Source organism: Muscardinus avellanarius (assembly GCF_963383645.1).
Source record: "Muscardinus avellanarius genome assembly, chromosome: 4".
Lineage (NCBI taxonomy): Eukaryota > Metazoa > Chordata > Mammalia > Rodentia > Gliridae > Muscardinus > Muscardinus avellanarius.
In genome coordinates, this window is record NC_137789.1 from 82,863,130 (window position 1) to 82,935,218 (window position 72,089).

The 72,089-nt window shown below is 43.2% G+C and overlaps 1 protein-coding gene and 1 pseudogene across 2 annotated transcripts; one reads left to right on the top strand and one right to left on the bottom strand.

The window, feature by feature from the left end:
• Positions 1–43,795: 43,795 nt before the first annotated feature.
• LOC308262338 (cyclin-C-like) lies at positions 43,796–44,863 on the top strand (annotated as a pseudogene). Its single transcript has 2 exons — positions 43,796–44,528; positions 44,766–44,863. The product of its transcript is annotated as a cyclin-C-like (transcript).
• Positions 44,864–67,471: 22,608 nt separating this feature from the next.
• Positions 67,472–69,175, bottom strand: SOX17 (SRY-box transcription factor 17; the record flags this gene model as incomplete). The annotated part of the gene is made up of 2 exons (XM_080693755.1): positions 67,472–68,403; positions 68,869–69,175. The coding sequence occupies 2 exons, from the start codon at positions 69,173–69,175 to the stop codon at positions 67,472–67,474; spliced, it is 1,239 nt and encodes a 412-aa protein (XP_080549881.1).
• Between the last annotated feature and the right edge of the window lie 2,914 nt (positions 69,176–72,089).

The following is a 72,089-nucleotide window of genomic DNA, read 5'->3' on the forward strand; positions in this document are numbered from 1 at the left end:
TGGAGCCCGGGCCTGTATGCATGGAGAAACACGTGTCCCCGAGGCCATCGCGGGCAACATCTGGCTGCCTCTCGGAGAATTTTTGTCCCTAAGTGGGGGTTCTCCACTTTAGATTTTTTATTTTAATTTTTTAAAAGTTTGGACTTTGGAACTGGGACCACTGGAAATCACAAACTCCCACAGAGGGCTATATTGCTTTTTTTTTTTTTTTTTCGGGTCTGGGGATGAAACCCAGGGGTATTCTACCTCCAAGGTACACCCCCTGTCCTATTTTTTATTCTTTATTTTGAAACCGGGTCTCATTGAATTGCAGAGGGCCTCACTAAGCATCTGAGGCTGTCTACAAACCGCGATCCTCCGGTCTCAACCTCCCGAGTGCTGGGATTACAAGCGTGTGCCACCACTCCCGGCTTCCATATTGCTTTTGAGAGCTTCTGTCTTAGAGTTTTGCGGGCCTGTGTGAGCTCTCACGTCCTGCCTTTGAGCCTCCCTGCTTCTGTGACTCCGGCCTGCTCAGTGGCCCTGTGAGCAGGTGGGGCCAGGCTTCCAGGGGAGCCCCTTTTGTCCTGCTGCGGACCCTGCTCTGGGTGGTGGGGGGAGGGAAGGTGACCACTGCAGCCAGCAGCTACCCCATGGTCTCCATGTACCTGGGCGACTGCAATCGGACATCACTGAGGCCATGCTGTAGGCAAAGTTCAGTCCTGCGGGGCCTGTACGGTCCATCCAGGATGACGCTATTGATGCGAAATTAAGGAAAGAGCTCCCTGATGCTGCACATGCTGGAGTCCCTGGAGTCTCTCAGCTCCAAAGTGGTTTAAGCGGGAGCTGTTCTTCAAGCTCATTATGCCAAGAAAGAAGCTGCCTAGAAGATGGGCGCTATTGCTGCTGCTGCTACCTCATAGACAAGGGAAAACCAATCCGAGCGCCAAATAACCCCCTACAGGATTCAGCTTAAGGTTTGAAGAATTGTCCTATGAACCTCAACATCAAGAACCACAAGTTGCAAGTTGAATATGTCATTTTGTATCAAAAGGTCAATTATGAAGCGCCTAGAATTTTTCAATTAAAAGAATATATTCTCTGGGTTCTGGTATGACTCAGACAGTGTTGAAAAAAAATACCAATAAAAGCCACCACTGTGTCACTATCCCTCCCTCCTAAGGCCCCATAAAAATCCCCTAGTCTGTAAGACAGGGGCCCCTGACTCTCATGGACTCTCTCTCCAGGTCAGGTGCCGCCTCCCCGATCTATATCCAAATAAATCTGTTTCTGCTGCAGAGGTGTGCACTCCTGGTCCCGATATTTACCAACATATGATATTTACAAACATTAATACCCATGTTTCTAGCAGCACAACTCATAATAGCCAAATTACAAAACCAAACTAGGTGTTCATCAACAGACTAATAAAGAAAGGTGGTGTATTATACATACAATGGAGTTTTGCTCAGCCATTAAGAAAAAAATTGTGTCATTTGCAAAAAAAAAAAATTGATGGAACTAAAAAAAAATGCTATGCTAGCTGGGCATGGTGGCGCACCCTTGTAATCCCAGCATTCCGGAGGCTGAGACTGGAGGGTCGCAGTTCGCAGACAGCCTCAGCTACTTAGTGAGGCCCCCTGCAACTTAGTGAGACCCTGTTTCAAAGTAAAGAATGTAAAATAGGGCTGGGCCTGTAGGCTGGAGGTCGAATGCCCCTGGATTCCATCCCCAGACCCACAATAGATAGATAGATAGATAGATAGATAGATAGATAGATAGATAGATGATAGATAGATAGATGGATGAGATCGGCCAATATCAGAAAGTCTGAGTAGTATGTTTTTTCTCATATGTGGAAGTTAGAGAGAAAATAGGAAATAAAGAGACTTCAGGTAAATGAGAAGACCAGTAAGAAGAGTAGGGTGGAATTAAAGGAGGAATACAAGGAGGAGAAAAATGAGGCTTGAGGGAGTGGACCCTTCAAATAACGTTATGTCCATATATGAAGTTGTCACCATCAATCACTAACATGTATGGGAAGGGAGGGGAGGGGTGGGATGTGGAGGGAAACATCCCAAGTGCTGTGTGCATGTCTGTATCGCTTTAAATCTCACTATGATGTATAATTATGATACACCAATAAAAGTATTTAAATTTTTATACTATAAGAAAAAAATCTAAAGTTGTAAAAACAGTAACAAGCAGATATGGAGGTGTCCCTCGGTTCTGTGGAAATATGCCCCTAGATTTGAGCCCCTGGAACATCGCCCAGTCCAGACTTCCCTGAGAGTCTTCCACTAAAAATACAGAGTTGTTGTCCACTGGTTGTGGGAGGTGAGAACTGATGAACCTTTTTTCTAGGTTTAAATGTCCAAGTTCAGAAGCTCATCAAGGACATGAGAAACCCATCCTGAATTAGGACAAAAAAGAAAGATTTTGGAGCCAGAAATTTTATCACAGAAAACATTCAAACATCCCTGTGGCGATCACAAACTAGATTATTCTGTTTATTTTAAAAGGATAAGAGCTTCAATCACATCAAGTTGTCAAATTTTCAGAAAGAAAAAAAAACAGGATTAACACAGTCACCATCTTCATCTACAAAGAAAAAGAAAGAAAGAAAGACTCTGGGAAAGTTGCTGAATACGAATGGGACGTGCTTTCTAAAGAAATGACTTTTACAAACAAATAACTTTAAAATATTCCAGCTGGTGTTGTTTTATATCTTTTACCCTTTTGCCATTACAATAACTTATTTCTCTCTGCCTTCTAAAACAAACAAACTAGAAATGTTGCTTGCTTTTAAAATGTCGCCTCTTTGGCTTTGATTGAGTGCCCCTTGGCTATCAGCCCTTGGCCCCAAGCCAAGTTGTCAGACTCCTCTGCCTGGCCTGGCAAAGAGAGGATACAGCTCAGGAAGCCTGCTGGGCCCGGTGGTCCAGCATCAAGCCTCTGGGCATGTCAGCCACCTCCTGTCCTGAAACCTCCTTGGACTGGGTGGGTCTTCAGGACGCCCCTTCCCTTTCTCCTGCAACTAAGACTCTGTCTGCAGCACTGCATAGCACCGCTGCCACTCCAAACCAGGGTGGAAGTGCCAATTCTCCTGAGGTTCCACTTAGAGGAAATAGCCTAAGCATCTGAGAGTGTTGACAAGGTCCTACCAAGGGAAAACAACAGCTAACTAAACACAACAATCCTTTTCTCTTCCAAAATCCTCAGTTTTAGAATCACTGCTCACTGTGAGTCACAGCTGTAACTGAATCTGACTCTGCAAACAGGCAAGACACAGAGGCCGACAAGGAAGCTTTGTAAGAGCCTTACATAGAAAAAGGATCAGCTCTTGCATTTACTGGCTTGGTCTTGAAACAAGTCATGGAAACTCATTGAGTATTTATTTCCTCACCTTATAAGATGGAAACATGGATTACAGAGTTAAAACTACCTCAAAGCCAGGCGGGTTGGCACATGCCTGTAATCCTAATACATGGGAGACTGAAACAGGAGGAGCATGTGTTTGAGGCCAGCCTCAGCAATTTAGTGAGGCCCTCAGCAACTTAGCAAAAGCTTGTTTCAAAATTAAAAGGGCTGGGAGTGAGGTTCAGAGGTAGAATGCCCCTGGGTTCAATACCTAGTATTAAATAATAATAACAATAATTATTAGGTCAACTAAAGTACTAAAGTTGTTTTTATGGATACACACATGTATACAAGTGGACACACAGATATGTGTATTTATAAGTACATGTATTAGAAAAGAAACTAATATATTTCTCTTTTCTACCTAATGACCTTTCAAATGCTTTATAGTTCAACACTGAGGATTCTCTAGCTTTTACCCAGGTATGTAAGGCATTGGATTGACACAAAAGAATCCATGCTGCCCAATTAGAACCTGGTCAATAAAGTCAGTACAACATTTTAAAAATGTAAAAACCTTTGCACCCAAGGATGTACTTTTGTCTCCAGCTCTGAGGACAATCATCTCTCCTGTTAAATAGCTTCCTGTTTTGATCTATAGGACCCTTTATCTCACTGGGCTCTTTGCACTATTTTTGTTTTGCTTTTTTTTTTTTTTTTTTTTTTTTAACCAGCAAAGTCATTGCACCTGAACAAGAAACCATTTTTTTTTCAAATAAGTTTTCTCACAGAAACAGTGACATAAGATTAATGTTTGTTTTCAATCCTGACTTCTCCTCCTATGTCTATTTTTGAAACAAATTTTATTTTGGGATGTCCTGACTGGGATGATACTAAATTGGAAAGCTTGGTGCAAATTTTATTGACCTCCATTTCCGACTATAAAGGATGTCCCCCACTAATCTGTCATCTACAAGGCAGACGAAGACCAGAGGCCGGGGAAGCTGAGCCAGATGGTGTACACTAGAGGCCTCCGACCAGACACTATGTTTTGTTGGTTGTTTTTTAAATAGTTGACTAGAGGAGGAAAAAACATGTGGGCATCCTTCTTATTCCAGGCTGAGCTAAACTAAACGCTAATTGTAACACTCACGACAAACACAATGCCTGAGAATAAGTACTTTGCCAGTGTTTATTGGAGATGAGAAAATGAATGGGAAAAATGGTAGATGAGATGGTTGGGTAGATTAGCAGCTCAGTGAGGTCCTCCAAAATTTAGCAAGACTCTATTTCAAAATAAAAAAAATAAAATAAAACAGGGCTGAAATGTAGCTTCAATCCCAAAAACCATACATGAACACACACAAAAAATAATAAAATGAGCCGGGCGTGGTGACTCACGCTTGTAATCCCAGCATTCGGGAGGCTGAGACCTGGAGGATCGCGGTTCGCAGACAGCCTCAGCTACTTAGTGTGGCCCTCAGAAATGCAGTGAGACCTGGTTTCAAAATAAAGAATAAAAAATTGGGCAGGGGGTGTAGCTCGGAGGTCAAATGCCCCTGAGTTCCATCCCCAGACCCGCAAAAATAAAATAAAATAAAATAAATAAAATGATGTTTGTGTTCTCCACTCTTCAGAGATAAATGATAAGTTTGATCTATGTTCTTACCTAATTTTTCTAGCTTTACTTATATTATTTCAATTACCTATGTATCTCATTATTTTTGCCCAAAACATAATCACATTTCCATAGTGATACATATATATATATATAATCTTATTTTTCACTTGTATATCAAGGACACGTGTTTAGGTCAGTGTGGAGAGATTCACCTTATTCTTTTCAATAACTCCATGATATTCAGTTGTGTAGACATCATATAAGTGATTCTTTTTCTTGAAAATTATGGGCTGGGGGTGTGGCACAATGGTAGAACATAGTTTGGCATGAACTCAGGGTTCAATCTCAAGCATCACAGGAAGAAGAAGGAAAAAGGGAAGAAGAAGAAGAAGAAGAAGAAGAAGAAGAAGAAGAAGAAGAAGAAGAAGAAGAAGAAGAAGAAGAAGAAGAAGAAGAAGAAGAAGAAGAAGGAGAAGGAGAAGAAGAAGGAGAAAAAGAAGAAGGAGGAGGAGGAGGAAGAGGAAGGAGGAGGAGGAGGAGGAGAAGGAGAAGGAGAAGGAGAAGGAGAAGGAGAAGGAGAAGGAGAAGGAGAAGGAGAAGGAGAAGGAGAAGGAAGAGGAGGAGAAGAGCCAGGCGCGGTGGCAAGCACTTGTAATCCCCACGCTTGGAAGACTGAGACAGGAGGATCACACAGGTTTGAAGCCAGCCTCAGCTACTTAGTGAGGCTCTCAGCACTTTAGTGAGACCCTGTTTTCAAATAAAAAATAAAATAGGTTTGGGAGAATAGCCTAGAGGTAGAATGCCCCTGGGTTCCATCCTCAGTACCACCAAAAAAAAAAAAAAAAAAAGAGGAGTTAAGTTTCATTTTTATGCCTTTATACTTCCTTACACATTTGTTATTAACCACTAGTGTTTCTTAACTGTAAATATCCTTTAATATCTTCTTTATCATTTTTAGTAGAAACTCTGCACCTTCAGAGTTGGAATGTTGGTCATTTTTTGATGTGGTAAACATCTCTCCATCCAATTTTGACTTCCACTTTGTTTTCTCATATCTTTCATTGTTTAATGTCTACTTTTCATAGTTCAATATAATTTTCCCTTTATTACTTTTTCCTAAGTATATTTGACTTTATAAATATATTACTCTATCTAACAACAATGCTTTCAGTATTTCATTGTTGAAAGCTGGCTGGATGTCCGCTCAGAGTTTCCCACATCTTCCAGTCCCTTTTTGAATCAGCCAAAACATGTGACTCATTCTAGCCAATGGAATATGGACAGACATGAGATACACAGGTCTATGTCATGTCGACCCCTGGCCAAGAAAACCCCTGTAACTCTTCTGCTCTCTCTTCCTCTCGAGTAGCACAATTTTTATATATAGTGTACAATGTAGGTGTGACTTTATATTTTTCTAAAATACCTTCATCATCATGTTACCAAATCCATATATGTCAATTAATGCACCTGTTTCTGCTTTCTCTGTGATGTACCACTGATTTACTTATCAAATGCTGTACCATTATTCCATTATTTTTACCTTCATAAATATATATATATATATTCTAAATACCAAGTTTCCCTTAAGGACTTTTTTTTAAAACTCTAGCCTTATTCTTCCAATAAAATTTAGAACTAAACTATTCTCCAAAACAATTCTTTGGGGCTTTAATCGAATTTGCATGATAGTTGTAGACTAATAAAAGAAGGAGTCACATCTGGAGGCTAGTCTGTCTTCCTTAGACCAACCCTGGGTTCTGGACACCAGAAGAACAGATGTGTTTTTCTAGTCCAAGTATGAAACCAGGAAAGCCAAATGAATAAGTTTCAGTCCCTAGGACAAAAAGCTTCATAAACAATGTTTTAATCTGCATATGAAGGACAGAAAGACCCAATAATCCAACCAGTTAGGCAGAAGAAATTCCCTCCTGCTCAATCTTTCTGTTCTTTTCAGTCTTCAATAAATTGGATGGGGCTGCCCACATTAGGGAAGGCACTCTGCTTCAACTCCACTGACTCAAATATCTCATCCATAAATACCCTCATGGAGACACCCAGAATATTAGTTGGCCCCAAATCTACATACCACTTGCCCTAGTTAATTTGATACATAAAATTATCATGTCATCTTTTTACTTTATATCTCTTTTTATCATTATATTTAAAAGGAAGCCGGGCATGGTGGGGCACGCTTGTAATCCCAGCATTTGAGAGGCTGAGACCGGAGGATCCAGTTCAAGGATAGCCTCAGCTATCTAGGCCCTTTGCAACTCAGTGAGACCTAGTTTCAAAATAAAGAATAAAAAAAATAGGGTAGGGGGTGTAGCTTGGAGGTCGAATGCCCCTAGGTTCCATCCCCAGACCTGCAAAAAAATATAAATAAGTAAATAAAAGGAGCCGGGCGTGGTGGCGCATGCTTGTAATCCCAGTGCCTGGGAGGCTGAGACAGGAGGATCGCACAGGTTCGAAGCCAGCCTCAACTACTTAGTGAGGCTCTCAGCAACTTAATGAGACCCTGTTTCCAAATAAAAATATAAAATATATCTGGGAGTATAGCCCAGAGGTAGAAGGCCTCTGGGTTCCACCCCCAGTACCACAAATAAATAAATAAATAAATAAATAAATAAATAAATAAATAAATAAATGGAGCTCAAGTAGACAGCATACATTGGGGCTTATTTTGTGTGTGTGGTACTGGAGGTGGAACCCAGAGGCTTTCTACCTCCGGGCTATACTCCCAGACCCATTTTATATTTTATTTGGAAACAGGGCCTCACTAAGTTGCTGAGAGCTTCACTAAGTAGCTGAGGCTGGCTTCGAACCTGCGCGATCCTCCTGTCTCAGCCTCCCAAGCGCGGGGATTACAAGCATGTGCCACCACACCCGGCTTCATTGGGGCATTTTTAATCCATTCTACCAATCTTTTAATTGTTGTATCTAAACCATTCATATTTAATGTGAATATCAATATGTTAGAGCTTAATATACCGTTTTAGTTTCTGTTTCCCATTTGTTTCTTATTTTTTATTTCTCTATCACCTTTTTCTTGCTGTGTGTTAGTTGAACATTTCTTAAGGGATTTAGGCTGATTCATCTATGTGTTCTTGGCGCACTGCTCCATGTAGCTAGTTAGTAGGTACTCTGGATATCACATTATATATGCATGATGGCACAATGCACTGGTGTCAACAGTTTAGGAGTTCAGAAGTAGAGAAACTTCATCTCTCCATACATCTGTTTACTCTCTCTCTCACTTAAAATTGTCCTAAATAGTTCCTATACATTAAGGATAAATCAGATTCTAATTTTTGCTTCAATTGTCGAACATAATTTGGAAAAGTGAAGAGAAGTAAAAAATTGTTGTGTATTCCTCATATTTTTGCTTACTGTGTTCTTTCTTCCCATTCATTTTTACAAAATTATTTTGTATCATTTATTTTTCGGCTTAGAAAAATTTCTTTAGCCATTTCTTTATGTCTGTTAAAAACAAATTGTCTTAGTTTTTCTTCTTCTGAGTATAATAGTTTCCTATTAGTGCTGTAAGAAATTGCTAGAAACTCAGCAGCTTAAAACAGCAGAAATTTATTATATTAAAGTTATGGAGGTCAGAAGTCCAACATTATTCTCACTGGACTAAAGTCAAGGTGTTGGCGGTAATAGTTCTTTCTGGAGGCTCTAGGCCGAACTCTTCTTGCTGTTTCTGTTCCTTGCTTAATGTCCCTTGTACTTTAAAGCCAACTGGTAGCATCCTCAAACTCATTGCAATTTTCCCTTTATATATTTGTTCTTCTTTCTCCTCTCTCTCTTCTCTGTTTTCCTTATATTCTTTTCTCGGACTCTGACCGCCCTGCCTCCTCTTATCGCAGATTTGTGATTACGGTGGTCCCACCCACAAAGCACAGGATAATCTCTCCATCTCGAAATCCTGAACCTAATCACATCTACAAAGTTACTTTTGCCTGGTAGTGAGACATGCTCTAGCCTCTAGATTCTAGAAAATAGAGCCTTAGCATTTGGGGAAGACAACACTATCCATCCTCTCACAGGATAAATTCTTAATTTCCTGAGGGATATTTTCTTTCTGAAGGGTATTTTCTCCAAATGCAGAATTTTGGGTTAACCACTCTCTTCTTTACAGATTTGGAAATGGGCCACTTTTTTCTTGGATTTAACGACTTCTAATGAGAAATCACTGTCACTACAATTGCTATGGGTAACACAGCATTTCTCTCTGCCTGCTTTTGTTGTCTTTACTTTTTAAAAGCTTAGTTCTGAGTATCTTGTCACAGAAGCATTTAAGTTTACCCTATTTGTAGTTTATTTAGTTCCTTGAATCTGTGTGTGTGTTGTCATATTTATTTGTCTCTTGTCATATTTATAGAATTGTCAGCCTTTATTTCTTCCAAGACTTTTTATTTAAGTACTAGGGATGGAGTCCATGGGCATTATACTACCCAGCCCTATTTTTTATTCTTTATTTTCAAATAGGGTCTCACTGAGTTGCAAAGGGCCTCACTAAGTAGCTGAGGCTGGCCGTGAATCACGATACATCTGTCTCAGCCTCCCCAAATGCTGGGATGACAAGAATGTGCCACCAAGCTTGGCTGCTTCCAAAACTTGTCAGCCCCATCTAGTTTTCCTCTTCCTTTGAGACTTTGATGTCATGAATATTAGATCTTTATTATAGCCCCACTTGTTCCTGAGGCCTTGAGTTGTTTTTTACTGTTTTCTCTTTGTTGTTCAAATTAAATCTTTTTTTCTGTCTTAAAGCTCATGTATTCTTTCATCTATTTCCCATTCTGCTGCTGAGCCCCTCCATTGAGTGTTTTATTTTAGTTATTGTCTTTCTCAATTCCAAAATGTCTATTTGGTTTTTCCTTTTAGCATCTATTTCTCTTCTGAGGATTTAAAATTTTTCTTTGCTGAGACTTTTATTTTATTTTTATTGGTGAATTTTAGTTATGCATCATAGTGAGATGCAAAATGATACATTCACGTATGCACAGAACATCTCTCAGTGTGTTTCCCTTCACACACCTCCCTCCCTTCCTCTCCCATGCATGATAGTAAAATTCATTGTGATTCATCCATAGATAACATCATTTTGGCTGTCTCCTTTGAGCCTCTTTCTTCCCACCTCTCCCTCCCTCAGTCCCCTTCCACTACTCTATTGGTCTCTTCTCATTTTCATGAGATCCTTTTTCTTTCCATCTTCCACATATGAAAAGGAAAAAAAAATATGACTTGACAGTGCTGTCTTCTGTTTGGTTGTCTTTTTTTTATTCTAGTTGAGTCTTCCTGGTTCTTGCTATGATGAATTATATTCAACTGGACTGTGGACATTTGACTACTGTGATTCTGTGTCTGATTGCGCCTTATGTTTTAGAAAGCCTCTCTCATGCCATTTTAGAGAAGGAATGGGGGTTAGCCTGTAACTGCCAGGAGAAAGGTGTGTTATTACTGATGCCCATACAGTCTTCACTGACACTTTGTGCCCACTCAGCTGGTCAAAGTCCTGACTCTCCTTGCTTCCTCAGACCCTACCCCAGAAAAAGAGAGAGATGGCAATGTAATTGCTTGTGGTTTCACTTACCCTGAAGGGTAGCAGTCAAAGTTCCAACTCTCCACTCAACTGTCACTGGAACCTTATTTTGGAGAGACCCTTAATAGAACTTCACTAGGAGGACAAGGGTAGAAGTGTAGGCCTCTGCTGGCAGGAAGGTATACAGTGAGATAGAAACAAGTTTCTTTTTTCTGCATTATTTGGTCAGAATAAAGCAAACATTACTTAAAAGTTTTCTTGCTAGAGTGCCATTTCCTTGGTCTTTTGGCAAACACGGCGAATTTTCTTGGGCCTTGTTATTGGACACTCGTTGGGATTTCCAGCCCGTTGGCATTTCCACCCCATTTCTCTAATCCATTTGAGATATAGGAGACAATATAAAAACCCAGGTCCCAAGATCTGTCTCCAGTCAGTCCCTTCTGACCTTTATCCTTCAGAGTTTTCTAATCGTTAGTTCGTACATCAAATCCAACACATTAGCTGCAATTATTCTTTATTTTGAAACAGGGTCCCATTAGGTTGTGGACGGCCTCACTAAGTAGCTGAGGCTGGCCACAAACCTGGATCCTCCTGTCTCAGCCTCCCAGGTACTGGGATTACAAACGTGTGCCACCACACCAGGCTTGCCTGATGTAAAATTTTATTCCTTAATAAGTATAAACATAATTGGCCCACATCTTCAACAGCATATCATCTTGTGTGTCTTTCTTTTCTTTTCTCTTACCTTCCCTTCGATAAGAGATGCTGGAGAAAGTATATAAGTATGTATAACTTGAATGCTCATTGTGGCCTTTTTAAAAAAAAAATACAACAGAAATTTATTTAAATATCTCTCAACACAGGACATATATTTTATTTTCACACAGGGGAACACTCTGTAGTCACTAAAAATTAAAAATAAATCTTTGTATTTTAAAAAGTCAAGAGTAATCTGGGCATGGTGGCACAAACCTCTAATCCCAATCCTTGGGAGGCTGAGACAGGAGGATTACATATTCAAGGCCAGCCTCAGCAAGCCTCTTAGCAACTTAGTGAGACCCTGTTTCATAATAAAAAATAAAAATAAAGTGGGGCTGGAGGCATAGTTCAGAGGTAGAATGTCCCACCGGGCGTGGTGGCTCATGCTTGTAATCCCAGCATTTGGGAGGCTAAGATCGGAGGATCGCTGTTCAGGGACAGCCTCAGCTACTTAGTGAGGCCCTCTGCAATTCAGTGAGACCCGGTTTCAAAATAAAGAATAAAAAATAGGGCTGGGGGTGTAGCTCAGAGGTCGAATGCCCCTGGGTTCCATCCCCAGACCCGCAAAAAAAAAAAAAAAAAAAAAAAGAATTTAAAAAAAAAGGGCTGGGGGTAAAACTTGGAGGTAGAATGCCCCTGAGTTCAATCCCCAGAAGCACACACACAGAGGTAGAATGTCCCTGGGTTCAATACTCAGTACAAAAAAAAAAAAAAAAACAAGAAAAATGAAGTGTAAGCAGGGTGCAGTGGTGCACACCCATAATTCCAGTACTTATAAGACTGAGACAGGAAGATCGAAGGTTCAAGGCCAGCCTCAGCTATTTAGCAAGACCCTCACCAACTTAGTAAGACCCTGTTTCAAAATAAAAATGAAAAGGGTTGGGATTATAGCTCAGAGATAAAATGCCCCTGAGTTCAATCCACAGTAAAAAATAGAAAAAAGAAATAAAAAGTCGAGAACATATTGCCATGGAATAAAAATGTAAAATTACCTTAAAAATATTTTGTGTTTTTATTTTAACTTTTTTGATTTTGGGGTTGTGTGTGTGTGTGTGTGTGTGTGTGTGTGTGTGTGTGTGGTACTGGGGGTGGACCCGGGGGATTTTCTACTTTTGGGCTATACTCCCAATACCTATTTTATACTTTATTTGGAAAACAGGGTCTCACTAAGTTGCTGAGAGCCTCATTAAGTAGCTGAGGCTGGCTTCGAACCTGTGCGATCCTCCTATCTCAGCCTCCCAAGCACGGAGATTACAAGCATGTGCCATAATGCCCAGCCTATTTTGAACTTTAAAAATAAATAAGTGATAGCCAGGCATGGTGGCTACACCTGTAATCTCAGTGCTTGGGGAAAGGGGGCTCAGACAGGAGAGTCACAGGTTCAAGCTCGGCCTAAGCAAATTAGCAAGATCCAGTTTCAAAATATAAAAAGGGCTGATTTGCAGCTGGGAGATAGAATGCCCCTGGGCTCAATCCCCAGTACCAAATAATATCAATAATTAAAAATAAAAACGAGTGACTCTTGAAATGAAGAAATGAATGCTAGCTTTTCTATAGTAAAATGTCCTGGAATTATTTCATAAATCGACCTCATTTGCTGTTGACAGCAACTAACATTAGCATTCTTCCTAAGTAACGTCAAGCACAGCTTCTAGATACCACAATGTTTTATTAATTTCCACATTCCAGACGCAAGCGTATTTTCTCTTCAAACCATCTGTCGAAAAAGACATGTAAAGCAGCCAAGGATGTAAGATAAACAAACTGGACAGTGTTTAGAGAGCTTAAAACTTGCACACTTCTGCTCAGTAATTCCTCAGGATTTATTTTCAACAAACAGGTGTTTCTCCTTTTCCATTACTCCATATACATAACAGAAAAACAACCTTAAAGTTTTTAACCACAAGGAGGTTATGACATACGAGTTTGCTACTTCAAAGGAGTCTAATTATAGCGCACACATAGGAATATCACCCTCTGAGCAGAGTAAACAAATACTTCTCTCTCCTGAGAGAGATCAGATGAGCGACTTATGTCACATCTCTCCCAGAATTCCATTGTTGTCTCTCCAAACAAGCTTTTAAGGAAAACCACCAACTCTGGGATCAGGAGCTTTTCTCAAACGTATTTCCTTTAAAAACATAGAGAAACAGGATTTTTGGCCACAGGAGGTGAAGGTCAGCAATCTAACTGAATTGGTCCTTTTGAACTTCCTTTCTAAGAAACATATTATGTTATCTGATGAAAGCCACTACATTACAAATGTCTCTTAACACTCAGTCAAGATAAAGTTTGTTCGTGGGTAATGGGGAGTTTCAGGAAGCACACCTGTAAAACAAATCAGTTTAATGATACTAAAATACACCTTTCCAAGATCATGTGAGCAGTGTTAGTTCTGTGTGGACTAGAGCAGTATCTTATAATTTTTTCATGTGCCCCACAAAGAACTGCACAGTAATCATACTTAGGAAGTAATCAATGATTATTTATTTAATGAGTAAGTGCATCTTTGTGAGCGTATGTATCTGTGTTTGTTACTGGGGATTGAGCCCTGGGACATTCTATCTCCAAGCTATACCCCCAGCCCTATTATTTTTATTTCGAAATAGGGTCTCACTAGGCTGATGAGAGTCATACTACTTGCTGAGATTGTCCTCGAACCTGCGATCTTCCTGTCTCAGCCTCCCAAGGAATGGGATTATAGGCATGTGCCACCACGCCTGGCTGCGTAAGTATATATTTAACAATTAAAGAAAAAACGTATGGGAAAATATGGAATTATAAATTTCAAAGAAATGTGTGAATATAACCCTCCAGATGGGCTCCTTGGAAATGATACTGCTTTCAGAGATCTGAATGTGTGTGTGTGTGTGTGTGTGTGTGTGTGTGTGTGTGTGTGTGTGTGTGTTTGTTTTGCGGTACTGGGGATTGATCCCAGGGACATTTTACCTCTGAGCTATACCCCCAGCCCTGTTTTATTTTGAAACAGAGTCTCACTAAATTGCTGAGAACCTCACTAAGTTGCTGAGGCTGGCCTTGAACCTGTGATCCTACTGTCTCAGCCTCCCAAGTACTAGGATTGCAGGTATGCACCACCACACCTGGCTCAGAGCATTCTGTTTTCTAATCTGTTTCGCCTTTAGTTTGATCTTCCCTCTCCATAAAATATTACTGAGTTCTGGTTTAATTTCTAGGTTAGAAACACATCAAGTGGGGGGTGGGTTGATATTATGTCAGAGAGTCAGGTTTCCTCTTGTCTAATGGCCACAGTTTCAGTTGACATTGCCCACATCCTGCCAGGAGAATGTTCAAGGAAAATGTCTGGAACACATTTTCTTTTGTTTTAAACTGAACCATAAGAACCCATAAAGATATCTCGTTCTACAGGAAAAAGTAAAAATCCCTGAATGTTGCTGCAACTCCAAAGTAGGGAATAAGAAGCCGTAAACAACAGAGTCGTTTATTTGCATGAAATACCATAGTACTGTTATTCTTCACTTAGCCTAAAGTCTAAGTTGGTCCATTTCCATTTGATACAAGAAAGCATCTATTTTCTCTTTTAAAGAATCATTTCAGAGCCGGGCGTGGTGGCGCACGCTTGTGATCCCCGTGCTTGGGAGGCAGAGACAGGAGGATCGCGCAGGTTCGAAGCCAGCCACGCGCGCTGGCTTAGGAGACCCTGTTTCTAAATAAAAATGTAAAAATAGGTCTGGGAGTGTAGCCCGGAGTTAGAAGGGCTTCCAGGAACCCCAGTACCACAACAACAACAAAAAAATCATTTCAGTATGAGTAAATTCTGAATCTGTTCAGAGGAAAAAAAAAAGAAAAAAAGGAAGAAAGGGAGGGAGAGAGAGGAAAGGAGGGAGGGAGGAGGTAGAGGACATCTGTCATCAATATTCGTTTGAAAATTATAATGAGAAGAAAAATAATAACTAACTAGAATGCTTCCCCTAAGTAACTTTGCTTTTTTTTTTTTTTTTTTTTTGCGGGTCTGGGATGGAACCCAGGGACATTTGACCTCTGAGCTATACCCCCTGCCCGATTTTTTAAATTTTTATTTTGAAACAGGGTCTCACTAAGTTTTAAAGGGCCTCACTATATAGCTAAGGCTGACTGCAAACCGTGCTCTTCTGGGCTTAGCTTCCCGAATGCTGGGATTACAAGCGTGCACCACCACGCCCGGCTTGGTTTTTTTTTTTTTTTTTTTTTAATACTTGAGACAAACAGAAGACCCAATGCAAGATCACATTTAGTCACATGATATGTTAAAGACTAATCAAAAATGTCTCTGATGAAGGTGTGAAGTGTCTCACCGGTGATGCTACCAAGTAGACCCCAAGGCTAACAGCACTGAGCACTGGTGCAGTGAGACAGGTCTGTTTGGTGCTCACACCAAGTAGCCATGACAGCGGTCACACACACCCGCCCCACCATGCTGGAGGCCGAACACTTCCTGTTCCTTATATGCTGTCCCCAAGCTTGGCCAAATATACTAGGCTCAAGAGCCAAGCACCCAGGCAGCTGGCAGGAAGCTCTGCTCCCTGTAAGGGCTCTGGTTTCCCTCTTCCTCGCCTCCCAGTTTCCAGCAGCAGCGGTGGGAGTTTGAATCTCCATGTAGATGCCCAGTAAAAGCACGACTACTGTGGGTAATGTGCACCCTTTCCGGTGAAAACAACAGGCCTTCCTCTCTCCTGGAGCAGTGTGTTACACGTGGTTATGCCTTGATAAAGGCGTATCCAGATGATTAAATAGGATTATGTGGGGCAGCATTCTATCTGCTTTTTGTTAGGATTTCTAATAATATCTAAATTTGGCAAGTTTGTCTTAACATCAACTTTGAGAAACAGCTGTATTCTCCTACTAACTTGATACAGAGGATTAAACCCAGGAAAATTCTATTTCTGAGTCCTCCATGCTTTTTATTTATTTTGAAATAGGATCTAAGTTGCGGAGGGCCTCTCTAAGTTGCTGCGGCTGGCCTCAAATCTACCATCCTTCTATCTCAGCCTCCCAAGAACTGGGATTATAGGCATGAAACACCATACCTGGCCCCAGACCTTTATATATATTATTTTAAAAAAGAAAAAGCTCTTGCTAAGTTACCAGTGCTAGCCTAGAAACTGTGAACCTCCTGTCTCAGCCTCCCAAGTACTGGAATTACAGGTGTGTGATGCCACCATGCCTGGCCTTTCCGTATTTTTCATAAAATTTTTGGGTACTTTGAATGTGTAGCCAGTTCTAGAAACAACCAATAATCTCATATAGTTCCTTGGGGTTTTGTTGTTGTTCTTTTCTTTTGTTTTTGTTTTTGTTTTGTTATTGTTTGTGGTATTTGGGGTTGAACTCAGTGGCATTCTAACTCTGAGCTACAACCCTAGCCCTATTTATTTATTTATTTATTTATTTATTTATTTATTTTTGAGGTACTGGGGATGGAACCCAGGGGCATTCTACCTTCAAGCTATACCCCAAGCCCTACTTTTTATTCTTTATTTTTAAATAGGGTCTCACTGAGTTGCAAAGGGCCTCATAAGTAGCTGAGGCTGTCCGCAAACCGGGACCTCCGGTCTCAGCCTCCTGAATGCTGGTATTTCAAGCGTGCGCCATCACGCCCAGCAATTTTTTTTATTTTTTTATTTTTTTATTTTTTTGGTGATACTGGGGATGGAACCCTTCTACCTCCGGGCTACACTCCCAGACCTATTTTATATTTTTATTTTGGAAACAGGGTCTCTTAAACCAGAGAGGCTGGCTTCGAACCTGCACGATCACAATCCACCTGTCTCTGCCTCCCAAGCACGGGGATTACAGGCGTGCGCCACCACGCCGGCGACTTAATCTTTATTTTGAAACAGGGTCTCACTAAGCTCCGGAGGGCCTCACTAAGTAGCTGAGGTTGGCCTTGAACCCAGATCCTCCTGTCTCAGCCTCCCAGGTACTGAGATTACAAGCATGTACGACCACACCCAACTTTTTTTTTTAATTGAGAGAATGTGCTTTTCCCCTCTAGTTCCACAGCCAGTGTATGGTAGAACACTTGTGGGTCCCAGCAGGCACGACTAGTGTGGCTCCTGCTTCCCTGAAGCATAACATTCACGTGTAAGAATGAAACTCAAAGCTCTACTGACCTGGGGTGTAGCAGGGGTAGAGCACTTGCCTAACAGGTGTGCGGGCCTGAGCTCTATCCCCAGCACCACTGAGAAAGAAAAAGAAAAGAGACTTGCTGACCTATGTCACCCCATCTTGTCTTACCTGTCCCTCCTCGGCCAGGGCTCTGGCCTGAGGGATCACTATATGTGAAGAGAGGATTCAGAATTGCAAAGGTGTTTGATCTGAAAATATTAGCTTATCCTGAAAATTTTCTTCAAGACTCATTCATTGTCAAATTTGGTAAACAGAGCTGGGCGTGGTGGTGCATGCTTGTAATCCCAGCGCTTGGGAGACTGAGACAGGAGGATCGCATAGGTTCGAAGCCAGCCTCAGCTACTTAGTGAGGCTCTCAGCAACTTAGTGAGACCCAGTTTCCAAATAAAGTATAAAAATAGGTCTGGGAGTATAGCCCGGAGGTCGAAAAGCCTCTGGGTTCCACCCCCAGTACCACACACAAAAAAAAAAAATTTGGTAAACGGCTTTTGGAATATTTTTTTCTTACTAATTATCTCCTATAACCAAACAGCCTATTTAAAGACATACTCACCAGCCTGGATTCCAGTACTTGTGAGACTGAGACAGAATTTGAATTCAGGATTCCAGGTTTGAGGACAGCCTCAGCAATTTAGCAAGGCCCTCAGCAACTTAGGTGGGGACACTGTTTCAAAATGCCCCTGGATTCAATCTACAGTGCCACAAAGAATAAAAATAAAATAAAGACACAGTCACCAATGGGTAAGCAAATGTTAGTATATAAATCTGGAGAAAGTCCAACTCCATCCAACCAGGGACAGACAAGAAGTGTCCTGTATCCACCTGCTCCATCCTGAGCCCGAGGCAGGGCTGCTGAGCGCTGGTCACCAGTGCAGAACTTTCTATTTGCCTATTTCACTTTTCCTGAAGCACCCATCTCTGTCTGTGTCATCTGGAAACCAATCCTCTTTCCCAAGAACAGGAAAGCTGAAGGGAAACCTCGCTCCTCGAAAGTCCTGGGTATGGGAAGAGAGCAAGTGGAATGTTCATTTCTGGTGATGAAAGGGTAGTGATGAAAGGGTAGTCAATCTGGAAACAGCACTTGTACTTGATTACAACAGTGCTAAGATACTAAAGACTTTCCAAGTTCTAAAGAGGCTGGAGGGCCAGAGAATGAAGCTCTGTACTGGGACATTTCTGCAATTCCAGAGAGAGAAGCTGAGAAGCTGAAATGCTGAGCTCAGGGGTTCAGAAGGATCAGCTTTCAAGTTCAGGCTTGGTCAGGTGCTACTGACTATCCCTCACCTCTACCATGCAGGAGTACCAAGGGATCACACTCCAGATATGGGTACACTAGAGAGCCCTCAGGTATTGACAGAGCCCAAGCTCAAATCAACTGACTATCTGAAACTGATGGTCTTAAAATCATATTTTTGCAAAAGGTCTTGAAGAAAAAACATACTCCATTTTGAAGAGAAAAAATTATTTAGACCTTGAATTGTTTCTTTTTTTTTTTTTTTTTTGCAGGTGTAGAGATGGAACCCAGGGGCATTCAACCTCTGAGCTACACCCCCTGCCCTATTTTTTATTCTTTATTTTCTTTATTTTGAAACAGGGTCTCACTAAGTTGTGAAGAGCTTCACCAATTAGCTGAGGCTGTCCTCAAACTGTGATCCGCCTGTCTCAGCCTCCCAAATGCTGGGATTACAAGCATGCGCCACCTCACCAGGCTTTAGACTTTGAATTATTTCTGCAAAAGTATGTCACAAATATAACACAGGGTGGTACATACAATAAAAAATAATTGGGCAAAGAAAGTAACAAAACTTAGATCCAACATGGTGGCACACACCTGTAATCCCAGTACTTGGGAAGCTGAGACAGGAGGATCGAAGGTTCAAGGCCAGCCTCAGAAACTCAATGAAAACTTTAGTAACTTAGCAAGACCCTGTTTCAAAATAAAAAATAAATAAATTGTAAAGAAAATGAAAGGTTGAACTGGAGGTGTTGGGGCTTGGGGAAACCACGAAGGAGGCAAAGTAACCACCAAGGTAACAAAAATCTGCTTTAATCTGAAAGAACTCGGCACCTTCGGGGTTTGGGTTCAGGGCAAGGTCAGGGGGTTGGGGAAGGGACCGACAAGCCATCCACCTGGAGAGTTGTGAGTAGTCCAAATTGGCCCACTGAGTTGCCCACATGGCAGGGCAGAAATGATCCTGTTTGTAAGCCCGTATTTGGGGGAGTGGGACTAAGCATGAGAACACCGACTCTCTCGCAACATCTATAGTCTTGCAGAGCCTGGAGTCTGGAGGCAACTGGACTCGTGATATCTCTGCCCCCAGGGTTCCACTTCCTGTCCCCCTTGCGAGATCACGTGGGGGAGTGGAGGGACCCAACTTATCAGAAAGGAATGGGGGTTGAAGTATAGCTTGAAGTTAGAAGTTTCTGGGTTTAATTCCCACTACAAAACAAACAAAGAAACAAAAATAGTAAAAACTAACAAAAATATCTTTAAGTTAGAGACTTTAAAATCAATTTGCTAGCCAGGCATGATGGTACCCTATTTTAATCCCAGTACTTGGGAGACTGAGACAGGAGGATCACATGCTTGCAGTCAATCTCAGCTACTTAGTTGTCGGGGCCAGCCCGACAGTGGCGGAGCTGAGTGGGAAGATAAGCACCGACGGCCTGATCACCACACGGGGCCAGGAGATTTGTCAAGCAAGATCTTGTTTATTCTCTTTTAGGCAACCCAATTTAAAGCAAAAGGCAAGGGGGGGATTTTCTGGTCAGGAAACTATTCTAATCTGTCAAACTAAAGGCAGCAGGGGCAAGGAGATGCCCCCTTTGCATCCGTTTGGCTTGGCGCTATTTGTTGCAGGTCTCATAGGACGTTCCAGCGTTCGCTACATGCAGCCCATTCATTGACAGCATGCTTACTACATGTAGCCCATTCATCGGAAGTTTTGACAGGTGGCCAATGCGCATGGTGCTACCTGTCATCTGGCAGTTTGGCGCTACATGTAGCTAATTTATAGGAAGTTTTGTCAGGCAGTTTGAGCAGACCCCAACATCTCCCCCTTTCTTTTTTATATATGAGGGTGAAATGCATGGTTCCTGTCTTAGGTTGCCCTCTTTTGAGAATCTTACCCGTCATTGGGTACTCATGCTTGATGGCCGCTCATAAGCCACCCCAGCCCCTGTCTTAGGTTGTCCTCCTCTGAGGATCTTACCCGTCATTGGGTGCATGGGGGCAGAGGTGGGATGTTTATGGTCAGAATGCCAGTCATATTGGATCTCTATTTAACTGCCTATGAACTGAACTAATCTATTGAGGATACAGGGTCCAGGGTACAAACAAGCAGGAGAGATCTTGTCCAAGTGGGTTGTTTCGTAGAGTTTGTTGGCGTTGTCTTTTTGGAATTGCTTCATCTTGTCCTGGACTAAGCCCGATAAAGACAGCATCTTTTCTGTAAAAATAAGCAGATGCCTCCCTTTTTGGCTGTTAATAAATCCAATCCCTGTCCTTTTTTTGTAATATTGCTTTGGCCAGAGAATCTAATTTGGCTTGTAAGTCTAGAATGGTTTATGAGACAGCCTTAATATCATTGATCACTTGGAGGGAGAGTTTTTTATGTAATTTAAAGGAATTTAGGGTATTGGGAAAGGATAATTTTTTTTTTGGGGATCAAACCCAGGGCCATTTGCATGTCAGGCAAGTGCTGTATTATTGAGCTATACCCCCAGCCCAATCACTAGTTTTCAGTTTTTATGGAATGAACTTTTAGGAGTGGAATCGGTAAAACTATTTTTTGATATACAAAATGGTCAGTGTTACACTATGTTTAGGATCAATAAACTTGACATTTAAAATCTGTACAATGTTTCCAAAGATAGTGAGTTTTATGTTTTTTTCATAAATCTATATCCTTGAAGATTTTATAGTTATGAGTTGTCTTTAGTATATTATCAGAAGCAATTTTTCTTGACATGACAACCAAGACAATAACAATAGCAAATACTGATAATAATAATGGCACAAAAGGTCACAGTCACTAATACTATAAGGCCCACACTATACTGAGTGTAACACATGCCCCTATTTACTATAATTTTCATTTGCCAAATCATGCAGCATCTGAGTCTCAAACCCAGCCCTACCATTCTAGAGCTCAAGCCCTTTATAGCCCCCCCTTTTTTTTCACATCAAGCAAACCATTTGTAAGAAACTAGTATTTTATGTTTAGTCTGGTCTCAAGCCATGCATTTAGACTTTATTTAGAGCCCATCACGATGTGAAAGGTAAACCAAGGACTCCTAAACTTGAGATTTTATCCTGCAACATAGCTGATCTTAAGCCATAAGCTCCAGTAGAGTAGAACCTATCTCACCATAAAATCACCAGCTTATGCATGATGTCCAGTACCTTGCATGCATTTACTTAAACACATATTCAATACATGAAAAATTTTAGACTCAAATATACATTTCCTTTGTAATTAGTTCTTTTTCAAGGATGCTTTGGCTTTTATCTGTCTATGGTGCCTGGGAGGGCCAAGGTCACATTCCTACCAGGCAGGCCCAGGAAAGCCTGTTTTTATGGCCCTACACCCCTGCCCCTCCATCTACAGGACCCTATGGGCCTGACCATACCCAACCTGATGGCTGGCATGAAATAAGACAAGCATGTATAATCCTCAGAATAGGTCTAGAATTTTGTTAGTTAAATGGGCATTTAAAGGAAAAAGTTTTAACAGTCTGCATGGAACATCAAAAAATAGGTAATGTAAAAATAATTGCTAATAATTTAGTATAATGTACAAAAATATGTTTTAAGAAAAAAGTATAAATTGTATTTAAATAATTATACATTTTGTCTTTGATTTCTTTTTCTTCATTTTCTCATCTTCGCTCATCTTTTCTTCATGTTTTCAAATTTCCTGAACTAATGTATAGAAGACATCATCAACACCCTGTCTTGTCTTAGCTGATGTTTCAATAAAAGGAATTTCATAATTTTTTGCTAAGTCTTGAGCCTGTTTTGTGTCTATCGTTCTAGAGGGCAGATCACACTTATTTCCTACTAGGACCATAGGTACATCTTTAGAGTCTTTAACTCTTTTCATCTGTTCTATATGGTGGTGAATGTCTTTAGAGTCTTTAACTCTTTTCATCTGTTCTATATGGTGGTGAATGTCTTCAAATTATTTAGTATCATTTATGGCAAATACACAAAGAAAGCCCTCCCCAGCCCTTATGTATTGGTCCCTCATTGCACTGTATTCCTCTTGACCTGTTGTGTCAAGAATGTCTAAGAGACAGGCTTCTCCATCAATTACTATTTGTTTTCTGTAGGAATCCTCTATTGTAGGATCATATTCATCTACAACGTGATTTAGAATTAGCTGTATCGTCAAGGCACTCTTGCCTACGCCACTAGCTCCAACTATCACAAGATTATATTCAGTTATTTTTAGCAGGCCTTGCTCAGCACCTGGAGCCGCCACCCCCCTAAGCTCTGTAAGATCTTGGAAGATCCAGGGGTGCCAGGTAGGGGGAAGTTTTCCCCCAGGGCTTTCCCGCACTGTCAGAGTGATTGTCCTTACCTGGTCTTGCGGTTCCCAGCGATACCAGGCTGCAGGGCGGTTTCTTCCCCGGTTGACGTTGACAGTTCCTCCAGCTCCAACCTCGCCCGATGGCGTCCGGAGCGGAGGATACAGAGAAGGAATTGGCCAGGGAAAGGGGTTGTGGGTAGCTCTTAGCATCCCCAAAGGGATTGAAGGGATCAAGAGGTTTCTTAGGGGCTTCGGGACCGGAGGAGGGTGTGTGCTTGGCAGCCTCTTTTTTTGCTGGTTTGGGGCCACAGCCAGCGAGGTCTTTCGGGGGTCAAGGGAAAAACAAGTTTTAAGTGCAGAGATAGTAGGCAGTATTTCGAGAGGGGGGATCTCCCCTTGATCTATTTGGGCCTTCTTGATTAATTTTTCTATTCTGTCCCACATCTCCCAAAAGGGCTGCTCTCAGAGAGCCAAGGGGCGAATTTTAAGAGATAAACCCAGGCTCGATGAGCCTGATCGTTGGAAAGATCAAGTCCACGGCTCTTGAGCAGGAACCTCAGGGACTCTAGAGAAGGGTCAGGCTTAGAATTGGGCTTCCCCATATTTTATGGGGGGAGGGGGGGTGCTTACCAGCAGAGCGATTGGCCCATCAGGGGTTTTTCTTCTTCGGCTGAAGAGAGCGATGCCTCACACGGGGTACCAGACTGTTGGGGCCAGCCCAACAGTGGTGGAGCTAAACGGGAAGATAAGCACTGACAGCCGATCACCACACGGAGCCGGGAGATTTGTCAAGCAAGATCTCATTTATTCTCTTTTAGGCAACCCAATTTAAAGCAAAAGGCAAGGGGGGATTTTCCAGTCAGGAAACTATTCTAATCTGTCAAACTAAAGGTAGCGGGAGCAAGGAGACACCCCCTTGCATCTGTTCAGCGCTATTTGTTGCAGGTCTCATCGGAAGTTCAGGCGTTAGCTACATGCAGCCCATTCATTGACAGCACGCTCGCTACATGTAGCCCATTCCTCGGAAGTTTTGACAGGTGGCCAATGCGCATGGCGCTACCTGTCATCTGGCGGTTTGGCGCTACATGTAGCTAATTTATAAGAAGTTTTGTCAGGCAGTTTGAGCAGACCCCAACACTTAGTGAGTCCCCGTTTCAAATTTAGTAAGATCCCGTTTCAAAATTAAGAATAAAAAATAGGGCTGGGGGTGTAGGTCAGAGGTAGAATGCCCCTGGTTCAACCCCTAGTTCCACAAAAAGACATCACTTTGGTAAATTATATGTAAATAAAGAACAAGTCAAATAAAAATTAACAAAGCTGTCAGGCGTGGTGGTGCACATTTGTAATCCCAGTACTTGAGACACTGAGACAGGAGGCTCACAAGTTTGCGGTCAACCTTAGCAACTTAGTGAGATCCTCCACAATTTATTGAGATCCTGTTTCAAAATAAAAAACTAAATTAGGGCTGGCTGGGGGGTAGAAGCCTTGGGGTTCAATCCCCACTACCATCAAAAAAACAAATAACAAACTGGGCATGGTGGCGCATACTTGTAATCCCCGTGCTTGGGAGGCTGAGACAGGAGGATCATGTAGGTTCAAAGCCAGCCTCAGCTGGCTTAAGAGACCCTGTTTCCAAATAAAATATAAAATAGGTCTGGGAGTGTAGCCCGGAGGTAGAAGGCCCCTGGTACCACCAAAAAATAAAATAAAATAAATAAATAACAAAGCTAGGCACAGTGATATACTCCTGTAATCCCAACGACTTATGAAGCAAAGGTAGAAGGATTTAATATTTGAAACCAACCTGGGAAACATAACAAGACTCTGTCTCAATTTTTTTTTCAGTACCAGGGATGGAACCCAGGGGCATTCTATCTCCAAACCATACTTCCAGCTCTACTTTTATTCTTTATTTGGAAACAGGGTCTCACTAAGTTGCAAAGGGCCTAAGTAGCTGAGGCTGTCTGCAAACCATGAGCCCCCTGTCTCAGCTACCCAAATGCTGGGATTACAAGTGTGTACCACCACACCTGGCTCAAATATTTTTAAAAAGATGATAAATTCAGCTGGATATGTGGGAGGCTGAGGTAGGAGGATAATGGGTTCAAGGTCAGCCTCAGCTACTTAGTGAGGTCATCTGCAACCTTGTGAGACCCTGTTCCAAAATAAAAGAATAAAATAGGGCTGAAGGTATAGCTCAGAAGTAGAATGTCCCTGGGTTTCATCCCCAGTACCACACACACAAAAAAAAAAGATAAAATTTTATCTAGCTTTACCAATAATTATATAATGTACAAAGGTTGCCAGATTGAATACAATCATACACTCCCCATAAAAAATCTCCTTTAAAGCTGGGTGTGGTGTCACACACTTGTAATAAGGCTGGGAGTGTGGCTCAGAGGTAAAATGCCCCTGAATTCCATTCCCAGTACTGCAAAAAAAAATGTACTTTAAATATAAAGACATAATTATGTTAAGAATTAGAAGGTGAAAAATATATATCATTAGCTACTGCTAATCAAAAGGCATCTGGAGAACTGAACGTGGTGGCACACACTTGTAATCCCAGCATTCGGGAGGCTGAGACAGAAGGATCACGGTTCGTGGACAGCCTCAGCTACTTAGTGAGGCCCTATGCAACTTAGTGAGACCCTGTTTCCAAATAAAGAATAAAAAATAGGGCTGGAGGTATAGCTTGAAGGTAGAATGCCACTAGGTTCCATCTCCAGTAATGAAAAAAAAAGGCATCTGGAGAGATTAAGTGTATATCAAACAAAATAGATATTAGAAGAAAATATTGCAGAGCTAAAAATGATTTTATGTCTTCTTTATAATGACCAAGAATATAATGACCAAGAAGACATAAACATGCTAACTACATATGCACCTATTAATAGAGTGCTTTTAAATATATGAATCAAAAACTGATATAACAGGAAAGATAAACAGATAAACGCACAATTTCAATAATTAATATCTCTCCTCTATAACAGAAAGATCCTTTGAAAATTCTCCAAATATTTGGAAATTATAAAACACATTTCTAAATAAGCCATAAATCAAAAAATGTATCAAATTAAACCTTAAAATATTTAACTGAATACAAATAAAAGCATCAAATCAGCATTTATCAAAAGACCACTAATCAGAGCCAGGCATGGTAGCATACACTTGTAATCCCAGCATTTTGGGAGGCTGAGACAGGAGGATCGCAGGTTTGCGGCCAGCCTTAGCTACTTAGTGTGAGGCCCTTTGCAACTCAGCAAGACCCTGTTTCAAAATAAAAAAATAGGGCTGGGGGTAGAGCTCAGAGGTAGAATGTCCCTGGGTTCCATCTCCAGTACCACACACACAAAAAAAGACTATTAATCATAATTTTGAATAAAAACTATAGCATTATTTATATTCGAAAAGAAGAAAATTCTCAGACAGGCATAGTGACACACACCTAGTAGTTGGGAGGTTGAGACAAGACTTCAGGTTCCAGGCAAGCCTCGGCAACTTAGTGAGACGCTCAACAACAGAGGGAGACCCTGTTTCAAAACAAAAAATAAAAAGAGCTGGGGGTGTAGCTCAGAGGCAGAATGCCCCTAGGTACCAAAATCAAAAAAGAAATTTCTCAACTCAATGACTTTAACTTCTGTCTTAAGAAACTAGAAAGAAAAGAACGCATTAAACCTAAAGTAAGCTGGGCTTGGTGGCACACGCTTGTAATCCCAATGCTTGAAAGGCTGAGACAGGAGGATCGCACAGGTTTGAAGCCATTCTCAGCTACTTAGTGAAACCCTGTTTCCAAATAAAATATAAAATAGGTCTGGGAGTAGAGCCCAGAGGTAGAAAAGCCCCTGGGTTCCATCCCCAGTACCATCAATCAATCAATCAATCAATCAATCAATACCTAAAGTAAGCAGAAGAAAGAAAATAATTAAAAAAGAAAAAAGTAAGATAAGGGCAATGACAAACACCTATAATCCTAGTTACTCTGAAGGCTGAGACAGGAGGGCTACAAATCTGAGACCAGACTGCTTGATTTAGCAGGACTCTTGTTTTAATGCTTCCATAGCATGCTCTGGGGACTGGGTTCCATTCCCAGTGCCATAAAATTAAATTAGATATAAAAATTTTAAAAATAAAATTAAAAATAGGATGCCAGGCATGGTGGCACACGCTTGTAATCCCCACGCTTGGGAGGTGGAGACAGGAGGATCAAGCAGGTTCGAAGCCAGCCTTGCTGGCTTAAGAGACCCTGTTTCCAAACAAAAAATATATATATAAAAAATAGGTCTGGGAGTGTAGCCCGGAGGTAGAAGGGTTTGCAGGAACCCCAGTACCACAAAAAAAAAAAAAAAAAATCCAGAAAATAGAAAAACAATAGCAAAAAAAGTAATGAAATCATGAACTGGTTCTTTGGGATAAATAAATTTGATAAACTTCAAGCCAGACTTTTTTTTAGAAAAGAACACAAATTACCAACATAAAGAATGAAAAATGTGATATACTACAGAGAAAATATTATGAATAATATTATTCTAATACATTTGACAATTTAGATGAAATTAAAACTGTAGACAATATACCTCATGGATGTAGATATAAATATAAATATTCTAAATAAATTTTAGCAAATTGAATCTGACAAGATATTAAATGGTTTCATGCCAAAATAAACCTGTTTATCTCAGATAAATGGAGCCATTATGATATTTGCAAAATTAATTAATTTAATTCATGATACTATAAAAAATTAATCTCAATAGATAACAAAAATTTTGACTAAATCATCACTTTCTGAGTATATATCATAAACTTCAACAGAATGCTTATTCTTAGCCAGATGTGGTGGCACACGCTTGTAATCCCAGCATTTGGGAGGCTGAGACAGGAGGATCTGGGTTCACGGATATCTTCAGCTACTTAGTGAGGCCCCATGCAGTTTAGTGAGACCCTGTTTCAAAATAAAGAATAAAAATAGGGCTAGGGATGTGGCTTGAAGGTAAAAATGCCCCTGGTTTCCATCTCCAGTACTGCAAAAAAAATAAAAAAATAAAAAATAGGGCTGTGTAGTTCAGAAGTAGAATGCCAAATCAGGCGAGATGCACACGCTTGTAATCCCAGCATTTGGGAGGCTGAAACAAGAGGATCAGGGTTTGAGGAAGGACTAAGCAACATAGTGAGACCCTTTGCAACTCAGTGAAACCATGTTTTTAAAATAAAGAATAAAAATTAGGGCTGGGAGTGTAGCTCATGGAGGTAGAATGCCCCTGAGTCCTACCTTTAGTACCCCAAAAAAATATATATATATAACATATATATATAAATATATAAAACATATATATAACATAAACATATATAAAAATATATCAAACTCAAGTGTAATTCTACATGCAAGCAATGGAAAATCAGAAATTTAAAATTTAAAAACAATATAATTTACAATATTACCAAAAATGCGAAATACTTGAGGGTAAGTTTGATAAGGGAACTGAAAGACTTCTGCTCTAAACACTAAAATTTTGCTGAGAAGTATTAAAGACCTAAGTAAATGGGGAGATATATCTTGTTTGTGAATTGAAAAACTCAATAGTTTAGTGTCAGTTCTCTCCAAATTCATCTATATATTTGATACAATTCCAATAGAAACCCTTGATAAAATTTTTGTAGAAATTTAAAAGTTCATTCTAAAATCCATATGGAAACACAGAGTTTCTATAGTAGCTAAAACATCTCTAAGAAGAATGGCCAGGCATGGTGGCACACACCTTTAATTCCAGGTACTTGGGAGGCTGAGGCAGGATTATAAATTTGAAACCAGACTTGGCAACTTAGTAAGGTTGTTTCAAAATAAAATAAAAGGGGTTGGGGATGTAGATCAGAAGTACAGTCTAGCATCCATGAAGCTCTGGGTTCAATTCCCAGTACCTAAAAAAAAAAAAAAAAAGAAAGAAAAAGAAAAAGAAAAAAAAGAAAGAAAAAGAAAAAAGTTGAAAGTCTGATTTTAGAACTTATTACAAAGCTTCATTAATCAAAACAGTGTGGTATTATTATAAAAATAAACAGATCAATGGAACAGAATAGAGAATCCAGGAATAACTACACATTTATAATAAAATAGATCTTTATATAGAGAACACAAAATATATATTATACAGCTAAATGTAACATCTACAACTATATAACTTCTAAAAGAGAGAGAAGAGAATCCATTCATGACTTGGAGCAAAGATTTATTAGATACAATACCAAAAGTATAGCCCATTGAAAAACAAATTAAAGGACATATCTGTTGGGAGGCTAAGACAGAAGAATCTCAGCTTCGAAACCAGTCTCCACTACTTAGTAAGACTGTGTTTCAACATTAAAAAAAAAAAAACTTTAAAAAGGGAGTCTGGAGTGTAATTTGGAGGTAGAATGATAAACTGTACTTCTTTAAAACTTAATGCTTCTGCTTTTCAAAAAACACTCTTAAGAGAATGAAATGATTACAAATTAGAAAATAAGTTTTCAAAGTATATAGCTGGTAAAGAACTCAATTAGAGTATATAGAAAGAATTTTTCCATAAGTCAACAAAAAGAAATCAAATTTTTTTAATGGGCAAAGATTTGAACACTTAACCCAAGAAAGTATATAAATGGCACATACACATGAAAAGATACACAGCAGCATCAGTCACTATGGAAATGCAAACTAAAAACATGGCGATTATTGTGACTATGTTATTACCACCTTCATGGAAGACTGTATGGAGAGGCTGCAAAGAAAACTTATATGTGGTAGCAAGTCCACTTCTGGGTATTTACCCAAAAGATTTGAAATCAGCGCATCCTAGAGATGTCTGCATCCCCAGCTTACTTCAGCACTATTGACAGTAGCCAAAGTATTCATTCCACAAAGCAATGAATAAAGAAATGTGGTCTATACACACAGTGGAATACTACTCAGCATTATAAAAGAAAGAAAGGCTGTCATTTTCAACAACATGGATGGAACTGAAGAACATTATATCAAGAAATTATAGGAAGAAAAACACTGCATATTCTCACTTACATATAAAATCTAAAATACCTGAACTCAAAGAAGCAGAGAGTACAAGAGTGGTTATCAAGGGCAGGGATGAGTAGATGAGCAGACCTGAAACTCAAAGGTACAAAGCCTCAGGTAGACAGGAGGAAGTTCTTTCTCCTTTGAGATATGTTGATTAGCATGATGATATAGTAAACAATGATGTATTACACATTTCAAAATCGCTAAAATAGTATATTTCTCATCACAAAAAATAAGTATTTGATATTATGGATATGTTAGTTAGCTGGATTCCGCATTGTATTCATAAATCATAACAATACCCTTGTATATCATAAATATATACAACTACAATTTGTCAGTTTATAACTAAAAATAAAAATTAATGCCAGCACATGCCTATAATCCCAATACTTGTGAGGCTGAAAGAGGAAGATTGAAGGTTCAAGAAAGTTTAGTAAGACCCTGTTTCAAAATAAAAAATAAAGAGTTGAGAGTGCAGCTCAGAGGTAGAACTACACCCTGGGTTCAATCCTCAGGTTCAATCCCCAGTAGAATAATAAATTAAATTAAAATAAAATAGATAGGGCTACTCAGCAGCTTAGAGGTAGCATGCTCCTGGATTCATGTCAAGTGCAAAAAAAAAAAAAAAAAAAAAAAAGGATGGAGGTAGGACTGCTGAAGGACTAGGCTCCTCTTAGCTTCCTGGCCTCTTAGGTGTGTGGAGAAAGGAACAATAGAGAGAAAAGGATTAGTCCACAGTAGCAGAGAGGGTGAGTACTAGAAGGCCAGCCTTAGCCCCGGGGCACCTTCTGCTCAGAAGACACATTCAGTTCATAGATGCCACTTAGAAAATGGCTTCAGAGATCCAACCTTGACTCTCAGCTGCCCCGTCCAAGCCCAGGGGCACTGGGCCAGTCCAGAAGTCACTTTGTCCTCCATAAATCAGGCATGACATTTTATCACAAAACTGTAGAATTTTCTGTCTAATCCTTTGGACACATTAGATGTTCAAGCATGACTTACCTTCATCCTTCTCTTTCCTTGAAAGAAATATTCATGCTTGAATCTATGAAGGAGCCAGGGAAGAGAGTATTCTAAGTAATTTTTAGGCATGGAGGAAAAAGTATATAGTCTCATAATATCAATTACTACAATGTCACTACAAGGACAACCTTTCTGGAGTAGTCCTTCAGGTTGCAAGAGAACCCACCAGGAAAAGAATATTAGTCATGCAGATTATCATGTATCACATCTCAGTGCACAGGAGGTGATGCCCAAGCTCCTCTCCAAGCAGCACATTTGGACAGAGGGTCCGATTTGGGAGCCCTTTTGCATTTCAGCATCCATGAATGCCCCTCTCAGTCTAGCCCCCCTTCCTCAATCCCTTTAGCAGTCCACTTTTTTTTTTTTTTTTTTTTTTTTTTTTTGCAGTACTGGTATAGAACCCAGAGGGAATTCTACCTCCAAGCTACACCCCCAGCCCTATTTTTTATTCTTCATTTTGAAACAGGTCTCACTAAGTTGCTGAGAGCCTCACTATCCTCCTATCTCAGCCTCCCAAGTACTGGAATAACAAGCGTGCACCACCATGCCCCCCCTCCCCCGGTTTAGTAATCCACATTTCAAAATCAGGAACAGGGGCATTATCAGAAGAGAGAGCAGGCAGCCTTCAGAGTCCAAGGAGGGAGATCTGCTTTCCAGATTCCCATAGGATGACCTCCTCTTCTATTGTTCAAAATGTGGAGTCTTGTAATCCAGTGGCCATGATTAGGACTATCAAATGCCTGCAGAGGGGATTTGGAATTAAGATGTTGCTGGTTCTTTATCACCTTCAGGCTAAGGTCCCTTTGAAAATATAAAGAACCATCTCCCTGGGTGTAGAGGGGGCACAGAGAAACTTGGCATACCCCTTGAGAGATTTCACTTTTCCTCTAGAGGCTATCCTTAGACTGCAGGTTAAAGACTCCAGGTTAAAGCTGGGTACAGTGACACATGCCTGGAACTCCAGCACTTGGAAGACTGAAATAGGAAGATCACAGGTTTGAGGTCATCATGCAGTAACTTGGAGAAACACTGTTTCAAAATAAAATGGGTCTAGGGGTGTAGCTCATAGGTAGAGCACCCCTGGGTTCAAACCCCAATACCACAAAAACAAATTAATTTAAAACTTCAGGTTAAAAGCATGTCTCTGTGGAGCAAGGCTCAGATTACATGAGCCCTAAAATCAAGCTGTTTCATTCCATCATGGAGATCACAAAAAGACATAGATAATGCTGTCAGATAAGAAGGAATTAAAGCACTATCTGCTAGAACAAAGGAAGAAGAGTAACATACAAAGTGACCCTCACTGGATTCCAAGAAGAGGCTCATCAGGGAGGTCTAACCAACGGATTACTTTTTAAGCATTTGAATGTGACTTTTAAGGAATTCCTAACATCCATCAAGATGACAAGGGCTGGACAGTGGGTCTGTCGCAGGCTTGAGGCAGCCTCAGCATCTTAGCAAGACACTGTTTCAAAATAAAACATAAAGCTGGCTATGGTGACACACACTTGCAACACCAGTTCTTGGGGAGGATCACGGGTTCAAAGCCAGCCTCGGCAATATAGAAAGGCTTTCAGAAACCTAGTGAGGCCTTATTTCCCAAGTAAAGAAATAAAATCAGATTTGGTGTGTATTTGGAGGTAGAATGCCTATAGGTTCAATCCCTAGCACCAAAAAAGAAAACACCACAAACAAGCAAAATAAAATATAAAAAGGGCTGGAGTTGAAGCTCAGAGGTAGAATGTCCCTGTCTTCAATAGATAGATAGATTAGATAGATAGATAGATAGATAGATAGATAATAGATGATAGATATTGATATATATCAATATATAGCATATCTACATATATATGTACACACACATATATGTATGTGTGTGTGTGTGTGTGTGTGTGTGTGTGTGTGTGCGCGCGATGCAAAATTGCAAAGGAAAGAATGCGCCAGTCAACCTGTATTGCTCAGCAAGAAGAGGTTTGTGTCCCTGTGATAGACCAGGGTGTGTGTGTTGTGGTGGGGGGAGCAGGTGTAGACCTCCAATATGCCATGAAACCTTCTGAAAGAAAATAGTACATGTTGAGGATTCCTTATCTGAAATTCTTAGGACTGGAGAGTTTGTGATCTCAGATTTTTGCAGATTTTGGAGTATTTGCATATACTATCTGAGGGATGGAACCCAAGGTTAAACACAAAGTTCATTCACATTTCATACATACCTTTTTTTAAGTGGCACTGGAGATTGAACCCAGAGCATTCTTAACTCTGAGCTATACCCCCAGTCCTATTTTTTTTGTTTGTTTTGTTTTGTTTTGTTTTGAAACAGGTTCTCACTGATTTGCAGAGGGCCTCACTAAGTTGCTAAGGTTGGCCTCAAACCTGCAGTCTTCTGTCTTAGCCTCCCGAGTACTGGGATTACAAGCCTGCACCACCATACATATATTCTCTCTCTACATATCCTCTGAACATGCTTTTATTCTTTGTAGTGCACCTGTGTTTTGACAACGAGCCATCATGCGGTGGCTCACACTTGTAATTCCAGTACTTCAGAGGCTGAGACAGGAAGATCGCAGGTTCGTGGCCAGGTCACAACTTAGACCCTCTTTCAAAATAATGAATTTTCCATTTGTAGCAACACATTGTCCCTCAAAAAGTTTTGGGTGTTGGAGCATTCTGCAGTTTGGAATTTTGGATTACAGATAATCAACCTCCAGCCAGGTATGGTGGCACATGCCTATAGTTCCAGCTACCATGGGGGGTAGGAGACACTGAGGTGGAAAGATTATTTGAGCCTAGAGTTTGAACCTGGGCAATGTGGTGACATCCTATCTTAAAAAATGTCAGGCATGGTGGCACATGCCTATAATCTCAGTACTTTGGGAAGCTGAGACAGGAGGACTGCAGGTTCAAAACTACCCTCAGCATTTTAGTGAGACACTCCGCAACCTAGTCAGTCCTGTTCCAAATAAAAAGGGCTGGAAGTGTATATTGTACATAAAAAGGTACACTTCTTAAGAGGAGAAAAGAGAAGGTGAAAAAAATGAAGGTGAGGAGGAAAGAGAATGAAGGAAGTGGATTTTTTTTTCTGTTTATATTTGTTAGCATTACTGCCCTCATTAAATTATCTAAGACATAACAAAGTTACAGTTTCAAAGGTATATTTGATTTGTGCCCCTCTTGGCCATCAATATGATCATAAAAGCACCATTTTCATCTAATATCAAGGTCTAATCAACACTATAAAGTACCCTTTCTTGCATTCTTTATCTCTACCCAACAGAGGAGCAAATTCTGCTTTAAACAGGATGTGTGCAGGAAAAATTTTGTTTTTAAACTGCAATAACAAGAAGATTTAAAGTATATCAGACACTGAAAAGTAATGTTACAATGCCTTGGAGAGAGCCCAAGACTGTGGGGTTCATAAATAGGTTCTCCTTGGTAAGTGGACCTGCCACCCTCTGTATGAACAATAAGTCTATTCCCTTGATAACTCTAAGAAGTACCCACTGACATGGATTACAATCTGATAAGAAAAAAAAAGTGGAAACATGTTCCACTATTTGCCTTACTTTTAACTCATTGTAGGAAAATTCTTAATAAGAAGGGTTATTTGAGTCGCCTATCTTCGTACCCCATACTGCTTTATAGGGTCCACTGTACACTAAGTGAATAATTGACCGGTCATTTCAGCACAGGAGCTTCCTGCTCCACCCCAACTCTACATGCACGTCATTTCCCATACCTGTGAAGATGGTAGAGCCTGAGCATGTAGTTGTTCTTCAAGCGCACATGTGTACTTCTCATGTACATGGTTTCTTCTTCAAAGAGAAAGAAGTGATTCTGCTTTCAGTTAAAGTTCAAACACTTCAGCTTAATTTCTATTTCTTTTTTTATTTTATTTTATTTTTTTTTTACTGGGGATGGAACCCAGGGGCATTCTACCTCCAAGCAACACTCCTAGCTCTATTTTTTATTCTTTGTTCTGAAACAGGGTCTCACTAAGTTGCGGAGGGCCTAAATAGCTGAGTCTATTTAGCTGGCCACAAACCTATGATCATCCTCTGTCTCAGCCTCCCAAGTACTGGGATTACAAGTGTCTGCCACCAGGCACAACTGCAACTTGATTTTTAAGAGTCTTTGTAGCTGCATGTGGTGGCACACACTTGTAATTCCAGTACTTCAGAGGCCGAGACAGGAAGATCGCAGGTCCGTGGCCAGCCTCACAACTTAGACCCTGTTTCAAAATAAAAAATAGGGCCGGGCGTGGTGGCGCACACTTGTAATCCCCGCACTTGGAAGGTGGAGACAGGAGGATCACGCAGGTTCGAAGCCAGCTGCACTGGCTTAAGAGACCCTGTTTCAAAAATATAAAAAAATATAGGTCTAGGAGTGTAGCCCGGAGGTAGAAGGGCTTCCAGGAACCCCAGTACCACCAAAAAAAAAAAAATAGGGAGCTGGGTGTGGTGGGTTCACGCTTGTAATCCCAGCATTTGGGAAGCTAAGACAGGAAGATCATGGTTCCTGGCCAGCCTCACTTAGTGAGGTCACTTAGTAAGACCCTGTTTCAAAATAAAGAATAAAAACTAGGGCTGGGGGTGTAAAAACTAGCTCAAAGGTAGAATTCCCCTGAGTTTCATCTCTAGTACCACAAAAAATAAAAAATAGGGCTGGGGGTGTAACTTGGAGGTAGAAGGACCCTGGGTTCAAACCCCAATACCACACACACAAAAAAAGAGTCTCTGTAATGTGACCTCAACCCATTGCCATCAATATTATCCTTGAACTTCAAGTACTTTTCATGTATTCCATTTCATATCATTAAAACTGATCTGAATCCCCAAATGATGTGAGAGGTATATTTTTTCCCCTATCCTATTTTGTATCTATCATTCAAGAGAACTTCTGGATCATCTAAGAACTTCTTATGTAGTCCACCTCTACCAGGTGGATCCAAGACTGAGAGCTCTGTTGTCTCTCGGACCATGGCCACTGGCATTATTATAAATACCTCTGCCACCCAGGACTTCCATCGAACACTGTCCTTATTGTTCCAAATCAAAGGCTGACCCAACCCAGACATTTTGTTACAACATTTGAAGGAAGACACTGACCCTGTATGTTCAGTCTCTTCAAAGCTAATTCAGTTTATTCAAAGAACTATATTGGCCATGTTGTAGTCTAAGGGCCTGTCCTCTTAGTTAGATGAGTGGACACTGTCCTCTGAGCTCAGCTTCCCCAAAAGATGTTTGCAATTTACCCATCAGGGATTCATAATCAGCAGAGATCTATTCCCAGGAGAAGAGCCGGCAAAAGTGTTAAGTAATTCATCTTCTCTGCTCCTAAACCACCAAAATTCATTCTCCCTCTTCTCAAGCTAAAGTGTTTTTTGGTGGTGGTGGGTTTTGTTTTGTGTTTGTTTGCTTGTTTGTTTGGTACTGGGGATTGAACTCAGGGACATTCTATCTCTGAGCTACACCCCCAGCCCCATTTTATTTTTTATTTTGAAACAGAGTCTCACTAAGTGGCTGAGAGTAGCATTGAATTTACAATCCTCCTGTCTCTGCCTCCCAAGTACTGGATTCTAGATGTATGCCACCAAGACTGGCTTCAAGTTAAGGTGTTTGATCACTTCTAAAGGAGAGTGTAATGAAGGCAGATCCCAGAAATAGCAAACATATATTTAACCTCTTGGGAAATGACTTGCGATGAATCATTAAAAGGGAAAGCTGCCAGGTGTGATGGTGAGCACTTTCTCTGAATTTTTCTGGCTAGAACTAGCAGAGACTACATCTCCTGTCTTGTGATGTGACTATAAAGACTGACAGTGCATTCATTCTTCTAGATCCTCAGCTTCAGAGGATGAAGTCAACATGCTAAGAAAAGCCCAGACAAGAAAAGAGAAAAAGTCTATCTGCCCTTCCTTGGCTTAGTTACAGAATCAGTACTTTCCCTTCTCTTTATTAGATGGTTAGAGCCAGGTTCCTTTCATGATTAAACTAGGCATCCTAATAAACTCCACCCAGAAGATGCAATACTATGTGAACATATCTAAAGGATTTAATTGTATAGTAGGCTTCTTAGGCTGAGGGATGAGTAAACAAGTATCTATGACCTATGTTATTATAATGTATAGTGTTGACTGTTTTTGCCATTACATAATAAATAATGTTAAGTGGGTTTTAAAAAGAAAGTAAACTGGGCATGATGGCACACACCTGAAATCCTAGTACTTGGGAGGCTGAGACAGGAAGATCACAGGTTCGAGGCCAACCTTAGCTATTTACAAGACCCTCCGCAACTTAAGATACCCTGTTTCAAAAAAATGAAAAGGACTAATCTTCCTTTTTATGTTTCACCAGAAATAAAGGAGAAGGAGGAGGAGGAGGAGGAGGAGACTTGATCTAGCCTACCTAAACAGAGGGAGAGAATTCCGGGAGGAGTGGCAGCATAGGGAGAGGACACCACAGGAAATGGTAATCCCTGGCCATCTTGTTGGTGCACCAAAAAGAATATTGCCTTTCTGGTGGGGCATCCCAGTGCGGAGGCTGTGGAGTCACTGCCTAGGGGAGGAGTTAAGAAGGGAGGAGATGGAAGAAACAGCATGGCCCACCTCAGTTGTGCCTTCCCCCACCCCCAGGCGCTCAGACCTGGTCAGTGATCAGCAGATAAGCAGCATTGAGAACTATAAAGCAGCTGGTTAGTAGAAGACATCTGCGCCCCTCCCCCCAGCACAGCCACAGGAGGCACTGTACAGAGCCAGGGCAGAGTGGAGATAGCCATCCTCTGGCAGGGCTGTCCCTCCTCCTTCCAGATAGGGTCCTCTCTTAATCCTTCAGGGAGGGGAACCGATGGGATAAGATTTTAGTTAAGAGCCAGGCTTTATTCACAACTGACTTCACATTCTTGGGTTTCAAGGTAGGTGTAACAATTTAACAACTAAAAGTAGCTAGAAAGTAATAAAATTTTCCCAATAAATTGTTAGAGAGCAAGACAAGGAGATTCAAGAACACAGCTAAAGCTGTAACTTAGAGAAAAAGGAACACATTTTGTGTTTAGTTCCCAGCGAATGAAAACTGCGCAAGAGACTGGTGACCACAGCTCAGGCTGTGTTGTCCGGGGAAGCCCTGCCCAGCCCTGCTTCCACCTACGTCCTCTGTAAATATCAAGTAATAAGCAGATCACCAGCCAGGCGTAGTGGCGCACACTTGTACTCCCAGTACTGAGACAGGAGGATCACAGGTTCGAAGCCAGCCTCAGCAGCTCGGGAAAGCTTTCAGCAACCTAGCAAGGCCCTGTTTCTAAATTTAAAAAATAAAATATAGTTCTGAGGGTATACTCTTGAAGGTAGAAGACCCTGGGTTCCATCCACAGTAACACACACACACACACACACACACACACACACACACATTAATTAAAAAATAAATAGATCTCCTAATACCATCCACTCACATAGACACTGCTGGTAGTTATTACCCACATGTTAGAGATGAAGAAACAGGGTCAGAGGGCACCATATGGCCCAAGGCCACAGAGCCAGCTGAGGAGCTCTCTGGAACGCAAGCTTCTGCGAGAGGCCTGTGTGGGCCCTGGCCAAGAATGCTACCTGCCTTAACTCCCTTCTGAGCCTCTGGAAACCCTCTCCCACACCCCTGAGACTGCTCTCCTCATGATGTCTAGAACACACACTATCCCGCCTCTTTCCTTTCGTGGCAGTCCTCACTCGCCTTCACTGATGGATTTTTCAAATTCGCCCTTTCCAGATGATTTCTTACCACCTCTCACCCCGGTTCAGACTCACACTATTTCTGCTTTCCTGTCTCCAGTACCCCAAGACCCAGAACCTGCCTGTTTGCTGTGGTAAGCTAAACACAGGGCAGTGCAGAGCCTGCCCGAGGGAGGAAGCTGGGTGGATCTGCTAGAAAGGATGTTGACCCCCACAGGTCAGGAGAGGAGGGAACCTGTGGTCAGAGGGAAGTGGAAACAGGGAGCGCCTGGAAGAGATTGTTCTGCTTTCAACTAGGGCCAAACAATGTAAGGAGAGGGTGTGCTGGCCTCTCTATAAATAGCGCCCCTCAGCCTCCCTCCCTTGGGTAGAGCCGGGTGCCCTCAGGCATCTTAGGGCCACACCAAGAGAGAGCTCCGCTTCCCCTTCCTCCATTCCATTCCCCCTGATGTTAGTGGAACAGGATGTGGAGTCCACGAGGGAAGAAGAAGGCCTCCCTTCCCTTCCCCTGCAAACATGGAGTCCCTGCTGCTCTTCAGGATGGAAGTGAGCACTGGTTCCAGGTGCAGCACATGCTGAGAGGGGCTGGGCAGCTCCTGACATCCATTACTTTGCATTTGTGGCTTCTGTCCCTAAGACTTTGGGTGGCTCTGTCTCTTTCCCAGCAGAGGAAAGGTCTTCCAGGGCCTCTATGCTGCATTTGGAGATGGCTGGACTGCACACTGGAGCAGGAGGGTTCCAAGAGTCCTCCAGCAGGTTCCCTGCCTGAGTGCATCTCTCCCAATGTAGTCATACATCTCAATGGGATAAAAAACTTGTGGAGATATACATGCACACATCACCCAATCAGCCCCTACCCAATCTCTAACCCCTTCCCTCTTCCTCCTGCCCATGCTTGGCTTCCTGATTGACTTTGATATGTTTAAGCACATCATGTGCTTTAAAGAGTTTCCCTTATCCTCCCTCTTATCCCCTCAGATATGTCACCTTCATTGCTCCTCTATAGGGTCCCTTCTTCATCTAGAGTTCCTCCTGTTACCCATTTCTCCCTAATATTTTGCACATTAAAAAAAAGCATCTGATTTCTTATTTTTTGTGACATTTCACTGTAAATGTCATAATTTTGTTCTCCCTTACGGCTGGGCAAAATTCTATTGTGTATATATCCCATATTTTTGAAATTCACTCATCCGTTGAAGGATCTCTTGGCTGGTTCCAGTTTGGAATTGGTGAACTGTGCAGCTGTGAACATGGTTGTTCATGGGCTGGTTTGGTATTTTGGTTTTCATTCTTTTTGGTAGATACCCAGAGGTGGTATTGCTGGATCATATGGTAAGTTTGTTTTTCTTATTCTGAGGATCTTTTATACTCACAACCAATTTTTTCTAAATTGGATTTGGAAATCTGCTGAGCGATTAGGTGAGGCAGTGACAGCTTCTAGTGTTTCCTGGCCACACAGCTGAAGAAACCTCTGGCCCTTTTCTGTGGAGCAGGCCCCAGCTCCAGGCCTGCTGCGCAAGAGGCTCCGGGCCTGGCCTCAATGGCTCCAGACCTTGCCTCACCATGTGGCAGGCTCCGGTCCCTGTCACTGTGGGCAGGATGTTTACAGAGGTTCCTATATATATATATATATATATATATATATATATATATATATATATGAAACATATATATGTTCATATATATATGATATATATATATATATATATGTGTGTGTGTGTGTATGTGTGTGTGCGTGTGTGTGTGTGTAGGAGAAAACAGCAAGTGTCATTTGCAGAAGCTGGGAGCCCAATTTCCTAGCAGCAATAGATTTTATCTCCCCACTGAGAGCAGAGGCTCACAGCCTCACCACGGAGAGCAGGATATGCTGATCCAAGCACACCCTGGCCCCCAGCACAGCACAGATGAACATAGCGGCCATGAGCTGAGGTCTCCCGGTACACCCGGTGCAGCGAGCCTGCCCAGCAATATGGGCGGGGCTTCCTCCGACTTGCCCCAGACATTTTTCTTACATAGTATGTTGTCCAGAATTCTTGCACATGTGCGGCAGGAGCAGTCAACTTTTGGGGAGATTTCTTCAAAAATTCAACGTGGATTGCATTGGATCTGTCTGCCTCTCCTGAATACTGGCCACCGCCACTACCGCCATCTTGGTCCATCTCTGTGAAACTTTTTCTTACGTACTATGTTGTCCAGAGTTCCTGAGTATGTGGGGCAGAAACAGTGTACTTTGGGGAAGATTTCTTCAAAAATTCAATGTGGATTTGGTTGGATTTGTCTGCCTCTCCCGAATACTGGCCGCTGCCCCTGCCGCCATTTTGGTCCGTCTCCGTGAAACTTTTTCTTACATAGTATGTTGTTCAAAGTCCCTGAGCATGTGGGGCAGGAACAGTCTACTTTTGGGGAGATTTCTTCAAAACTTCAAGGTGGATTTGGTTGGATCTGTCTGCCTCTCCTGAATATTGGTAGGAAGTCATGGCTATAAATGTCTCTGTATGTTGCCCCACTCAGATATTAAACCAAAATCTGATGTCTGGGGTTTCTCAGAGGAATACATGTCCTATTTGGCCGCTGCCAACTATCATTGCTGCAGTGGCAACCGCGGCTGCCACCATTTTCCTAGTCCTTTTTTTAATTGTTTAATTTGATTCTGGAGTGATGGCACCTGCATTGTAATCCCAGTACTTGGGAGGCTGAGATGAGAAGGTTCTCCAACAGCCTCAGCTACTTAGTAAGGCCCTCTGCAATTAATGAGACCCTGTTCTGAAATAAAAATTAAAATATAGAGCTGGAGGTAGAATGCTCCTGGTTCAATCCCCAGTAGCAGCACACACAAAAATAATAATACCAACAATAATAATAATTAATAATAATAATAATAATAATAATTTGAGACAAAATTTTGCTAAATTGCCCAGGCTGTCCTTGATCTTGTTTTCTCCTCAGCCTCCCAAGAAGCCAAGATTACAGATGTGCAGTTAAGTCCAGGAAATTCCCCAAAACAGTGCATTGCTAATAACATTTATCTGCAAACCCTACCATCAATCGCAAATGCAAAGTTGTTAAGAGCTGCCCCCCACACACACACACACACACTTACTGGGCCTTGGGCTACTAGGTTCAGTTCAGATGTGGCCAGCAGCCTGCAAAGTTTCTTAACTCTAGATTTTTTAACCTTAAATAATCAAACAAATGAACAAACAAAATCCTCATCTCCAGGCTTTCAAAAGGATCTGTACAGCTTCCTTTAATCGATAGAATATACAATGCCTTTTTCTCCATTTTTGTTGTTTGATTTTTTGTTTTGTTTTGTTTTGTTTTTCACTCTTCCAATGAGTGGTTTCCAGTTACACTATTGCCTTATTTTACATTTCAATGGCATGGTATTCCCAGGCCTACTTCTCCACCTCTTCCTCCTTCTCCTCTTCTTCCTCTTTCTCCTGTTCCTCCTCTTTCTCCTCCTCTTCTTCCTCCCCCCTTTTCCTTCTCTTCCTTCTCCCGCTTGTGTGTGTGTGTGTGTGTGTGTGTGTGTGTGTGTGTGAGAGAGAGAGAGAGAGAGAGAGAGAGAGAGAGAGAGAGAGAGAGAGAGAGAGAGAGAGAGAGAGAGAGAGAGAGAGAACGAACTAGGGATTGAACCCAGGTGTTCTCTACCTCTCAGCCACACCCCAGTCCTATTTTGTAATTTTCAAACAAAATCTCACTACCTCACCACATGCTGGCCTCAACCTCCCAAGTACTAGGATTATGGGCATGCACACCACACCTGGCTTCTTCCTCCTCTTTTATATCCTGAGTCATGTGTTCAAATCCACGTCCACTGGACAGCCTTCATCCCTACCACAGCCAGCTGGCAGGGTGTCTTACGAACTGTGAAGAGATCACAGTCTCCATCCTCCCTGTTCTGTCTTGGGAACCATCCACCTCTAACACTCTCTGTCCCAGTGACCTTCAACCTGGGCTCTTCAGCAGCCACCCTGCCACACCCTCACCTACTTCATCTCTGAAACCCCCTCTGATGCTTCTTTCTATCATCTGAGTTCCTCCCTCCCTCTTCCCCAAGCCTAACGGCTCCCTCCAGGTCTCATTTCCTCCCCACTAGACTCCACTGACCCCGGCACTCAGGGGCTTCCTGTCTGCCTCTACTCCAGCTGCTAAAAGCTAAAGCTAGGACCAACAAATCCCATCTGCTCACTCTCTATGACAAGCCTGGAAATGGATACAATCTGCAGAGCTCCCGGCTCTTCTCTAGCCCACCCCGCCTGTTCCCCACCTCTCAGCATCCCCACCCACACCCCCTCTGGAGGGAGAGGGGTCAGAACTTCACTCTGATTGGAACTCTGATATGGAACCCAGGGCCATTCTACCTCCGAGCTATACTCCTAGTCCTGGTTTTGATTCTTTATTTTCAAACAAAGTTTCATTAAGTTGCAGAAGGCCTCACCAAGTAGCTGAGGCTGTCTACTGACTGAGATCCTGGGGTCTCAGCCTCCCAAGTACTGGGATCAGGAGCATGCACCACCACGCCAGCTCTTCACTCTGATTTTGCAAAGAAAAGGGAAGAAACCTCCTTCAGTTTCCTATCTCCTACCCCGATCTCCCCCAGGTAAAACCCCCAGATACCTTCCGCGTCCCATTGCCCACCCCCTTCCCACTGGGCTCTCTCCTTCAGACCTGCACTGGCACCAGCATCCTGGAAACTTCCTGTTCTTGTTCCACTAAGTGAGTGCTTGAGAAATGCCAGCCATTGCTACATGGAACCCATCACCTTGCCTTCTGTGAGAACCATACTTCTTTTACTTTATGTGACTGCACTGGCCACACCATTACAAGTATTTGGCAACCTTATTCCCCTCCCATAAGACACAAGCTCCTTAAAAACAGGTTGCCCCCCCATGGAGTGAAGCGGGAGCTGATAGGACCCAGGAACACAGTTATGGACCTGCTGGGTCTATGGTCGCTCTGAGGGCCTCTCCATGGGCTTGTGTGTGGTTTTTTGTTGGTGGTGGTGTTTTGGGGTTTTTTTGTTGTTGTTTTTTGTTTTTATCATCAGATCAAGCTGTGTCCCATGGCAGGAAACTTTTGGCAGAGCTCCCACTATTTGCGATAAACCAGATCTGTTAAAGGAATGACAAAAGGATTTAAAGTTTCTCTCAGAAGAATATTGGAAATTACAAATATTTTTTACAAATGAAATCCAAGCATTAGGTGAACATCTTAAACTAAGACAACAAGTTATTGTCACTGCTATAGTCTATTTCAAGAGATTCTATGCCAGATGTTCTCTGAAAAACACAGATCCTGTAATAATAGCTCCTATGTGTGTGTTTTTGGCATCCAAAGTAGAGGAATTTGGAATAGTCTTAAATACAAGATTGATTTCTGCTGCTGCTACTTCTGTATTAAAAACTAGATTTTCATATGCCTTTCCAAAGGAATTTCCTTACAGGATGAATCATATATCAGAGTGTGAGTTCTGCCTTTGAGAACCAATGGGTTATTGTTTGAGAGTGCATCATCCTCATAGACCTTTGCTCCAGTATGTGCAGGACATGGGCCAAGAAGACAGGTTGCTTCCCCTGCACGATGGACAGTGAACGACACCCACAGAACGATCTTTGCCTACGGTACCCTCCTTCCAGTATAGCTTAGCTTGCCTGCATGTAGCCTGTGTTGTACAACAGAAAGATGCCGGACATGGTTTATGGAGCTTTCTGTGGCTATGGAGAAGATTTGGGAAACAATCAGGGTTATTTTGAAACTATATGAGCAGTGGAAAAATTCTTTTTGTGTGTGTGTGTGTGTGTGTGTGTGTGTGTGTGTGTGTGTGTGGTGGAACCCAGAGGCTTTCTACCTCTGGGCTATACTCCCAGCCCCATTTTATATTTTATTTGGAAACAGGGTCTCACTAAGTTGCTGAGAGCCTCACTAAGTAGCTGAGGCTGGCTTCGAACCTGCGCGATCCTCCTGTCTCAGCCTCCCAAGCATGGGGATGACAAGCGTACGCCACCACGCCTGGCCAGTGGAAGAATTCTGAGAGATGGCCACTATTCTTAGTAAGATGCCTAAACCAAAACCACCACCAAACAGAAAGGGAGAGCAAGGTCCAAATGATAGTCAAAAACACAAGATTTAAGATTAGCTAAAGCCGATCTTAAAACATTCCAATGAATTCCATAGTGGACCACTTGGAAATAAACCATTGGACAGAGTTCGGTAATGTCTTCAGTGGAACACAATTGAAAATGAATAGCTTGTTTCCTTCAAGCATATTGGGAAGTGATTTTATTTTTGCAAAATAAGATTTTCTTTACCAGATTTGATTCTCGTTCATAATTGATTAAATCCCTCCAGTATAAAGGTTTGGAAAAGTTCTATGGGGACCTACATACAGACATTTTAAGGTTAATATCTTTTGATTCCATTATTTCTTAATTTGGGTAATAGAAATTGTAGCTTTTTATTACAGCAGGATATATAATGTAATTTGTTTAAAATTCTCTTTGGTCATTGAGACACCAAGAAAAGGACATAAGTCAATATATGAGGATATTTTACTCCTTTTGTAAGTTAAGCATTAAAACTGTATTTAGGAAATCAAATCTTACAAAATCCAGGAAGATTTTGATAATGATGTTGATGATTTTAGGGAAATTAATCAAGTACCTATTGATTTTAAAATGTATTTTATTCAATAGTTTTGGTATCTTGCCATGGAAGATACTAGCTCAGCCTGCCAGAAAAGTGCAATATGTATAGCATTCTTTAACATTTTAAAAGTTATATTAATTTTGTAATCATTTTGTAAATGCCGAGCAAACAAAAAATCCTACATGATGTTATTTGTAATTAATTCACAATTAACCAGGTATTTTGAAAATATAATTGGATAAAACATCATAATAAGGTTAAAATTTGGTAAAAATTTTAATGTTAATTTTTTAATCTGCTGTGAAAAGCTTAGTTTTTTTTTTATAAGATATTCACACCCTAGTTTAATTTTGTGTCTTTTAGATGAACTGCAGGTAACCTGAGCAAGGAACACAACCAGGTTTCAAGCCAGTTTGACACTGGCTATTCTTAATTCTTATGTGATTGTAGGACTTCAGACTAAATGTTCTGTTAGTAGGATTGTGCTGTCTGTTGAACCTAGTTAATCATTTTCTTCAGACTTGAAGGACACTGGTAAATCTTAGAGTCATAGGATATTAATGTACAATTTTAGGATTAAAATTTTCTATAAATCAGCTGTGAACAATGGACTATTAAATGTCAACTTCTTAGTATAAGACTACAAGAATAAAAGTAAGTTCTCCAGCTTTATTGACTAATGTCTTGAATTCCTCAGTTTGGATTTTCTATATGTTATTTTCTGAGAATTCTTCTTTAGATAAGTATCAAATTAAAACTTTTTCTACTTTGTCAATGGAGCAATTTTAAGTGATTATAAACAGCTTTGAAATATAGAAATGCTGCTTCCTTATGGAGAATATCAGAGGAATTGGAAAGGGAGACTGTAAAATCAGTAGCAATGACCAACATGAGTCTCCTAAGCTTATTATAATGTAATAAATAAAACAAATTTTCCTCAGGTCTGAAAGAATTAGTATTGGGCTTGGGTTGGATGAGCAGAGTGATTATCACAATCTTTCACTCTTAAATTTTTTCTTTGAGCTTACCTTTGCTTTTTAATTTTATTTTTTAGATTAATATATGTCTCCTAGTTTTGTTTGCTTTTTTATTTTCCGATACTGATGGGATGGAACCCAGTACAGGGGCATTCTACTTCTGAGCTACACTCCCAGCCCTACTTTTTATTTTTATTTTGAAACAGGCTCTCACTAAGTTGCAGAGGGCTTCACCAAGTAGCTGAGGCTGGTCTCAAACCAGAACCATGATCCTCCTGTCTCAGCCTCCCTAATGCTGGGATTACAGGCATGTGGCACCACTCCTGGCTTTTTTTTTTTTTTTTTTCCCCTGTACTGGAGATGGAACCCAGGGGCATTCTACCTCTGACCTATACTCCCAGTCCTATTTATTATTATTATTATTATTATTATTATTATTATTATTATTATTTATTTTGAAACAGAGTCTCACTGAGTCGCAAAGGGACTAAGTAGTTAAGTGCCTTGTCTTACTTTGTCAATGGAAAGCAACATGTGAGAGCAGGTAAAGCAGCGAGTGAGTTTCTACGTACCTGTCATCCAGTTTCAACAGTTATCAGTTCATAGCCACTTTCATTTTATCTGAACTCCTCTATCCCCAACTTGCATATTATTTTGACACAAATCTCAGGCAGTGTATCATTTCATCTATAAATATTTTAGTACATACTTCTAAAACATAATGGCTATTAAAAAATACTACAGGTATTATGCCTAAAAGAGTTCATAAAAATAATTTTTTTGTGGTACTGGGGGTTGAACCCAGGGGCATTTGACCTTAGAGCTATACCCCCAGCCCTATTTTTTATTCTTTATTTTGAAATAGAGTCTCACTAAGTTGCAGAGGGCCTCACTAAGTATCTGAGGCTGTCTGCGAACTGTGATCCTCCTGTCTCAAACTCCCAAATGTTGGGATTACAAGCATGTGCCACCACACCTAGCTTAAAAATAATTTCTTAATTATCAAATATTCAGTTCCAATTTTTAATTATCTTTCTTTCTCTGAGTGTGTGTGTGTGTGTGTGTGTGTGTGTGTGTGTGTTCATGGCGATTAAACTCAGGAACATTCTACCTCTGAGCTACACTTCCAGCCCTATTGTATTTTTTCGTTTGAAACCAGGCCTCACTAAATTGCAAGTGCCTCGCTAAATTTTTGAGGCTGGCCTAGAACCTCTGATCCTCCTGTCTCAGCTTCCCAAGTACTGGGATTACAAGTGTGCATCACCATACCCAGCTGTTCTCTTATTTTTTATTTTATTTTATTTTATTTTATTCTATTTTGTGTGTGTGTGTGGTACTGGGGGGTTGAACCCAGGGGCATTCTACCTCCAAGCTACACGCCCAGCCCTAGTTTTTGTTTTGTTATGTTTTGTTTTGTTTTTTAGTCTTTACTTTGAAACAGGGTCTCACTGAATTGCGAAGGGTCTCACTAAATATCTGAGGCTGTCTGCAAACAATGATCCTCCTGTCTCAGTCTCCCAAATGCTGGGATTACAAGCGTGTACCACCACGCCTGGCATCCAGCTGTTCTGTTATAACTATCATAAAATTGTTAACTAGTTCCAATCAAGATTTAAGTAAGGACTACACTTTATAATTCATTACTAAATCCCTTAAACTATTTTAAATACATGGATTCATCTCACTTTAAAAATTTCCCTTTTTGATTTGGTTATCTACTGAAAATTTGCTGTGATCTGAATCTTGCTGATTGCATTCTTGATATACATTGTTCTTTTCTCCTCTGTATTTTCTGTAAATTGGTAGTTGAATCTAAAGGCTTCATCATGTTTAGGTTCTTTTTTTGCAGGTAGACTTCTGTAAACAGTGGTAGTCTTCCATCAGGAGGCGTATGTGGTTGTTCCTGTAACTTATCAAACACTGAAGATATGCATTGTTTTAAACAATTATTATTATAGGCTACACTGTCCAATATGATAGCCACTAGCCCATTGTGGCTATTCAACATTTAAAATGTGGCTAGTGTGAGGCCGGGTGTGGTGGCGCACGCTTGTAATCCCCGCCCTTGGGAGGCGGAGACAGGAGGATTGCGCAGGTTTGAAGCCAGCCCCGCTCACTTAAGAGACCCTGTTTCCAAAAATTAAAAAGTATAAAATAGGTCTGGGAGTGTAGCCCGGAGGTAGAAGGGCTTCCAGGAACCCCAGTACCACCAAAACAAACAAACAAAAAAAGTGGCTAGTGTGAATTGGAATGCTGTAAATGAAAAAATACATGTTGGATTTCAAGTACTTAGTACAAAATAAAAGCATGTAAAAAATCTCAATCATGTGTTTGTGAAGATTACATGTTTTAAATACTATTTGGATATATAAGATTAAGTAAAAGATTAAAATTAAAAACGGGAATGTACCTTGTTTATCTTTGAAGACAGTTATCAGTGGGTGGCACATAATTGACACTCAGTGTTTGATGGAATAAAATATGTTACTCAATAAAAACTGACTTCTCAAGCTGGGCGTGGTGGTGCACACTTGTAATCCCAGTACTTGGGAGGCTGAAACAGGAGAATTTCAGTTTGCAGACAGCCTCGGTTGCTTAGTGAGGCCCTTTGCAACTCAGTGAGAACCTGTTTCAAAATAAAAAGTAAAAAATAGGGCTGGGGGTGGAGCTTGGAAATAGAATGCCCTGGGTTCCATCCCTTGTACCCCCCCCACCAAAAAAAAACCACCATTGGAATCACTCAAGAATTTAAAAATTGAACTGCCCCAACTGCAGGCCCCACCAATTGTCAGAACCTCAGAGTGCCAAAGCAGGCGTGTTCTTTATAAAGCTTCCATGTAAGAGTTGCTGTCTTACAGAATGTGTTGCATTACAGGAAGAGCATGGCTTTAGTAAGAGAGACCAGCAAAAAAGAAATAGATTCATGCAATGTTAAACAATAACCAGCTGGTGGGGAGGTCAGTGAAAATATATGGCGGGGATGGTGTCCACTCCCCACCCACACTGAGGCTTACGACCTACTCTTTCAATCTAGGTCTAGAAGACTTTGGAGGAAAGGAAGATGACTGTGGCAGGTTAGACCAGTGGACTATGCAGAGGTAACAGCAAGGCAAACGTGGCCCAAAGCAAGCAATCTCCAACACGGCCTGGCCTACTGGGTTTCTGACATTCTGCAATGTTTGTTCTTAAACGTGATGTGTAAGATCAAGAACAATCCCTAAGCTGGGCATGGTGGCGCACACTTGTTATCCCCACGCTTGGGAGGCTGAGACAGGAGGATCGCACAGGTTCAAAGCCAGCCTCAGCTACTGAGTGAGGCTCTCAGCAACTTAGTGAGACCCTGTTTCCAAATAAAATATATAATAGGTCTGGGAGTGTAGCTCTGACTCCCACTGTGGTGGCTTCAGGCCCAGGCTCCACGACACGCCCTCATCAAGTGAGCTAAAACACTGTACTGGTCATAGCCCAGCCCCATTGTGCACAAGGAAAGCATCTTTTATTTTTATCAAGACAGCTGGCGACACGCAGGACTCCCTGTGAAAAGCGACCTCTACCCAGACCTCATGGCGGAGGATACCAACAGGGTGAGTTCCTCCAAAGAAAAACTAAAGTTCCCAAAGGAATGCTAAAGTCCTGCTGGGACCTGGAGGGAGAAACAGAGACTACCATTAACAAATGCTACTACCACATCCCATCTAGGGGGAAGAAAAGGGAACTCGGCCCCCAAATCAATACAATGCTCATCATATTGAGTGTCACCAGGTGAGTGTTAAAGAATCGCTTTTGCAATGAATTTAACTGGATCCAAGTAGCTGATCTTCTACTACAAACATGTTTCCCCACAAATAACTATTCTAGAAGTCCTCTGCATAAACCATTTATTCACTACCCACAAAACTGATATTGCTTGTGAAAAGCAACCAAATATTACAAAGCTTTTTAGAAAAACATAATTGATTTTTGGTCTCAGAATATACAAACTCATGCAAAATCTAAAGTAGTGATATGATATATAAGAAGTCGTGAATTCTAAGCCAGGTATTGAGGAGATAGAAAGGAAATAGGCAGATAGGGAAGAGGCCTCGGTAGAAAAACCTTAATTTCCTGAGGGGCGAGGTGCCAAGGTTCAGAAATAAGAAGGACCAAAGCTTCACAAAACCATCAGGTTACTAATCAACAGACCCAGGAGACATCACTGGAGCAAGTCTGACACTTCTGAAAGGAGACTCTTCAAAGGACTTGCAAATGCCCTATGCAAATTCTGACAGCTGCTTCCCAGAATTCCCAAAATCCCAAACTCACCACAACCAAACAGAGGACATGCAGACACCTGGGAAAACCCCTAGCGCAGCCACCAAATTGGGGTTTTTCCCTCTCTGAACCCCCTCCTCTTTTGGGGAGCTTCTCTCTCTCGCAGGTCATGTTAGCCCTGAGAGAAGGCAGAGTGCAATTGAGGGTACGTGGCTCGGGATACTCTTGGGTAGTGACCTGAAGGCCTCTGCTGGACACCAAGGCTGACCAGGGCCTCTACGGGTGACCTGCACCCCTTTTCTGGCAGATTGTGTGGACCCTGGGAGAAAGTAGTTTGCAACTGATGGCACTTGGCTTGGGCGGCACTCAGGTAGTGACCTGAAGGCAGCCACTGGACACCAGAGCCCCAACAGCCCCTTTGGGGTGTTCGGCCACTTTTCCCTATTCCTTTCTGGCAGATCGCGTGGACTCTGGAAGAAAGCAGCTTGTAATTGAAGGCATTCGGCTTGGGCTACTCTCAAGTATTGTCCTGAAGGCAGCTGCTGGGCCCCAGAGTTCTGACAGCCCCTTATTCCCTGCTGCTTCCAATAAACCATTTACTCCCCTTCCTGCAGTCTGCGGTTGTCATTCTTCGCTCACTGTAGACAAGAACCTGGTAAGGAAATGCTGAGTTTCTTCTCAAGAAACTCCGTTTCATCTTTGATGAAACACCAGGTTTCTTCTCAAGAAACCCCCCGTTTCATCTTGGGGGCTCAGAAGAAACCCCCGTTTTAGTATGGTGGCACATACTTGTAATCCTAGTACTTGGGAGGCTGAGAAAGGGGTATTGTAGGTTTGAGGACAGCCTAAACAAGTCATAAAACTCTCATCAACCTAGCAAGACTGTCTCAAAATAAGAGATAAAATCAAACTTGAGGTATAACTCAAAGGTAAAATTCTGCCAAGCGTGGTGGCGCACGCTTGTAATTCCCGAGCTTGGGAGGCTGAGACAGGAGGATCACACAGGTTTGAAGCCAGCCTCAGCTACTGAGTGAGGCTCTCAGCAACTTAGTGAGACTCTGTTTCCAAATAAAATATAAAATAGGTCTGGGAGTATAGACCAGAGGTAGAAAGCCCCTGGGTTCCACCCCCAGTACCAAAAAAAAAAAAAAAAAGGTAGAATTCCTCTGGTTCAATCCCCAGTAACACACACACACACACACACACACACACACACACACACACACACACTATACAACCTCAACAAGTTGTGAATTTTATATTTAACATGTAAAATGACATTTATTAATCAATATTATTTCAAGTTTTGAAGTACAGTTCTGTGACAGAGGGCTTGTCTCACATTCTCAAATCCCTGGGTTCACTTCTCAGCACAACAGAAAAAAACAAAAGAGAAGAAAAACTATTTTAATGTTGCTCACCTCTAAATACTAATCTAGCCTAAACTGTAAAAAGGCCTCCTGGAAGACTAGTATTTCCAGCTACTGACATTTCAAGGGGCAAGCTCCTGCAAGGGTGTTTAAACACAAGCCCTTGAGAGAGTGTCGAGCTTTCTAGTGACATCAGCCAGAGAAAGCTGGAAAGGAACCTTCTGCCTAAAAACATTGTATTGTTTTTTATTTTTTCCTGCTTCCCTACCTGGGCTGTAAGCTTCCTGAGAAGGAGAAGAGCAGTCCCTAAGAGCCCAAGACTATCAGTCTTACTCAGTTCATTCTAAAGTGTTGTGCCAAAACCCAAGCTCTTTCAAGATCGCTTGGTACCTGTGTCCCAGTGACAAGCCTTCTACCCTCTGGTGGGGGTAGGGGGGGGTTAGATTTGATGAGGAGGTCAGGAAAGTAGGAGGACTTTCCCCAGGACTTACGTGATAGCCCCCAGCCTTCTGGACCACGTGGGCAGGCACTTTATTCCTCTTCACAAAGTCACAGCTTCTGGCTGGCAGGACAACTAAAGCTAATCTCCCTGGTTCCTAGTGACTGCCAGGAGCCAGGACTGATGAGTGTGTTTTGAGCTCTTGGTGCCCAGGAGAACTGCTAGTCCCCGTTCAGATTTGCCTATTATTCATCAATTTGTCTTCAGCCACCCATTTTAAGATCTCCTGTTTCTCAGGGCATGATGGTGCACACTTGTAATCCCAGCGCTTTGGAGGCTGAGACAGGAGGATCATGCAGGTTTGAAGCCGACCTCAGCTACTTAGTGAGTGAGGCTCTCAGCAACTTAGTGAGACCCTGTTTCCAAATAAAATATAAAAATAGGTCTAGGAGTGTAGCCCAAGGGTAGAAAGTCCCTGGGTTCCATCTCTAGTACCACAAAAAAAAAAAAAAAAAAAATCTCCTGTTTCCTATGGGACACTGACTGACAGAGATATACTTTCATTTAACTTTGCAGAATATAAAGTATGCATATGTGCATGATTTCTATAGACCTTTATTTTTCACACTTAAAAAGATGTCAATGAAAAAATTTAGAAACAATTTGAAATGTAGATGATAATAAATGTTAGGAAGATGTTTAAAACTAGTTGAAATGAGATCACTTTTTTGTTTTGTTGGTACTGAAGGTTGAACCCAGAGACACTCTACCTCCAAGCTACCCCCAAAGCCTTATTTTATTTTTTACTTTGAAACAAGGTTTTGTAAGTAGCTGAGGCTGGCCAAGAGCCTACAATCATCCCGTCTCAGCCTCCCAAGGACTGGGATTACAGACTTGTGCCACCACACCCAGCATGAGGTCACTTTTAAAGATAAAAGTGCTTTCTACTATGGCCCATTAATTTTCCACTTTTTTTTTTTTTTTTTTTTTTTTTGTACTGGGGTTCCTGGAAGCCCTTCTACCTCCGGGCTACACTCCCAGACCTATTTTTACATTTTTATTTGGAAACAGGGTCTCCTAAGCCAGCGCGCGCGGCTGGCTTCGAACCTGCGCGATCCTCCTGTCTCTGCCTCCCAAGCGCAGGGATTACAAGCGTGCGCCACCACGCCCGGCAATTTTCCAGTTTTTAAAAAATTAAATTTTAATGCATAAGCAATGTGTATAAATAGAAAATATGTAGAGATTTGCTTTCATGTGTTTAAAAAGATGCATGTTTTTCCATCGCCTACTTTGAGTTTTATTTTGTTCTCTCTCGCCCCCCCTCCCGTGTGTGTGTGTGGGGGGGGCTTCTTCCATATTTTTTTTTTTTGGAAACAGGGTCTCGCTAAGTTGCCGAGAGCCTCATTAACTTGCTGAGGCTGGCTTCCAGCCTTCATCCTCTTGTCTCAGCCTCTCAAGAACTGGGATTGCAACCCTGCACCACCACGCCCGACCTCTTTGAGATGTCAATGCTAAACATTATCCTTATTGGAAAATTTACTCTGAGAAGGATAGAAACATTTTCTATATTCTGACAGTTTTAGTAATTACAGGGTACAGTAGTCACCAGACTCAGAGGATGGAGCAGAGGCGTTAAAGTCAGCATTGCACCTGAGCTGCCCACTAAGAGCTCATCAGGCTGGCTGGGTCCGCGCCATCCCAGCAGAGCAGCGCTTCGGGAGTGGGTCACTGCTGGCTGGACCGGATGCTGCTGCTGCTCATAAACCTGATGATGATCATTAGGAGCATCACACAATAACCGCAGTTGCGGCTGGAAACCTCAGCGCCATCACGCTGTGGTACACGTCGTGGGCACTAGGCGGCGCTAGAGAATCCGCTTGCGCAGCGGTGGCTCAGGGTCCCAGAGCCCGGGGAGCTGTAGGTGCCGGTCACCACTAAACCTTGAAATGGCCAGATCCTGCTCTGCGCGGGCAGCAGGCATTTGTGGGGCGTGGACCACCGACAGCGGTTGATCTGGGGGCGCTTAGGCCCCGCGGGGGCGGTACTGGAGGTTCCTGCCTCCCAGCCGCAGCTTTTAGGAGGGAAACCCGGGCCGCGCATGTCCACTCGGGAAGCGGGTCCTGGTCCCTAGTCTGGTCCCGCTGGACCCCAGCAGGGCCGCCTCCCCCAGGAAGGCAGCCCCTCCGCCCGTGCCCGCCTCGCCGGAACCCGGCGGCCCAAGCCAGCCGGGAGCCTCAAAGCCTTGCCCAACACTCTATTGCCCAAGTGCACACAGTGGGACCTGACGTTAATAACGAGGGCCTCAGAACCCCAATAGCCTGCGGTTATGGGGCAGAGCTCACCGCCTTAACAGAAACCCCTTCTAAGGCACGTCTCGCCTTTTGGCCTTTTGATATTAGGCCCTGGGAATGCAGACAAGGTATCCTGGCAAGCCAGCACGCCCAGAGCTAGGCCGGCAAGGAGTGGCCTTTTTCCAGGAGGTGGTAACGTCCCCGCAGTTTACTGGCACCTCTGGACTAAAAACACCCAGAGATCAGATTTAATGCACAAGTTGGCGTTCCGAGTGAGCCCAGATTCCATCACTTTTCTCCTGGACCTGGCACTCCGTGTTATTTAGAGGGTTTTTTAGGTTATTTAGGTATCAGTGCTCTTGTTTCTCTAGCGCCTAGGTTTTTGCATGACCATGAAATGGTCTTGGGACTTTTAACAGTACACAAAAGGTCAAAGGCAGGGACAGAAACTTACCCGGGCTGGAGCAAGCCTGGTAAGTGGGGCCCATCTTCTGGGAGTACCAAAACGCCTGACACGGTCGACTGAAAATACTAGGAAGAAACTGTGATCGGATAGCACGCAGAGCCCAGTGAGTGTGCGCGATTGGAGAAGCAGAGAGAATGTCCACAGGCTCCTGCCGGGTGTGTGTAGTCAGCGTGACAGGGGCGGCTTTGTTTTCTCTTCATGTACTCTTTAAATTTTATGAAAAATTATGTTTATTCAGAAGACCAATTACTTTACATCGGTCTGATGAACTTAAGCTTGGTCTATTCTCCTAAAAACACAAACAAAAACCTCTCTTAACTTCAAAAGATTCTGGAAGCTGCAACTACTCACAAGTACAAGTCACACTCGATTTTTCTATCATAAAATTTCAGCAAAAACAGCACACACACACACACACACACACACACACACACACACACACCCCTCTAGGCAGTACTTGAGAAAGACAGAACTCAGCTCTAAAAGTAAAAACACAACTTTGAAATGAGGGCTTTCAGACCGCAAAATGGAGTTCCTTATCATCCATACCTGGATAAGGGTTGGCAATTTGGTTTTGAGCTTTTTTATTTGATTTCATCTCTAGCCCCCAGGACGATTCCGTGCCAGCCACAGTTTCCGCAGAGGTAAAGAGAGGGGGGCCACGCGGGCCCTCCTAGGTCTTCCCGGAGGGAGCCACCCCTCGTCTGCGCTCGGACCCTCCGCCCGCCTGGGGCGCAGCTGGGTTTCCGCCGGTCGGGACCGCCCGCTGCTGGCGTCTGGCCTTGGCCGCGTCTGGAACCTTGGAAACCTTGAAGGCGCAGGCTCTGCTGCGGGGCGGGCCTCCTCCTCGCCCTGAATTCAGAACTTCGAGTCCCCGAAAGGGATCGAAAGGGCTCGGCGGGGAGCAGAGGCCCAGCCCGGGCGAGTCCGCCTCCTCCGCCGCCGGGGACGCCCAGGCTGCGGGGCTGGGGGCCGGGGTCCGCCACCTCGGGTCCCGGCGCGCCCCAGTCTCCGCGTAGCCCGCGCCGGGTCCCGGCCACACCGCCGGCTCCGGCTCCCGCCGCGGTCTCCACCTGTGCAGCCGCGGCCTGGGCGCTCGGCTCCCGGAGGGCCGCCCTCAGTTCCCGGGATTGATTTTCTCAACAGAAAATAACCGCTAAGACCCGAATCCTCTCCCACCGTCGAAGGAGAGTCGACCCCCGGCGCCGCGCTGGGGCCGCTGCAGCGGGCAGGGGAGCCCGGGTAGAGCAGCCCGGGCAGGGGAGCCCGGGTAGGGGAGCCCGGGCAGGGGAGCCCGGGTAGAGGAGCCCGGGCAGGGGAGCCCGGGTAGAGCAGCCCGGGCAGGGGAGCCCGGGTAGGGGAGCCCGGGCAGGGGAGCCCGGGTAGGGGAGCCCGGGTAGAGGAGCCCGGCCAGGGGAGCCCGGGTAGGGGAGCCCGGGTAGAGGAGCCCGGGTAGGGGAGCCCGGGTAGGGGAGCCCGGCTCCGGGGCGCGGCGGAGGCTCCGCGGGGAGCCGCGCGGGCGGCGTCCGGACCTCCCGGTAACACGCTCTTTTGTCTTCACGGCTAATGCCAACCCAGAGTCCTGTTGATCTTCTCCAGATTAATAGCAGAGGGAGAGCGGATTCCGGACGAGGGGTCCGCAGGGCCTGGTGATGGATGCGGGACTCAGAAAGGCGGGTGGGGGGGGCTACCTCTGAGACCAGGATTTGCTCTTTTCCCCTTATTTTTTTTTTTTCTTTGCATAAAGCTTAGGAGAAACGACTTGCCCTTCCTAGAAGGGCAGACGAATGCTAGTGAAGTTCCAGCCACGGAGATAAAAGGTCCTGATTTGGGGGATGATTGAAATCCTGTAAAACAAACAAAAGCTTTTTCATAAGATCTGAATCAATACTTCGTCTGACACCACCCCCACCCCGATTTGTCAAAAAATGCAAACCAGAAGAGGCGAGGAGTGTGGCCTTGGGGCGGGCACAGGCATCCCCAACTTTCCTGGTAGGGCCTCCAGACTTGGCCTCCTCACGCTTCTGGAGGCCGCGGGGACCCACAGGAGGAATGAGGTAGAATCAGGTTCGCAGGAGAGAGGGAGGTAGAGAATTCGTGGTTACCTTAACAGGAAGCAAATGTCTGAAACTGAGATCTAGAAATAATGGGGCAGGTTTATTAATTAACTAGCTGCCATATGAGCAAAATTATTGACGTAGGTGGTGTCCGGTAAGGGAAAGAGAGAGAGAGAAAAAAAAAGGGAAGGATTGGTTCTGACATGTAGAACTGATTTGGGGGGAAATTACAGTTTCTTGACAATTCTTAGCTTATACTACAAGCTTGTCTGTAATGTTGCCTGAGATTGTGCACAGTGTACATCATTCAGTATTATAGATTATAGATTATTTTTAAATGCATAAGTAAAAGTATGTTTTTCATATTCACAATCTCCTTATTGAAACCTCTACCCTGAATTTGTGTTTTTATTGCCCTCTCCTATAATCTCAGGGCATTCCCACAGTTGATGCCCTCCTTCCTTTCACTCTGCTATTGGCCCTCAAGAATTCAGACTCTTCAGTCTTTGAAAAGCAAATGACATGACAAACCACTTGGTACTTTAGAAACGGAGCCAGGCACAGCCAGCGTGCCTGTACCCCAGTCCTGGGGAGGCTGAGACAGGAGGATCACAGGGTCCAGGACAATCTCAGCAAACGCAGTGAGACTCTCATCAACCCAGCAAGACCCTTACAGTAGGGCTGGGAGTGTAGCTCAGAGGTAGACTGTCCCTGGGTTTAATCCCCAGTATGAAAGGAAGGAAAGAAAGAAGGAAAGAAGGAAGGAACCCTAGTGGATGGGAGGAGGGCTGAGCAGGAAGACGAATGCTGGCAGCCTTGATATTATTGTCTTCAGTGTATCTCAATAACTGTCCCTTTTATAAACACCTTGAACGTTCCATGCAGAAGGGGAGTTCATAGATATTGAGAACTTTTATATAAGTTCTTCAAGCGTCAGTTATTTCTGGTCTCGTTTTATAACCAAAGAGACTGAGCTGTGCAGAACTTAGGCTAGAATGGATTCTCTGTCTCCAACATATGTGAACAAAATTACAAGATTCTAAAATTCTCCTTCCATTAAGCCAAACACAAAGGAAGCTGAGCATAGTGGTACAGGCCTATAATCCTAGCACTTGGGAGGTTGAGACAGGAGATCACAGGTTTAAGGCCAGCCACAGCAAATTAGTAAGACCCTGTTTCCAAAATGAATGAATGAATGAATGAGTAAATAAATAAGTAAATGGGATAGGGGATGTAAAGGTAAACAGTCCCTGGGTCAAATTGTAGCACAAGAAAGGAAAAAAACAAAAACTCTCCCAGGAGAGGGAGTTGCTGTTGCTGTTGTCTTCTCTTTCCCAGTGGAAAAATGGAATTAACTTCCGGGAGGTCAGCTGGATGGATAGAGGCACAAAAAATCTACAGGTAGAGAAGGGGATCAAGAAGAGATATCTTGTTGGATCTGTGCAACAACTCAATCAGGTTTTATCATTTTTCAGAGAGTTTGTATCATCATCTGTGTTTTCCAGATGAGCAAACAAGTTCAGCAACTTTTAGTGCCGCTCCAAACTTACAAAGTTAAGCGGCTGAGCCCAGCAAACCTGATTCTTTGGGGGAGGCTGCAACTCCTGACTTTTATTCAAAGTCATCCTTTGCTTCTTGCTTTAGTTGCTTATTGTCTTGCTTTGTTAAATGTTTATGTCCCAACATGTCATTGCTGCTGCTGTTGTTGTTGTTGTTGTTGTTGTTGTTGTTGTTGTTGTTATTTTGTGGTACTGGGGATTGATCCCATGGGCATTCTAACTCTGAGCTCCACCCCTAGTCTGATCTTTTACTCTTTATTTTGAAATAGTTCTCACTAAGTTGCAAAGGGCCTCAAAAGTTGCTGAGGATGGCTGCAAACCTGTGATTCTCCTGTCTCATCCTCCCAAGTACTGGGATTATAAGCATGTGCTCAGTTCAAACACATTTTTTGAAGGAAAGGAATTATAGCTACTGAGTGATTATCTCAAGTACGAAAAACAAAGCAGGAACTACTGAATTCTCACAGAAGCCCCAGTGGAAAAACAAAGTACTGACAACAGGCTGGTTGCTCAGGTACCAGATCAGGAATACAAAGAATAAAAGCTACAGTTCCTGCACTTTTTGTAGCCAGAGGAATTGGATAGACTAGAAAACTTCTTCAATCACTGCATGCATGCCACAGTTCCTGAATTTTCTTTCCCTAAAAAGTTGTCAAGTTTCTGAGAAGGTGATATCCCCAGCAAAACTGGGCTTCACGCACCTTTACTGACATTTATTCTTACCTGAATCTCCACACAGCATGATTTCATAAAAACATTTTTTGAGAAACATCAATTTTGAGAATATTTCTTGTGACATCAACTTTGGCAAACTAGTTTAAAGAAGAAATAAGAGTATTAAAGCCAAAATTCTTTTGGCAAGAATAATTGGATTTTTGGGATCTGGGCTACAGAGAGCTTTTTACCTTAAAGAAAATCATTATGATGACAATGACTTATTTAGCCCTCAATACATACTAAATACTACCCTAAGAAATTTTAATTTCCAGTATCTTAAATGAAGTTGGGAGAAATGCCAGAAGGAGGGATTCTGAATGTGTGCATATGAAATGGTTTAAGTTTAATTCTTCTTTTTTCAACACTTTTCCTTATTTGGTGCTAGGAATCAAACCTTGCTAGGCAAGAACTCTATCACTAAGCTACACTCCCCCCCCCCAGCCCAATTTGAATCCTTTATTTCAATAAGGCTGCTTGATAATTCAGAATAAAGCACACAACTACCTTCTCACTAGGAAAAGGTAGGATTGGGGGCGGGGGGTATGATGGCACACACCTTAATCCCGGTACTTGGGAGACTGAGTCAGGAGGATCACAAAGTCAAGGCCAGCCTCAGCAACTTGGTGAGATACTGTTTCTAAATAACTAAAATGGGCTGGGGGTAGTTTGGAGATAGAATGCCCCTGGGAGAAGGAAGGAAGGAAGGAAGGAAGGAAGGAAGGAAGGAAGGAAGGAAGGAAGGAAGGCAGGCAGGCAGGCAGGCAGGCAGCTGAATATCAGCATAATTAAATATTCAGTTGGACACAGGCTCATGATATGAGGAAGGCCTTGAGTCAAATGAACGTCCATCATCCTAATCCAGATGGAGACAAGGTAAGGACATCAATACCTTAATTAATTAATTAATTTATTTATTTATTTATTTATTTATTTATTTATTTATTTTGTGGTACTGGGGATGGAAACCCTTCCACCTCTGGTCTACACTCCCAGACCTATTTTTATATTTTTATTTGGAAACAGGGTCTCTTAAGCCAGCGCGGCTGGCTTCAAACCTGCGCAATCTTCCTGTCTCTGCCTCCTAGGCGTGGGGATTACAAACATGTGCCACCACGCCATTATTTCTTCAGACAAATATTCTGGACCCAGATGGAAACACCTTGCAAGCAGGAAAAGTAAATTTGTGCTGAAATAATGGATATAAAATACCCTTCTTTGTCCACTACTGTCAAACCAAATCAGAGAAGAACAGGAGAAAGGGAATGTTGAAATCTATTATGCAGTAGGCAACAGTCCCGAGTATTAAAAACAAAATAAAATGAGACATATATTTTGGTTTATAGTACCCCACGCCATTTTCTTAGAACTCATTTTGATTATGATGAGAGCTTTTCTAGTAGCTCAAATTTAAAGAACATGCTGATGTGTTTTGCGGTGTGTGTCAAACTAAAAGCTCAGTAATCTTTTTGAGATAAGAATAACAAATAAAATAGTTGCATCATGACATCATCTCCTATAAGGAATTTACAAGTTTATCTGTAGCTTATCAGACCCACCTGGTAGCTTTCATGGAGATTAGTATCTTCATGGGGGGGAAAAATACCCTTTTCCTTATGGTTTTCAAAGGTGTGAAGAGTCTATATTGGCCTCATTCTGGATAGGTTGTTCCACAAAAGAAATGAAGTCTTAGCTCTTGACACATGTCTAAAGTACCTCAAAAGTAGAAATGGGGAGGTGATCTAGCCTAAAATGTGAGTCAAATTTAAACTTTTTTTTTTTGGTGGTACTGGGGTTCCTGGAAGCCCTTCTACCTCCGGACTACACTCCCAGACCTATTTTTTATATTTTATTTGGAAACAGGGTCTCTTAAGCCAGCGCTGCTGGCTTCAAACCTGCGCGACCCTCCTGTCTCAGCCTCCCAAGTGCGGGGATTACAAGCGTGTGCCACCTCGCCGGCACAAATTTAAACTTTTAGGGCTGGGATCATTACACATGCCTGTAATCCCAGTTCTTGGGAGGCTGAGCCATGATGATCCCTAGATCAAGAACAGCCTGAACAACTATGGACACACTTTCTCAGGAAAAAAAAAAAAGGGAATCTTGGGGCATAGCTCCATCATAGAGCAGCCCTGGGTTCAGTCCCTGGTGTCTCTGTCTCTCTCTTTCTCTCTCTCTCTCTTTCTCACGCTCTCTCTCTCTTTCTCGCTCTCTCTCTCTCTCTCTCACACACACACAGAGATAATATATATATTATATAATTTTTTTTTTGCAATACTGGGAATGGAATCCAGGGGCATTCAATCTCCAAGCTACATTCCTAGCCCTATTTTTTCGTTATTCTTTATTTTGAAGCATGGTAGCCGGGCATGGTGCTGCATGCTTGTACTCCCAGCATGTGAGAGGCTGAGACAGGAGGGTCACCCAAGTTCGAAGCCAGCCTCAGCTACTTAAGTGAGGCTCTGAGCAACTTAGTGAGACCCTGTTTTCAAATATAATATAAAGTAGGTTTGAGAGTGTGGCCCAGAGGTAGAAAGTCCCTGGGTCCCATCCCCAGTACCACAAAAAAAAAAAAAAAAAAAAAAAAAAGGAAAGAAAAGAAACATGGTCTCACTGAGTTGCAAAGAGCCTCACCAAGTAGCTGAGGCTGTCAAAAACTGTAATAACTCCCCTCTCAGCCTTCCAAATGCTGGGATTACAAGAATGTGCCACCACACTCAGTTAACACCCTTTTTAAAAAAAAAAAACAACAACACTATTATTTGGAAATGGTGGTACACACTTATAATTCCAGTATTTGGGAAGCTGAGACAGGAGGAGGTATCACAGATTTGAGGAGAGCCTTTGCAAGTAGTGAGACTCTCATCAACCTAGCAAGACCCTGTTTCAAAATTAAAAAAAAAAAAAATAGAGCTAGGGGAGGTAGAATGCCCCCTGGATTCAATTCCTCGTGTGACAAAAAATAAAAAATAAAATAAAAAAAAAATCACTAGCTAGGGACTGGGAGATAAAGTTTAGTGATTGAGCACAGGCCTAGCCGGTGCCAGCCCAAACCCTGGGTTCCATTCCCAGCCCCAGGGTGGAAACGGGGGAGTCACTAGCTAGTAGATACCTGGATCACTTTAGCCAAGTCTCCTTATAGATAGGATGGTTGATGTATTGGGTGATGTTCTAGAATCCTCCAACCTGGCTCCAAATTTGACAATCAGCTCTTCACTTTAAGCACTTTAAAATAGTAGTAGCATCTCTGATCAAGCCCCAAAATGTTTTTCTGATTGCCTCCCAGGGCCCATATTCCAGTACTTAAAACTGAGGGCAGGTTTAAGGATAACAACTGTTTCAGTAAGCTACCTAACAAAGTGCTCCTAAACTTGGTGGCTTAGAACAACAATCTCCCCTCCTCCCTTTAAACTTGTCTGTTTAAAAGGGGCTGGGACACTTCTTTGTTTTTCTTTTCTTGTCCTTTCTTTCTTTCTTTTTTAGGTACAGGGGTTGGGGGCTTTGTGCATGTTAGGCTGATATCCTAAAAATCCTGGATTATTTTTTATTCTGGTATCACCTCTTGAGTTTTAGCCTGATGGACGCTGGCAGCTGGGGGGGACTGGAGGGCTGAGGCCTCTCCCTTTGTATGGCACCTGAGGCCCCTCTCCACCTCCACATGGCTCACCACCTTGCTAACTTTGGACTTTTTACACAGTTGCTCAGGGCTTCCAAGAGCATAAGAACCAAATCCAGAAAGCGTTCTTACAAGTTGTTCCAAGAGCTGGCATGGTATGACCTTTCTTACCTTCTGTTGGAGCAGAACCAATAACAAATTAAACGTGGAAGGGAAAGCCGAGTGTGGTGGTGCACATTTGTAATCCCAGTACTTGGGAGGCTGAGGCAGGAGGATCGCAGGTTTGTAGCCAGCCTCAGCAATTTGTGAGGCTTTCTGCAACTTAATGAGACCTTATTTCAAAATAAAAGGCAAAATAGGGTTGGGGGTATAGCTGGGAGGTAGACTTCCTCTGGGTTCAATCACCAGTACTGAAAAAAAAAAAATGTGGAGGGGACTTACAGAATATAAACACCCAACCTGGGTCTACAGAGGCTAGTCTTGGAAACTCATACCACACCACAGCTTCATAAAGGAAAAGATCACATCTTCATTGTATGAGTGTCTTATACTTGAGGGAGGGACATACTATTACCTGTGCTTCTCGAATTGAATGTCACCAAAAAGGAGAACTCAATGTAGTCAGGGTTCTTGAAATGTCACCTTGTGGTTTCAAATATAGAAAAACTGCCATTTTTGCCTCAAGGCTTGGGTGCCATATGTAGGACAAACCCTCATCAATTAGCAGTTTTAAATCTGGGGGCTTTAGATTACTACAACTCTTAAATAAGTTGGGATCACAGGCATGCATCACTGCATCTGGCTCCTCAACTCTTTTTTTTTTTTTTTTTTTTGGTGGTGGTGGTACTGGGGTTCCTGGAAGCCCTTCTACCTCCGGGCTACACTCCCAGACCTATTTTATATTTTTATTTGGAAACAGGGTCTCCTAAAACAGCACGTGCGGCTGGCTTCAAACCTGCTCGATCCTCCTGTCTCTGCCTCCCAAGCGCGGGGATTACAAGCCTGCGCCACCACGCCCGGCATGGCTCCTCAACTCTTGAAGAGTCATGGATTACCGAAACTTTTATCTGAAGTAAGTGAGTACACATGTGTGTGGGCTTCCTGGGAGAGAACACCTTGCTCTCCTCAGACTATTATCTGAAGATGAATTCAAATACTCAAGACATCTGAGAATGCTTGGAATCCAGCTAAAGCTTCCCAGGATGATGATGATGATGATGATGACGACGATGATGATGATGACGACGACGATGACGATGATTTTTTGTTTGTTTGTTTAGGTACAGATCAGAGAATTGCACCCAGCAACATTCTCGCTCCAAGCTACATTCCCAGCCTCTTTTATTTTTTATTTTAAAAAAAGGTCTCACTAAGCTTCCAAGGCTGTTCCTGATTCTGCCATCCTTCTTTCTCAGCCACCTAAGTACAAGAATTACAGGTGTGTACCTGTAATCCTGTTTGCCCTGGATTCTTATTTCCAGAATAATTCTATGGTCTCTCAGAAATATGGATGGGAACAATGTGCCCTTTATATAAGCTGAGATGACTGTTCTAGAACAAAACAATCACTACCTGGCACTTATGATGACTTCATTTGATGCTTAGGGGATGAGAAGGAACTGGCTTGATGCCCCTGCTCCCAAGAGCAACTGTGAGCATAGATGGTCCTTTACTCAGATAAACACATGGAATTACCTTCACAGTTTTAACTCTTCTCACTTGTATCTCTGGTAGGTAGTTAAAATGTAACAAAGGGACTTTAGACTCTTTCCCCTAAGCAGTCTTAATTCCTTTTCTCCCTCTTTCCCATACTTGTCTTAACAGTGTTAAGAGACAGCAGCCAGGGACATACACAAGTCTTTTTGGGCACAGGCACTAAAATAAGTAAGTCTCCTGGGCTTCAACCTGGGCAAGTGATGTTCGTCTGCTCATTTTATCTCCTGAGATATTCTGGGGAAGGAACTCTGGGATAGAAGCAGAACAAGCTCCCTGGGGCCCGAAGAAGAAAGAACACGAAAAGGGGTAGAGAGGGTGGTGGTGTCACCATGTGCTGCGTGAGTGCCTGTCTCGTCACTCTGAACTACATTGTGCTATAAAACTACAAAGCACCAATAAAAGCATATTTTTCTTAAAAAAGAAAAAGGGTGAGCCGGGGATGGTGGTGCATGCTTGTAATCCCAGTACTTGGGAGGCTAAGGCAGAATCGCAGATTTGAAGCCAGCCTCAACTAAACGAGGCCCTCCGCAACCTCATGAGACCCTGTTTCCAAATAAGAAATAAAATTGGGCTGGGGGTTTAGCTCAGAAGTAGAATGCCTCTGGGTTCAGTTCCCAGTGCCACGGAAGGAAGGGAGGAAGGAAGGGAGAAAAGAAGGAAGGAAAAAAAGAAAAAGGGTGGAATACTACATGAAAATAATTGGATTACATTATATAACTTAATAACTTAAATTGTTAAATTAACATATTATGTCTAACAAAATAGGCTTGGACTTTCCTCACTGAAACCTTCCATCCCTCACATTCCCATTTATTCCAGAATTCCTTCTAAAAAACATGGCCATTTATTTTTTCAAGAGAATTGAGCCAAACATTTCAGCTCAGATCTCTCTTCCATATACTCTATTTATTTTTGTGGTACTGGAGATGGAACCCAGGGGCATTCTCCCTCGGAGCTATAACCCCCAGCCCTATTTTTTATTCTTTATTTTTAAAAGGGTCTCACAGAGTTGCAAAGGGCCTCACTAAGTAGGTGTGTGTCCATGAACCACTATCCTCCCATCTCAGCCTCCCAAATGCTGGGATTACAAGCGTGTGCCACCACACCTGGCTTTCCATATACTTTAAATTCTCTTCCAGCCCCCTTCTTTCCTCTATGGCACAGTACTAGACTGGTGATATAGTTTCTCACCACCCAGACTGTAAATTCTCCCAGTGCCCACGATATATCAACATAAAGGAAAGCAGTGAACAGTTATGTTATCTAAGGACTTGTATGGAGCTGGGGGCATGGTTCGGTGGGAAAGCACTTGACCAGTGTGCTCAAGACCCTGGGTTTCATCCCCAGCATCAAAAGAAAAAACAAAATACCTGGTTATATCAAGCCTTCCCGTGAGTCCCTCCTCCCATCACTTGGAGAAGAGAACCACACCTGAATGGTGGTTTGGGATCAAACTCTGTGCAGAATGGCACTATGGAAAACATCTGGCAAGAAAATACCCATCATTTGTGTCTCAATCTCCAATGGATGAAAAGTGCCACCATAAGTTGCCATTAGATTGCAGAGCTGATGTATTTATTACCTTGTAACTTAGTTTCTTCCCCATGAGAATATGACAGTGATTCGCTGGACTGTGGCTTTTAGTGGCATCTGTAAAGCACACTACATACAGATCACCCAGGAATTCTCTCCAGAGTTTAAGGATCTTGTGATGTCAGGAAATGCAGTCATCCTTGCATTTCTCTATAGTAAAATCAGATGCTAAACATTCACTTAAAATCACAATGCAGACTTATTAGCTCAGATTTGATTAGTTCTCCTTCAAATTATTAACCCAGCCACACTTCCCAAGGTGTAAAATGTGGGTAAAAAGATTCATGGTTGAATATCAACAAGAAAAAAAAAAAAAGGAGAAAAAGATCCAAAATAGCTCAAGGTTAGGATTCCACAACTAAAAACCAAAACTACTTTGATAGCCCCTCTGGCAAAAAATGATCTATTAAAATTAAAAGCATTTACAGTATCATTACTTTTTAGAGGCCAAGGTCATTTGAAATGTATAAAGTAGGCACATTCTATGAGATTTTTTTTATTCCTAGCAAAAATTATAAACTTGCATGTCCAAATTTTCGTTTTTAGGACCTCTCCTTGAAGCCTTTTCCGGCTACTATTGTAGAAAAGGAGAAACTTGCAGTGTTACAACTTGCCATTGTATTAATATGCAACAATGATCTTAAAAACTGGTTTCTGATAAGACTAGAGTGGCCGAAGCACCGCTAAGAGTGAAAAAGTAGATTTTATTTTTTTTCCAAGATTGAAAAACACACCCAGGATGAAACTTTTCTAATCAACAAATTTCCAAGAAACAGTAAATTGTTTTGAGACACATTCAAAACGGGTTCACTTGACATTGGAAACGGGATTTTGACAATGCTATGGGAAACGAGACCCTGAAAATACTTCAGACAAAACCTCCCAGATCCTTCCCCCAACAGTTCAAGTGGTAGACAAAATAAATTACCATAAATTATATACCAAGGCAACTCAGAAACGCATCAGCTCGAGGCTAAGATTTCCTTAGCCCTTCCGGAAAGTGTGTAACACAGCCTCTGGCCGGCGGGCCGGGCGGCCAGGCCGTCACACGTCGGGGTAGCTGCAGTAGTACACGGCGGAGCTGGCGTCCGACACCACGGAGGAAAGGGCCCCGTGGCTGTCGGGGAGATTCACGCCGGAGTCGTGTCCCTGGTAGGGGAGGCCCATCTCAGGCTTGCACACGAAGTGCAGATACTGTTCGAATTCCGTGCGGTCCACCTCCCCGAGGAGCTCCGCGGGCGGGCCGGGGTCGGCGCCGTCGCGGCAGGGCAGCGCGTCGGGCGGGGGCGAAGGCTGCCCGGGGCCGGGCGGGGGATGCTGCGGCGGCGGCGGCGGCTGCTGGGGCGGCGGCAGGTGGAAGCCGCGCCCGCCCGCCGGGGCGCCCATCGCGCCGTAGTACATGTGCAGGGCGCTGGGGGGCGCCAGGAGACCCGGCCCGGCCGCGCCCGCGGGCTCGGGGCCCAGCCTGGGGTGCAGGGGCGCGGCGGGCGGCTCCGCGGGCACCCCGTAGTCCGAGACCTGCGCGTAGCTGTAGGTGCCGGCCGCCGGGCAGTCCCCGTGCAGCGGGGCAGCGAAGAAGGCCGGGTCGGGCTCCACGCCGTCCAGCGGAGACGTGTCGGGCGTGGGCAGCGGGTAGCCGTCGAGCGCGGGGGCGCCCAGGCCCTGGCAGTCTCGGTAGTGGCCGCCCAGGTGCGGGGCCAGCAGCTGCGGGCCCGCGGGGTAGCCCGGCTCGGGGTAGGGCAGGCCCAGGCCGTCCACGGCCACGCGGCCGGCCTCGGGGCCCAGCGCGGCGGCCGGCGGCTCGGCGAGGCCGTGCAGGAAGCCGCCCTCCACCCGCTTCAGCCGCTTCACCTGCTTGCGCCGCCGCGGCCGGTACTTGTAGTTGGGGTGGTCCTGCATGTGCTGCACGCGCAGCCGCTCGGCCTCCTCCACGAAGGGCCGCTTCTCCGCCAGCGTCAGCGCCTTCCACGACTTGCCTGGGGGGCGTGCGGAGGGGAGAGGGCTTACCCGGCTGCCTCCCGCGGCGGGGCGCTCCTGGGCCCCCCACCCTGAAACGCGAATCGGCCCAAGAACGGCCGCCACTCCGCCACACGCGCACACACGCGCGCACACGCGACCCCCCCACCGCCACGACCCAGCTCTTCAGCCTCCTGGAAGCCGCTAAACCACCCCCATCTCCCGGGTCCTTCGAAGAACTAAAAACCTGGACTGGGAAGGGGTCGGGGGTGCAGCTGAGAAGGGCGCAGGGACCCGCCCTTGCAGCGGCCCCGACGGGACCCAGGGGTCGTCCCAGAGCTCTGGGAATCCGAGCTGCGGGACCGGGGCCGGGTCTGAAAAGTCCGGGAGCGGGAGGCTGGAAGGGAACGGAGGCCCCCGGCAGGGACCTCGCCGGCGGGCGGGCGGGGCGGACGGCGGCTCGCGGGGCCCGGGCGAGGACTCACCCAGCATCTTGCTCAGCTCCGCGTTGTGCAGGTCCGGGTTCTGCTGCGCCAGCCGCTTGCGCTCGTCCTTCGCCCACACCATGAAGGCGTTCATCGGGCGCCGGATGCGAGACTCGCCCTTGGTTCTGCCGGCGGCCGCGGCCGGCGCCCCGCCACTCGCCGCCGCCTCGCCCTTCGCCTTCGCGTCCCCGAGGGGGCTCAGCGACTCGGCCCAGGGGCAGGAGCCCAGCCCGGCCATCACCGCGGGCAGCGTGCTCCGGGGCTGGCACTGCTCGTCACTGGCGTACCCCGCATCCGGGCTGCTCATGGCGCTCCAGCCCAGCCCCGCGCCCTGTTACCCGGGGTGGGGGGCTGGGCAGCGCAGCAGGAGGTAACCTGAGGGCTGCCCGGTGCTCCGCGCCCGCCCGCGGTCCGCGACCCCCCCCAGTTCCAGCCGCCGCGGGCACCGCGCGCTCCGTGGGCCCAGTGACACTGCAGGCGCCCGGGGCCGCGGGCCTTTTCTGCGCGGAGGTGGCCAATGGGGCGGCGGGGGCGGGCCGACCCCCGCGTCGGGAGGCTCGCGCCAGCCAGTGCTCGGAGTCCCAGGTCTCAGTTCAACCCCCGGCCCGCCTTTTCCCTGCCCCCAGCCCCGCGCCTGGGGCTACACCTGCCCCCAGAAAACTGGCTGGAGCCACGCTCTGGCGCCACGTCCTCTCCAACAGGGAAGAACTGCTGGAAAGATTCTGGGGTGCTGAACGTATTCCAAGATACAGGAACTTGCCATAGAGTTCACACTGAAAACTAAGCATCTACTCCTTTCTCTTTTAAACCATACTTTTATCGTATGAGCCAAGGATATTTCAGTGGATGAACTTGATTCCTTGCAAGGGGCTTCTTCAAATGTCTCTTCTCAAAGAGAGATAGTGTGGATAATAAATGAACGCAGTCTCTCGCCAAGGACTCACCTTGCTTACATGCTATTCAAAATGTTATGTCAGAGGTAAATTCTAATTTTCTAAAACAAGATTAAGTAGGGAGTGATATTCTATCTCTGATACTCCATCACCTTAAAGACTTGTAAGCTTCCACTCGTGATAAACCTATCCTTGGAAATTTGTAACTGAAAATGTACAAGATGATATAGCAAAACTGTTTGTCCTGTGTGTTCCATACCAGAGGTAAGACTTAGTTTTGATTTCTCAAATGTAAAGATTTCCACAAGTCCCTAGGTTTGGTCCCTAGAACCACAAAATAATTAAAAATAAAAGAAAATATAAAGACAGCAGAAATGTTTGCCTTAATGCTCAACTTTATTAGGTGAAGAGAACAATACTTTTAAGCAGGAAAATATCTGTCCCTAAGGTGGCCACCCTGATAGATAGAGTGCTTCAATACATCTCTTTTGGTTATTAAACTTGTGTTTAGACCAGAAATAATAAATAATACTTTTCTGTGAGATTTTAAATGAGCCCTTATGTGGCTCTTATATATGATAGCGCATGCTACAATATTCTTGGTACCCTCTTAAATCTTAGCAAACTATTTTATCCTCCAACCAGCCCTATGAGTTATAGCTTACAGGAAAGAAAATTGAGGCTTAGAGAGGTTAAGGGACGTGCTCTCAGATCAAAGTTTTGGCAGAGTGAAATTCACAAATGGCAGTCAGCCTTCAGACCAGCAACCAGCAGCTCTTAATCCTTCCCTGAAGTTGTGTTTGTGCCTTTATATTGTTTTTGAAGGTAACCAACACAGTCATTCCTGGGGGTGGGGGGGATCAATCCATCAATCTCCAGAACAAATTTTTATTGTTTGCTATGAAGGGGAGATGAAAAAGTAGGGCTTACCTGCGGGATCACAGAGGTCAAGTGCCTGCTGTCGCTTTCTATGTGGTATTTCAGTGACGGTCATCCACGTCTGGTTTGCGAGTGGCATCCATCAAAATGCAGGGCTTTTGCTGATCCTTGGCTTTGAGTTTCTCTGAAAGTGCTTTTTCTCCAAAGGACTAGTACATAAGTATTTTAAACCGACTTTTTATTTAACTCTACAAGGAACTATGAAGTTGGCTCTTCTCCGTCTTTAACATTCACTCTTCCTACAGGAAAACTTAAGCCTGGTTCTAGTTCTTAGGTCTCTACTCTTCAGACAAGAAAAGATATAGGAATAAAAGTAAAGATATCCTAAAGGATTGTTCTTTTTATTTGTAGTTTTAAAACAACTGATCTTAAATTTATTGATGAGCCGGGCGTGGTGGCACACGCTTGTAATCCCAGCATTTGGGAGGCTGAGACCGGAGGATCGGAGGATCGGAGGATCATGGATCTCCGGTCGCGGACAGCCTCGGCTACTTTGCAACTCAGTGAGAACCGGTTTCAAAATAAAGAATAAAAAATAGGGCAGGAGGTGTAGCTCGGAGGTCGAATGCTCCTGGGTTCCATCCCCAGACCTGAAAAAAAAAAAAAAGATTGATGAACTATTTCTCTTAGAACTTTATTACTTTCCAAATAGCTTGAAAATAAAGCAAAAACAAATTCCAAATGGTTGTATAGGTAAGGAGACTCTAGGAGTAGAGACAATATTAAAATTAACCTTTAATCCTAGCACATTGCTTGTTTTTTGTTTGTTTTTGTTTTGTTTTGTTTTTGCGGTACTGGGGATGGAACCCAGAGGCATTCTACCTCCGAGCTACAACCCTAGCCCTGTTTTTTATTCTTTATTTTTGAAACAGGGTCTCACTGAGTTGCAAAGGGCCTAAGTAGTAGCTGAGGCTGTGGGAGAACAGCTATCCTCCTGTCTCAGCCTCCATAATTCTGGGATTACAAGCTTGCACTATGACTCCAGGCACTGCTTGATGTTTTCTCAAAATTTCTAAATTAAAATAATGATAAACATTTTTTCAAAGATCTCTACCGTATTTTTCTCTTAGTGCAAAATATTTTATGAACTAACAGAGGTTTTTTAATTGGACACTGAAAAACTGAACAAAAACAACGTCCGTTCCAGAAGCCATTTTCTTTGTCTAGGTTAATCTATATGACTAACATTTCGACGATAAGATAGAGCACAGGAAATAAATCTTAGGTGTGCTTCCAGAAAACTTGTATGCATTTCTTCAGGTCGAGAAACTGATGAAGAAAGTCTCGGGAGTCTCCAACATTGTTTGCAGGGGTTCCTAGAGACTCCCCACTCATCTCTGTGGGTAAGATTGCTGAGAAATCAGGTGAGAGCCGCATTTCTCGGATTGA